The sequence below is a fragment of the Argopecten irradians genome, chromosome 14, assembly GCF_041381155.1.
Source record: "Argopecten irradians isolate NY chromosome 14, Ai_NY, whole genome shotgun sequence".
Lineage (NCBI taxonomy): Eukaryota > Metazoa > Mollusca > Bivalvia > Pectinida > Pectinidae > Argopecten > Argopecten irradians.
The window spans coordinates 20,231,000-20,303,088 of NC_091147.1; the positions used below are offsets into that span (position 1 = coordinate 20,231,000).

Here is a 72,089-nt window from a genome sequence, read left to right on the forward strand (position 1 = left end):
CCCATGTGGGGCAGTTGCCAGGTACTGACCGTTGGCCGGTGGTTTTTCTCCGGGTACTCCGGCTTTCCTCCACCAACAAACCTGGCACGTCCTTACATGACCCTGGCTGTTAATAGGACGTAAAAATAAACAAACCAAACCAAACCAAAAGCAATATACAAAACTAATTTTGAAAAAGAACAAATAAAAGAAAGTTATAATTTTTTTATAACTACCATAACTTACAGGGGAGGTGAAGATTACAATTCATCTTATTTTCTGAGTATGGTATAATTTTTTGTTTTTCAGTAGAACTGTAATGACTATTTTGACAATTTTTTCGAAACACATTTTCACAGGCATAGAATTCATGTTGATGTAGATATTATGATATTAAGTTAATACACTGGCTTGTTATTTCAGGATCCCACTAGCTCTCTGCTACAGTTGGCCGAATCCAGTGGTATGGCCCAGCGATTCCATGCCCTCTCCTTAGGTCAAGGTCAGGCTCCCATAGCAACAAGGATGATCAAGGAAGGAGTCCGTGAGGTAAAGCCACCAGATAGATTGAAGAGGTTATCTCAAAACTAAGCTGGATATTACTCCTTCAATTCTTGCTTTTCTTAACTCATATATAGACTGGTAAAAAAACAAGAATCATGATAGGAGATTTCTCTATTAAACTCTGAAGGTAAAATCTTCCCTTAGCACCTGTTGGAACATCCTGTGAACAATTAACAAATATAAAGCCCATATTGTTCAGTAATATGTATAAATCATGTACAATTTTCTGCTGACATTTTAATTTCATATTTATAAATATGTATCAGTTATTTTTGTTTCTTCCTTAAGTTCCTGTTATCTGTATCATCCATTTATAACCCTCATTTCATGTGCACAAAGTTCATATTGATTTGCAAGTGTCATGAACCACAATCAGCTTATTATTGTTTGATCAAAATTAATAATAAACCTAATTCTGTGGATTCCACCTTTGATTTCAGGGTAACTGGGTGTTCCTCGCCAACTGTCATTTGTCTCTGAGTTGGATGCCCCAGTTAGACAAGTTAGTGGAACAGCTCCAAATAGAACAGCCCCACCCCGAGTTCCGTCTCTGGCTGAGCAGTAGTCCCCACCCAGAGTTCCCGATCTCTATCCTACAGACTGGTATCAAGATGACGACAGAACCACCAAAGGTAGATAACTCCACCAAAAATTGTAATATTTGCATGACTTTTATATAAGAACGGGATATAATTTCATTTTAACTAATTTCGAAAGTAAATAGATATGGCTTCAAGAAATGTAAGCAATGTATATTGCTTCAGGAATCTTAGCCAATCTTCAAAAAGCAATCAAATGAATGTTATAAAAAGATCATAATATAATGTTATCCTTTCATCACCAGTGCCAAACGTAACATGATATGCATCGTTTTGTTTCTCAAATATTGTAGTTTTAGGAAATATTTTTAATTTAAAATAAAAACAATTAAAAAGATCATGGATAAACTGAATTATTTTGTTTCTAAAAATCTAAACATTTAGTAAAGAGTAGAATTCTCATTTTAATTCAAATTGATATTTGCAGGGTTTGAAGGCCAACATGAAACGTCTGTTAAATCTGGTGACAGAACAGCAATTTGCTCGTTGTACAAAACAAGACAAGTACAGGAAGCTACTGTTTGCCCTTTGTTACTTCCACTCAATACTCTTGGAGCGTAGGAAGTTCCTTATGCTTGGTTGGAACATTGCTTATGAATTCAACGATGCCGATTTTGAGGTTTGTATTCTTTGAATACTACTGTTTGTATTATTGTTAAAATTGTAATATTTCTGCTACCACTAGTTCAAGAGAACATCACTTTTAGCTAAATTGTTGAAGATTTTGAAGTGTAGCAGTTGCTATGATTTAGATTTTTGCCTTGTTAATATTTGTTGCATGAGAGCTACAGAAATATGTATGTATCCCAAAAAATAAACAGATTTCTCTAAAGTAAGCTCCGGAAAAACATCAACTGAACTGAAATTTACTGGCCTTTTTAAAGCTTCTATTGATAAAAACTAACAAAATTGTTTGGCTCTTAACAACAATAAACAATAAGAAATATTTTTACTCCCAGGTGTCTGAGAATCTCCTAAGCATCTACCTTGATGGCTACGACGATACACCTTGGGATGCTCTCAAATATCTCATTGCTAACATCAACTATGGAGGACACGTAACTGACGACTGTGATCGTCGTCTGCTCATGACTTATGTCAACGACTATTTCCACGATGGAGTCATCAATACACCATTCTACAAGTATGTAAACTTTTTCTTGTAATAATTGATCATTTTACAGGGTAAAGTATCATCTTTTGTGTGATATACATGTATGTACATGTGTTTAGAGAGAATCTGAAAAATATCCTTGGAACAGTGTTTTAGTGATGAATTCCATCTTGACCCAAATTTGTTAGTGGTCAAGGTGAAATGATCATGGTATGAATGTGTATGTAACCAACTACTGATTACTTCATTAACCAGTTAAGACATTTTCATTGATTAGATTCATTTATGAATGTTAATTTCATTCAGGATGTCCATATTGCCAACCTACTATGTGCCGAAGGACGGACCTCTGTCATCCTATAAGGAGTACGTAAGCATGCTGCCTAACGTCGACCACCCTGAAGCTTTTGGTCAGCATCCTAATGCAGACATCGCCTCTCAGATCACCGAGACTCGCCTTATGTTTGACACACTGCTATCCCTGCAGCCGACCATCAGTGCTGGAGGAGGAGAGAGCCGTGAGGATAAGGTCTGTGGTTTAATTGTGATGTATTTACTAAGTAAATGTTATTAACACAAGATATCTTTAATTAAATCACAATTATCTTAAATGATTAAAAAGATTTAATCAAATCAAAATTATCTTATAACTAAAAAAAAAGTCAGTTGATCTATTTTTCAATATAAAGATCTTTTATCTTGAACAACTTCATAATGAAATGAATATTTTAAGCGAATACATAGCATTACATGTATATTAACTCAATACTGTTGACTATCACTGTAAAATCAATGTTCAATCCTTTACTTCTATTGACAGGTACTGGATCTAGCAGCCAACATTTACAAGCAGATCCCAGAAAACATTGACTATGAGAACACTGCTAAGATCCTGTCGATCGACCCGTCGCCTCTCAATGTTGTACTGCTACAGGAGGTAGGTTACAGACCAGCAATAGCAAGTTCAGTATTAGTCATAGAACCAGAATATATCACTCAAATTCAATGATTTTTTTTTAAAATGAAAACTATTTGAGAAAACCATAATTGGAAAAGCAATAGTAAGAAGATTTTTTGATAGCCTTGGTCCCTTGTAATAATTCACTGTTATATGAAACAAAGATTGACTTTGCTCTTTACTTCATTTATACAGATACAGCGTTATAACATTCTGCTGAATGAGATCAGGTCGTCCTTGACTGACCTTGAGAGGGGTATCCAAGGTCTGGTTGTCATGACACTGGAGCTTGAGAACATCTTCACCTGTATCTTTGATGGTAGAGTGCCTCCTAGCTGGCTCAAGGTGAGAGATAATAGACAGTAGATATATCTGTAATCTCAGAATCGAATGGTAAAAGCACACATTAGACATTTGTTGGGACCCTTCCCCCAGCAGCCATCAATGGAACATTCCGGGTCACACACCTGACTTTCAATTTCTGAAAAGGGAGACAATTCATTTGTGTACAGTTTAGAATCATATTCTGGTGATAATTCTGTAAATCAAGGTCTATAGACAGTGATTTAATCATTCATACCTAAAAACAATGAATTTTTCTTATTTAAAGTCTGGAACAGTTCATATGAATTTTTAGTCATATATCATATAATATATTAATTTTTTTATATTTTCCTACTTGAACTACATTCTTAAATTTGGTTAACTGTCTTATTGACTATTTATACCCTTTCTGTCTTGAGTTCTAAATAAGTTGAGATGTATTTATTTGTTCTCTCCAGGCCTACTCCTCACTGAAGCCCCTGGCTGCCTGGACACGTGACTTGGTCCAGCGTGTTGACCAGTTCCAACATTGGGCTCTAACAGCCCATGCACCCACAATCTTCTGGATGTCTGCCTTTACCTTCCCGACTGGCTTCCTCACTGCTGTACTGCAGACCTCAGCTAGACAGAACAGTGTATGTACCTGTTTTATATCAGTTTTGTACTTACCAATATTTGTATTCTGCAGAATTACAAATTATAGTAATACATCAATGGTGGCAGCAGAGTTTACAGATAAAAAGAAATGTGAATTTTTACATCCAAAATAGTTTTCATGTAGGAAGCAGTTCTAGTGCTGAGAGTGTTATGACAGCATGAAAAATGATTAACCATAATGATTAAAATACCTTAGTTACAATACATTTTATGTTGATATCAAATAGTCAACAAGTTTTGTTCTTTTAACATAGCATTGGACATATAAATATTTTTGGTTGAAATAATATCCAGGTGGAATTTGAGAATACCACATAATTTTACTTAAACTTAATAATACTTCCAATAATTGGAAACATGATCTTACAAATTTTAATTGATATCCTTACAGGTATCCGTTGACACATTACAATGGGAGTTCAGTGTGTTGACAGTGGATGATTCCAACATCACAGGCCCTCCCAAGGTAAACCATTATTTTATTACATAATTAAAATATGAGGTCAAAGTTCATAATCTCGAAAGGTGAACAAGGATCTTGTTTTAATCGATAATCCAAATAGACCAATCAGCAAATGGTGAACTAAACTTTTATACTGAATCAGTAGTATTTTTCTTTAAATAAAATACATTTTTTTCCTGGGGTTTCCTAGTTGTCCATTTTAACAAAGCATATTTGATTTTTTTTTTTTAAATAAATTCAATCATTGCCTCCACGAGGTTCAAACTCGGGACCTCTGGCTCACTATTCTGACGCTAAACTGATCAAACTAAAGAGAAATTCTCTCAAGCTGAGAGATATATTGCGGCTAGTAATCACCATGGTTACATTGTCAATTTGTCACCTGCCATTTGTAAAATATTGTGATTATAAATTGTGACTTTTTCAATTATGTATGTTTTTGTTCCAGGACGGTGTCTACATTAAGGGCCTCTACCTCCAGGGTGCTGGCTGGGACAAGAAGAACACATGCCTAGTAGAGGCCAACCCCATGCAGCTCGTCTGTCCTATACCCTCTATACACTTCAAACCAGTAGAGAGCAAGAAAAAGGCGGCTAAGGGTAAATATACAGTTATTTTGGCTAAAAATTAACAGGTGTATTAATTTATCACAAAAAATAATATTGTTAATACATGCTGTAATTTAACACTTTACAAATATATCCAAGTTTACAGTAACTGAGAGAAATGTTATTGTAAAGGAAGCATTGATGGAACATTTTCTATTGCCTTTTGATAACCTCCTCTATATCAATATTTGACTCTGTAACAACTTTCATATTGCTTTGGCTGATCATAGTTAGAGACAATCTTTTAATGACTACTCTTTCTAAATTAAAATGCTATGATTTTATATTATTCTGAACATTTGATGAAGAATTTCCTATTTCTAACATATGATGGTATCATTTCAGGTCTATATTCCTGCCCATGTTACTACTATCCAAACCGTGTCGGAGTCACAGGACGTGCTTCCTACATCGTCTCAGTTGACCTCAAGACTGGAGAGAAGGCTGCTGACCACTGGATAAAGAGAGGAACTGCTCTACTGATGAGCTTGGACTATTAGATACTGACCACTGGTCAGTTCTGACCTGTGATAACAATCGTGATATGGACAAATTTCATTATGTTAACTTAAAAGTGCTGCTCATGAGTTATACACTGTACTTGCAAAAGTTGAAACTCAACTGTGTTGTTCAGATGTGTGTGTCCACATTTCTTTCTAGACTTTGATAAAATAAAAATCCTCTTCACATTTTGACGAGGATTATACACATATACTGTTCTGTACCAGAAGCAATAACTATGTGTACATCTTTATCTACACTCAGAGGGAACTCTGTGAATGTCATCAGTGTACAATTGAAGAAATAGACAATAAAACTGACTTTTAAAAAAGTATTATGATCCTGGATAGGATTGTGTGCCAAATGTCTAATACTTAGATCATAACTATCTACTTTGAAATCCGTATTTGTTATCATTTACATTCCAAACAAAATGTCTATATTTTTCATTTTACAGAGCAATTATTTATTATTTATTTATTGAAGTAATGTACAAGATTCCGTCCTCTTTTTAGTTATTATAAAATCAGCTGTATATCTTTTAATATTATAATAATCTTGGAAATGAAATTTCTGTGATATTAAGCTAAAATTTAAAAAAAAAAAAAAGAAAAAAAAAAAGTTCAGTTCATTACCTGGGTAGTATACATGAGAGAAACATTTTTATTTAGAACTTTAAATTATAATTTTTTTTGTTGATATGTTAATTTGAATTGAAAATAATTTCCTTAAGTTCCTTTTAAATCATGGAAAAAAACGCGAGTGCGAATATTTAAAAAAAAATGTTTGCAGAAATTTAAGATGTAATATTTTACTCCCCTCCATCAGAGTTACTCTCCTTTGTCCTTTTGCTCTACAACTTGTCAATATATTGCTGGAATAAATTTTAACCAGTAGCTATATGTGTGTATCTACATATACACCGTATTGTACTGTCATGAAGAACACGAGAAGAAATCAATACCCATTGTATATTACTGGAATTTCGATTTTCATTGTTTCTGTAACGAAAGAAAATATTGAATATTGCCCTTCGAAATTTCCATAACTCATCGAAATTCTTGTAACAAATATCAATGAAATATTAAAACTTGTCAGTTTTTGATTGAGAAGGACCAAATCATTTCCCATCATTAAAATTTCATCATAAATTATTTTATTTACACATCCTGTGATTCTGTACTGTGAATTTGCAGAAAGCAAGAATTATTTTATATCACTAATATTTTTCAATTGTGATTTATTTGTTGCTGAATTTGTTGGTTATTTTTTACAAATAAATTATTTATATAAAAAAATGTTTGACTTGAATCTTGATTTTCCTACTGGATCATTGAACCTGGGACATTCAAAGTTATCTGACATTGTCAAACGAATTTGTCATACACCATTGTGCCACAAGGACCTGATCACGTGGCCAATGAAGGTGTTTTATGTATAAAGTATTCCCTTTTGATTGTACTAATAATAGTTCATTGTTGCATTGTTTTTATCAGTCAAAATTGAAGTGAACAAAAACAAGTGTTGTTATGTAAAAGAACTTATCGTTACAGAATGTTTTTTGGGATCTGTTACATGGCGATATTTCTGGGTCACTTGCAAGTATAAACACACCACTGTATATATAAAATCTGTACCTGATTTGCTCCTGCTCAGTATAATGTGACCGTGTGGGGTGTGCTTTATGATGTTTGGCTTTAGCTAGCAAAGATTATCAAATAGGCAAGAGTTCCACAAAAACAAGGAGCCATAACACGGATATATACCACAGCTCCCCAAAATATAGACATTACATACTCAACACACTGTTCACAGGAGAGACTGTCCTTAAAATGCAGTGTGTGTGAAAATTTAACACTTGTTGGGGCCGCGGTGGCCGAGTGGTTAAGATGTCCCGACATATTACCACAAGCCCTCCACCTCTGGGATGCGGGTTCGAATCCCATGTGGGGCAGTTGCCAGGTACTGACCGCTGGCCGGTGGTTTTTCTCCGGGTACTCCGGCTTTCCTCCACCAACAAACCTGGTACGTCCTTACATGACCCTGGCTGTTAATAGGACGTAAAACTAAACAAACCAAACTGTGTGAAAAATTGAACCTGCCGCCCACATTGCGTGATGGTAAGAGGCGACTATTTAGGATATTATCTTCTCCAAAATGCCTGTATTCTTCCTAACGTCTCTATTGACACAACCTCACTTCTATCCTACTGATGAGCTTGGACTATTAGCTATTAGATACTGACCACTGGTCAGTTCTGACCTGTGATGACTTAAAAACAATCGTGATATGGACAAATTTCATTATGTTAACTTGAAAGTGCTGCTCGTGAATTTATACACTGTACTTGTAAAAGTTGAAACTCAACTGTGTTGTTCAGATGTGTGTGTCCACATTTCTTTCTAGACTTTGATAAAATAAAAAACCTCTTCACACTTTGACGAGGATTGTAGCAATTACTATGTGTGCATCTTAATCTACACTCAGAGGGAAATCTATGAATGTCATCATTGTACAATTGAAATAATAGACAACAAAACTGACTTTTAAAAAAGTATAATGATCCTGAATAGGATTGTGTGCCAAATGTCTAATACTTAGATCATAACTATCTACTTTGAAATCCGTATTTGTTACCATTTACATTCCAAAAAAAATGTCTATATTTTTCATTTTACAGAGCAAATATTTATTATTTATTTATTGAAGTAATGTACAAAATTCCGTCCTCTTTTTAGTTATTATAAAATCAGCTGTATATCTTTTAATATTATAATAATCTTGGAAATGAAATTTCTGTGATATTAAGCTAAAATAAAAAAAAAAAAAAGTTCATTACCTGGGTAGTATACATGAGAGAAACATTTTTATCTAGAACTTTAAATTATATTTTTTTAATTTGAAATGAAAAAAACAATTTCCTTAAGTTCCTTTAAAATCATGGAAAGAAAACACGAGTGTGAATATTTAGGAAAAAAAATGTTTGCAGAAAATTAAGATGTAATATTTTACTCCCCTCTATCAGAGTTACTCTCCTTTGTCCCTTTGCTCTACAACTTGTCAATATATTGCTGGAATAAATTTTAACCAGTAGCTATATGTGTGTATCTACATATATACTGTATTGTACTGTCACAAGAAGAAATCAATACCCATTGTATATTGCTGGAATTTCGATTTTCATTGTTTCTGTAACGAAAGAAAATATTGAATATTGCCCTTCGAAATTTCCATAACTCATCGAAATTATTGTAACAAATATCAATGAAATATTAAAACTTGTCAGTTTTTGATTGAGAAGGACCAAATCATTTCTCATCATTAAAATTTCATCATAAATTATTTTATTTACACATCCTGTGATTCTGTACTGTGAATTTGCAGAAAGCAAGAATTATTTTATATCACTAATATTTTTCAATTGTGATTTATTTGTTGCTGAATTTGTTGGTTATTTTTTACAAATAAATTATTTATATAAAAAAATGTTTGACTTGAATCTTGATTTTCCTACTGGATCATTGAACCTGGGACATTCAAAGTTATCTGACATTGTCAAACGAATTTGTCATACACCATTGTGCCACAAGGACCTGATCACGTGGCCAATGTCCCTTTTGATTGTACTAATATTAGTTCATTATTACATTGTTTTTATCAGTCAAAATTGAAGTGAACAAAAACAAGTGTTGTTATGTAAAAGAACTTATCGTTACAGAATGTTTTTTGGGATCTGTTACATGGCGATATTTCTGGGTCACTTGCAAGTATAAACACACCACTGTATATATAAAATCTGTACCTGATTTGCTCCTGCTCAGTATAATGTGACCGTGTGGGGTGTGCTTTATGATGTTTGGCTTTAGCTAGCAAAGATTATCAAATAGGCAAGAGTTCCACAAAAACAAGGAGCCATAACACGGATATATACCACAGCTCCCCAAAATATAGACATTTCATACTCAACACACTGTTCACAGGAGGGACTGTCCTTAAAATGCAGTGTGTGAAAATTGAACCTGCCGCCCACATTGCATGATGGTAAGAGGCGAAGATTTAGGATATTATCTGCTCTAAATGTCTGTATTCTTCCTAACATCTCCATTGACACCACCTCACTTTTATCCTCGCTCATGTTAGGAAGGATCTGGCATTTGTCCCTGATCGGGACACACCATAATCCAATAAAAGTTTCTGCTTAGTGGTCAATATCGAAAAGAGTGAGACGACTGGCTTTCCAGGTGTCAGTATAATGTGACCGAATTTGTAGGACGTGCTTCAGTTATGTAACAAAATAAAATAGGCAATGACACCACAAGAGCGTACTACGGTCTCCCCAAAAACACAAAGCAATTCACACATACACAATACGAATGTATTGTAGTCTTCTGAAACATCCACGCAATTCACACATACACAATACGAATGTATTGTAGTCTTCTGAAACATCCACGCAATTCATACATACACAACACAAACCTACTGCAGTCTTCCAATACACCCACTCAATTCACACATACACAGCACGAACGTACTGCAGTCTCCCAAAACATCCACGCACTCCACGCATTTACACACACAACACAAAACCGTACCGAAGTCTCACAAAACATCCACGCACTTCACACACAACTCAAACTTACTGCAGTCTCCCAAAACATCCATGTACTCCACACATGTACACACGCAACAAAACCGTACTGCAGTGTCCCAAAAACACCCGCGCACTTCACACATACACACACAACACAAACGTTCTGCAGTCTTCCAAAACATCCACACACTTCACACATGTACACACACACACAAATGTACTACAGTCTCCCAAAACACCCTAACACTTCACAAATAAATACAACACTAACATACTACAGTCTCCCAAAACACACACGCACTTCATAATACACAACACTAACATACTCCAGTCTCCCAAAATACCCACGCACTTCACAAAGACACACACAACAAACGTACTGCAGTCTCCCAAAACACCCAAGCACATCACACATAAGCACAGCACGAACGTACTGCATTCTCACAAAACATCCACGCACATCACACATAAGCACAACACAAACGTACTGCATTCTCACAAAACATCCACGCACATCACACATAAGCACAACACGAACGTACTGCATTCTCACAAAACATCCACGCACATCACACATAAACACAACACGAACGTACTGCATTCTCACAAAACATCCACGCACATCACACATAAACACAACACGAACGTACTTCAGTCTCCCAAAACACCCATGCACTTCATACATGTACACATACAACACAAACGTACTGCAGTCTCCCAAAACACCCACGCACTTCACAATATACAACACAAACTTACTTCAGTCTCCCATTACACCCACGCACTTCACACATGTACACGCACACCACGAACGTACTGCAGTCTCTCAAAACACCCACAACACATAATAGTAACGAAAGGCTGTCATTAAATGCCATTCACTTTTATTAGAACGATATCTACTAGTAATTAACTAACCAACCAAAACACTTACATACATTAAGGTTAATACCAACACAATACATATGTCATCCGAATTGATTGATTGTTACCTCTATTGTTTACAAGCATTGAGTAACAGTTCATTGCTTTTTGTAATATATTTCATTCTTCAGGCTTATTTTGTTTCCAAATTGAAATTAATTATTTAGGTTTTGCCGGAACTCATTGCTATTTGCAAATGACACGACGTATTTATTTTTCAAATTGCGGATGTAAGAGTTAGTCTGTACCTTTAATGTACAAAAATGTAGGTCATGCCAGAACGTAGTATCTAGTTAAATTCATACATACATAATAATGTACCGACATTATATGGAACAGAAATTCACACATACACAACATAAACGTACTGCAGTATAAAAAAACACCCATGCGCTTCACACACACACAACACGAACGTACTACAGTCTCTCAAAAACAACCACGCACTTCACACATATACACAATACGAACGTACTACAGTCTCTCAAAAACAACCACGCACTTCACACATATACACAACACGAACGTACTACAGTCTCCAAAAACACCCACGCACTTCACACATACACACAACACAAACGTACTACAGTCTCTCAAAAACAACCACACACTTCACACATATACACAATACGAACGTACTACAGTCTCTCAAAAACAACCACGCACTTCACACATATACACAACACGAACGTACTACAGTCTCCAAAAACAACCACGCACTTCACACATATACACAACACGAACGTACTACAGTCTCTCAAAAACAACCACGCACTTCACACATATACACAACACGAACGTACTACAGTCTCTCAAAAACAACCACGCACTTCACACATATACACAACACGAACGTACTACAGTCTCCAAAAACACCCAGGCACTTCACACATATACACAACACAAACGTACTACAGTCTCTCAAAAACAACCACGCACTTCACACATATACACAACACGAACGTACTACAGTCTCTCAAAAACAACCACGCACTTCACACATATACACAACACGAACGTACTACAGTCTCACAAAAACACTCACGCACTTCACACACTTCACCATACACACAACACAAACGTACTGCAGTCTCCCAAAAACACATAGCACTTCACACATACACAACACAAACGTACTGCAGTCTCCCAAAACATCCACGCAATTTACATACACACACAACACAAAAGTACTGCTTTATCCCAAAAACACATAGCGATTCACACATACACACAACACAAGCGTATTGCAGTACCCCGAAAACACATAGCAATTCACACATACACAACACAGACGTACTGCAGTCTTCCAAAACATTTGCAAATGACACGACGTATTTATTTTTCGAATCGCGGATATAAGAATGAGACTGTACCTTTAATGTGCAAAAATGTAGGTTAGACCCATATGGAAGATGAAATAGCTAATGAAACTACTAAAATTAATGGAAAGATGTAGTGAGAATACTCATAACAGACTTTATATGTTTACCAGTGCAGCTTAGATCATATAACTTCCTTATACTTCAGTTTTAATCTACACAAAAATCTACTGTACATTCGGTAATTTTCGCAGGGATATTTTTGTGGGACATTTTTAGACCACGAAAATTGCATGGCGAAAAAACGCAGAAATGAGTGAATCATATTTTAATTTGTGAAACCATTCTCATTGATTAAATTATTTCAAAATGTTTGACCCGCGAACATAACAAAGCCATTGACATGTTTTTGCTGTAAACCAACTATTTTTCGCGGCTACTAAATTTCGCGATTTTTATTTAAAAGTATAAAATCAAGTTCGCGAGGATTAATTTTCGCGGATTGAAAACCTGAATGATAATATCTTTATTCATTATCTAAGTAAATTAATTGATATTCACAGATTCAAATACTGAATTATAATATCTTTATTTATCATCAAACTAAATGAATTAATTTTTACAGATTCAAAAACTGAATTGAAATATCTACAATAGTATCAGGTAAATGATAATTCGCAAAAATAAATCGTACGCGAACGAAAGTTACTTTAAAGTATATGCGAAATTGACCTAGGGAGTGTCTTCAGGCTAGCAACCCTTATGCTACTTGAACATTCTATTTTCTTAAAATACTAAAAATAGTAATGCTTACCTGACATATGATTATTAATATTGATTTCAATTATGAATAACGGCAGTTGTGGCAATTTTCCCCTTTTCATTGACTTTGTATTAATGGATCAAAGTTTGTTCAAATTGTTTGCTCAATAATTTTACCAATAATAATCTATGGAGAAACACGTGTTCAGGGGCTCACGTGTGCTTAAGATATCAATTCTGACACATTTATTAGTCAATTTTAGATATATGTATATGTCTGTATAGCACAGATATGTCAACCTACCCCGATTCCTTGGTTGTATTTGTTCTAAGACAATAAACAAACCTAGCATAGCCTAATTGTATGTGTAAACATTGTATTCGTGTCGGCTGTCAAAAACTTAGCTGAGAAAGCCGATTTGCCTTTGATTATCACCTGTAGCCAGCCAGTTTGTATAAGTCCAGATGTTGAAATGGTCATTATCAAATAAACATGTGCAAGATCTTATTGATGGCTTGACTATTTTACAGGTAAGAAATTCTAGGTTATTGTGTTTATTTGTTTTAACCTATTTTTACTATTATGATTACTTATTAATTGCGTATCTTCAAATTGTTTATTGTTCAGTGATTTAATTAGGCCAAAAAACCTGTTTGTTTAGGATTAGGCCTACATTGGCCAAAAAAAATAGGGTCAGTCGGTCGGTCTGGGGGATTTCTGTTGTTTTTTTTAGCGTTTTTCACTCTATAAAGATCGTCGGTGTAACGTTGAAAATAGACCTCCGTTGAAAATTGACATTGGGTCATTTTTCAGCGTTAACTGACCCGGAATGCCGTTGAAAATGGAACATGCCGTTGAAAAATGACAGCTTCAAGGGTCAATTCTCAACGCCTGTGTTACCGATAACAATACAAATTTTGTATTGTTATCGGTAACACATACCTCAGTTACTGAGAATGCGGCACTTCAAAGTTTTTCTAAAGTAATCAATTCAGTTCATTTTATTCCGCGGACGTTCTACATACAATATATATCATAAAAATGGTGGAAAGTGAATCATACCATAGATTTTCAGACAAATGGCTCTTAACTTTTTAACTTTTCTATCCTTTTTTTTAGCAAAATGAATACATCTACCAATATTTTGCATTCTTTAACGTTGTTAACGCTTAAACTAATTATATTTGGTCTTCTGTAATAATACTAATTAATATACGTAAATCTACACAATATGGACATTGGAGTAGAAAAAGATATTCATCTTCAAGTTTACTTAAATCACAACATGTACACAATCTATTCTCTCGTGAAATATTTTGTTCTCTTCCATTTTCAATGTATAAATTGTGTGACGAAAATCCTATTTTTATCTTATATATTCAGTGTCAATAGGCTTTTAGATATAAAATTGTAAACAAAAATATCTAAATGTTTATATAGTTTACCTCGTGTTGTATTAGTCACAGTGTTAGTTACCTGGTGTCTCTATAAATCATTAATTCTATTCTCTATAATTTTATATGTATAACAGGCAGCATACCTTTCATTCCAGAGGTATGCTAATCCATTTTTTTAGTTTATTTGCAATGTTATCCACTCATCATTAGTTTCAATTATGTTATCTAAACATTATTTTATTATAATACAGTTAAAAGCATCTTTTAGGTTTATCCAATAATCCAAAATTCTTATTTGTCTGGTTGTTTAATAAATACAAAGGTAATCTACCTAATTCTATCAAAACAAAATCATTACATGTTGTTTTATTGACACCAAGTACATTTTTGCAAAAACAAATTAGAGTGCACCTTTTCTACATCAGGTGTACGATGTCCTCCAAATTTCGCTTGCATATCCCAATGTAAAATTAATATAGGTATAAAAACATGAATTTTCCATCTTGATTTGCAATATGAATTTTAAATAACATTCCAAAATAATTGATTTCGTCGACTACATCAATATTACCATTATGATATGTGCAGTGCTTATTTTTCCGCAGTCTACCCCCGTTTCTGAAAATCGTTATTTTTGATGATCGATATATAGAGTCAACTAACAATCCTTGTTATATATCTAACGTATTAATCATTTCTCGCAGAGACTGGGGCCACTCGGCAAGCAGAACTGTATCATCTGCATACATAATAAAAAAATAACCAAACAAATTTCTACTGATGGACAGCTCTCTAATATAAAACATATTTCACAATCATTGACATACATAAACTGTACAAAATCTGTGACAATATTTCGCATTGGAAATGACCTATCGTGTTTCTATAGTATTCAAAAACCCATTATATTTAATACAAGATTTCACATTTTGATTCAGTGATTGAATATTTCAGCAACATTTTTCCATCAATGCCATGACCTATCAATTAAGACCATTAGATATTTCAATTAGATTAAATTCTTTCTTATAATCTATATAATCTGGTTTTTATTTTTCAATATTGTGTTTATTAATGTTTGTAAAACGAAATTTGCGTCAATTGTGGAACATTCAGGTTTAAAGCAAAATTGAGCATATGTTACGCAGTATTACATAGAATGATCCCATTTCATCAACGTTTTATTGAGTATAGATGTGACCAATTTACCCATAACTATTTTAGTAATTAATGTGAACCCTCTGTAATTATTTGGGTTATGGATATCATCTTTTAAACCTTGCACTGGCTGTTAATAAGAGACGTAAAATTAAAATAAATCACATCAAACTAAGCAAGGCCTTGGTTCGACGACTCTCTGCACATTTCTGCACTTATTTGCTTCATAATATCGAGAAAGAAAAACAATGAAAATGTTCAAAAATGAATCTTGGCCTTTTAAAATTATGACATTGTTTTTTTAATAGTTGAATCGATAGATCGAGTCGAGTAGGGTGGGTCATTGAGAAAGTGTTTGTCGAGATCTAGTTTGTAGTGTTAGGCTATGTAATGATGAACGAGTTCTTATGGGTTCACTTTTCAACGGGTCGGTGTGAAAAATGCGCTTAAAGTTCACTTTTCAACGGCATTCGGGGTCATTTTTCAACGTTGAAAAATGACCCGAGATCAAAATTACGACTTTGTTAAAAAATTTCGTTGAAAAGTGGGAAAAAATCAGGGTTGGGGGTAAAAAATTAGGGTCGGTCGGGTAACCTTAAACAGACATATTCTTTTTTGTCCTTATTACTTTTGTACTTAAAAATAACACAATACGATTTATGATCAGGTATTATGATTGTACAATGTATTCCAAACTCGATGTGTAGTTTAAAAATACAATTAGTAAATAATTGCAATTGATGTTGGTTAATTTCATTGTCGGCTAAAGTATGGTAGAAATTTATCTTAAAATTAGCCATCATTAATAAGGTCCCGTGAAGCGGAGACCTCCATATTGTACTTAAACCTATTGAGTTACGTCCCTTTACAGTGCGCTGTGTAACGTTAATGTTACAGGTTAATTATAATGGTTTATCTTTGTAAACAGAATCATTTTAATTATAATGCTATTGATATATTTTGACTATTGAAGGAATAAATATTATTAGGATTTAAATAATAAATCATATTGAACAGACATGATGTATTTTGATACTTATAGTCGTGTACTATTTGCCTTTGATACTTGTTGTAATTATGGAATTATTTGATGTTGTAGTCATGGATTTGTTAGCTATAACTAAATTATTGTCTTTAGAATTAGCATATTTAGTCATAAATCTTTCTGTATTTTATTATAATTAAGAGCATCGGAGATGTTGTCATTATCGGAAGTGACGTCATTACCTTATATGTTCATTGCTGTTATTTTGATATATCATATTAAGAAATTATCTTGTTTTACTTTAATCTGTAGTTGGTCAATTTATCATATTACTTTTAATTAAGATTTTACTATTGATAATTTTCCCGTCGGCTCCTTTCACGCAAAGCGTATATAATCTACTCTACCATAAAATAATTATTTTCCCACATTTTATGAGTATTTCCCCAAAACAAAAGAATGGCTTATTCAATATTGTACTCAGTTCATTATTTAGAAATAACTTGTATTCGAACAACTACAATGTAAATTATGATTTGTTATTTCGATTGTATGTTTTGAATTATGAAACATTATGATCAAATAAACATCTGCATGATCTTATTGATGGATTGACTATTTTACAGAACCAACTACAGCTATACAGACCAACTACAGCTATACAGAACCAACTACAGCTATACAGAACCAACTACAGCTATACAGAACCAACTACAGCTATACAGACCAACTACAGCTATACAGACCAACTACAGCTATACAGAACCAACTACAGCTATACAGAACCAACTACAGCTATACAGAACCAACTACAGCTATACAGAACCAACTACAGCTATACAGAACCAACTACAGCTATACAGACCAATTACAGCTATACAGACCAACTACAGCTATACAGAACCAACTACAGCTATACAGAAACCAACTACAGCTATACAGAACCAACTACAGCTATACAGACCAACTACAGCTATACAGAACCAACTACAGCTATACAGAACCAACTACAGCTATACAGAACCAACTACAGCTATACAGAACCAACTACAGCTATACAGAACCAACTACAGCTATACAGAACCAACTACAGCTATACAGACCAACTACAGCTATACAGACCAACTACAGCTATACAGACCAACTACAGCTATACAGACCAACTACAGCTATACAGACCAACTACAGCTATACAGACCAACTACAGCTATACAGACCAACTACAGCTATACAGACCAACTACAGCTATACAGACCAACTACAGCTATACAGACCAACTACAGCTATACAGACCAACTACAGCTATACAGACCAACTACAGCTATACAGAACCAACTACAGCTATACAGACCAACTACAGCTATACAGACCAACTACAGCTATACAGAACCAACCAACCACAACTATACAGAACCAACTACAGCTATACAGAACCAACTACAGCTATACAGACCAACTACAGCTATACAGACCAACTACAGCTATACAGAACCAATTTACAGCTATACAGAACCAACTACAGCTATACAGAACCAACTACAGCTATACAGACCGACTACAGCTATACAGAACCAACTACAGCTATACAGACCGACTACAGCTATACAGAACCAACTACAGCTATACAGACCAACTACAGCTATACAGAACCAACTACAGCTATACAGACCAACTACAGCTATACAGAACCAACTACAGCTATACAGACCAACTACAGCTATACAGACCAACTACAGCTATACAGACCAACTACAGCTATACAGACCAACTACAGCTATACAGAACCAACTACAGCTATACAGACCAACTACAGCTATACAGAACCAACTACAGCTATACAGACCAACTACAGCTATACAGACCAACTACAGCTATACAGACCAACTACCAAACACAATAAAACAACAACCATAAAAAAACATCAAAATTATATCATTCATCGGTTATAAAATGTTTTCCAATGGTTTGAATATTTTTACATACGTGTTGACTAATGATTTTATTAGGAGAGAGCACCTCTTTTCACCTATAATTTGCCTAATATGACTGCATTTTTACTTGTTTATATGAACAACAAGGTATTAAATATGTTTTGACTTTTGTTTCAGAAGATTTATGTCCTGTTCCCCAGTATTGAGCACCGTAACTGTTTTGTAACCCACCCATCCACTTCTTTGACCTAGCACGGGGGTGAGGTAGTTGACATGAGTGCGACAATCAGGAGCCAACCGACATGCAATGAAAGGACCGCCGTGCTGATCACTGTATCCCCTGTACTAGATCTGTTTACACAAACTGGATGTTAACATTTCGTTAGAAATGCCTATTGTATCCTTGTAACCAATGTTTGTTTGTAACGTCTATATCAGTCCTCCTCGATATTTCTAAGAGTTACTATCACTCTCATTCTAACCACCTCTGGACGACCATAACAAAACTGAAGGCTTTTCAGGGGCAGAAAACCTCTGGACCAAACAACATGAATACAAAAGAATCCGTTTGAACATTACTGGGAACGATGCCAAACTGCAAAGTCACGCAATCAACCACGATAAACCATTATTCGATTTTTGTGTTGCACAGCATAGTCTCAATCCACATGTCTCATCCGTTATCGCACACAGAGCCTTCAGTTCAAATATGTCAGATTCAAGGGGTGGATATAACGACAGCGATAGTAACCCCTGGAATATAGACGCAGTGTCGTAATGTACTGATTACACAACTCCACAGAACATTGTTTACATTTAACATATTGTTACATATATAATACCAATTCTATCGTGACCTCGATGCACTTTACTAACTGGGGTAACAGGAATTCTAGCCGACAAATTAACAAAATATCGATAGACAAAACCGGCCATGCTGGGGTAACAAGACTCCTCTGTACCTAACACTACACCTTTTTTATATATTAGGTCCCATCCCCCCCCCCAAACAAAAAAAAAAAAACAAAAAAAGAAGGGTCTCTCCCCATTTTGACCCACTGATCCCAAATTAAATGTTAACCATAAGTTGGGATGTGATACCCCCCCCCCCCCCCCCCCCAATACAAATGAGGTATCAAAATGACCCAATGAAAACAAAAATAAGGACCAAATTATCCGAACCGCTAGTGGTTTTGAACCACTGAACCCTATTTTTATGACCACTGATCACAAATCAAAATGTTAACATTGCAATCAGTTGGATTAATGAACTTTCCGGTTATGACGTCATCACGATGGCCCGCCATCTCGAATTTCACTAAAAAGTGAAAAAAATAGTCATAACATTGACATTTTTCTCAACCGAAAGTAGACAAATAAAGTATTAAAACGACCAATAGGACAACAAATACATACCAGAATCAGATATTCATATAGTGATTTGTACGCAGGTTTACAAACATCACGTGTGCGCATACAGGGATGATTTTTATGTTTCCAAATCGCTGAGACTAACGTTTGTTGTGTCTTAGAAAAATAAACATTGGACTATGAATACCTACAAATTGAATTTAAAGTTGGCTGAATATCTTGTGGGACTTAAAAAATCCTAACATAATCCATTTTCATGATCGAAATTTTGTAGACTAGTAGCGTCTCAAAATGAATTATAACAGTTCAACGCCAACTCATAGGGTATCAAATTAAAACTAAGATAAAACCTGTGTTTCCATTAATACCATGATACTTTTCCAAATGTTTTGTTTCTTCAGAATGAGCATATTCTATTGTTTATTCCCTGTGAATAACGTAAGGGATATGTGAAACGGTTACTACAGTGTCATATATTTCTTTCACTAGTTCTTAATTATAATCATTATCATTATGCGTGCTTTCTCATCAGAGTGTCGTCTTCGATGTCGATGAGCTGATGTGATATTACATTACCGGTTTACCATCGTGGTTCTAACTTGTCAAACGTCTATGGCCAGTATTAACATCAGGAACATCAGGTTCAGGAATGTGGGAGCTCTTACTGTTTCCAACCTTGTGATTTACGTATCGTATATGTTTCAAACTTCCGGCGTAATGGAAAAGACGACGAATCTACATTCTGCGAAGTGTTTAAGTTGGTTCTCCCTTAATTCATATGATGCAACATTCCTCATTGTTGTGAACCCTCAGTGACCATAGATGGCACAGGTGAATTCTTTGAGGTCATAATCGAGGTCTGCAGTAAAGTTCCACTCTTTGGCAAGTCTTGAAAAGCACTGTAGAGAACTTTTTTTCTGGAGTGTCTTCAATGGTGTCTCCACGCATACACCAGCTGTGACAAAAACCATCACCTTCAAGGGAGTGGGAAAGTCAGACCAATGAAAAAAAATTTAACATTAATGACCCACATTAATAACGTCGAGGATATCACCTGTGCCATCTATGGCCGCACAAAGGTCCACCAGGTTGATGAATGATGCTTCATACGAATTATGGAGCTATGTGCTAAGGAGAACCAATTCAAACCATTTGCAGAATGTGGAATCTGGTTGTAATTTCGATTTTACCGGAGAAAGAGTCTGAAACAGCAATATACGATATGTTAGCATCTGAAGGAGATCCCACATCCCCTGAACCTGCTTGTTCCTGATTATGGCCATGGATGGACCATGGAAAGATGGACAGGATAGAAAACAGCGCTGGTAAACGGAATTGTGACACTCATATCCTACGATTTCTCTGACTGAGTATCGATCGCCCGTTGTCGGTATAATGTGACGGAGTGTTGGGTGTGTAATGCTTGAGTGGCATGCTTCAAGTGAGTATAAGCGTATATAATAGGGCAACAGATCCACTTTTACAATAAGGGACACCAACATGGAAAATACCGCAGTCATTTATCAAAACACACCTCGGCACAAAAATTAACGCAACAAATGAGGCCGATTCTTAGCACATACAACAAACAAACATACTATGAATCAGAACATGCATTGTACCAGTTAACAGGGACTTGCCGAGTCCATCTTCAGTTGATATAGATCAGTTAAGGACACAAAAGTGATAAATGGTTATCATTGTGAGACCAGGGAAAGAAAATATGTGACACTGGTAGTAACCATCACACATTATTCGATAATTGCAAAGCAATGGAAATAAAAACCGGAAAATGAAATTTTTTGGGAAATTTATGAAGTTAGGGAACTATTGGACTTTGTTCACAACTAGATAGTCAGGTCAAATATACAAACTCATTGTTTTTCTTCTTAAAATCTCGTTTAACTAGGCAATGTTCTATTTAAGTGTAAATCATAATAGATCAGGAAACTGTAGTATCCGCGGTTTGGAAAAAACATAACAATCATAAGCCTCAGGTAAACCGCACACTGTTCATGTTGTTTGCAAACCAAATGATGGTATAAAACATAACTTCTCCTTTGCATCTTTATATATATAAAATATAAAATAGTTTGGGCTGATTGGTAAGAGGTCAATAAACTGATTACGGAATAAATAGGTTGTTGACAGTGATCATTTTATGATTTGTCGAGCCAAATAAGACATATATGCTAAAAAAATTACAATTTCGAGGCTTAAAATCTTTTTTTTAATCATTTCCTGCGATCACTAATATAATTCACTATATGTATTGGCCAGAATTTGTCCTGAACTTTTTTTATTCATTTATTCGAGTGAAATTTTCATATATTTATTGGTCTTACTTGGTCCTGATATGTTTTTCAATGATAAGATTATTGGTCAATTTTTCGTTTCCTTCGATTTGTCGGGCCACTTCGGTTGACGTCATATGTCGAAAGTTCCTCCCGATTTTGCAATGTCAACAATTATGATTAGTAGGGGATCAGTGGGTCATAACGCGGTCATATTTGTTCGGAGGGTTGGATTAGGTGCATGTGGTCATCCCGAGCCTTAGCCAACATGGCCTAATATCGATCGAGAGTACCGACATACTGGGGTCAACATAGTTCCTCAGTACCCTAACACTACATTTAACACATATCGACTCTAGGTGAGTACGCTACCATACTGGGGTATCAAGTCTCCACTGTACTTACATGTGCACTGTAACACATATCGATAGAGGTGTACCGGACCTTACTGGACTTACAAGTCTACCTCTGTATCCTAACCACTACAATGACCACCTATCAGAGATAGAGTAGTAACCTACCATACATGGGGTAACAAGTCTCCCTCTGTACCTAACACTAACACTTAACACATATCGATAGAGAGTACCGACCATACTGGGGTAACAAGTCTCCTCTGTACCTAACACTACACTTAACACATATCGATAGAGAGTACGGGACCATTACTGGGGTAACGAAGTCTCCTCTGTACTACCTAACACTACTCTTAACACATATCGATAGAGAGGTACCGACCATACTGGACCTTAACAATGTCTCCTCTGTACCTAACACTACACTTAACACACAATCAGAGATAGAGAGTACCGACCTTTACTGGGGTAACAAGTCTCCTCTGTAACCTAACACTACACTTAACACATATCGATAGAGAGTACCGACCATACTGGGGTAACAAGTCCTCCTCTGTACCTAAACACTTACACTTAACACATATCGATAGAGAGTACGACCATTACTGTGGGTGACAAGTCTCCTACTGTAACCTAACACTACACTTAACACATTATCGTTAGGAGAGTACCGAACCATGCTGGGGTAACAAGTCTACCTAGTAACCTAACCCCACTATACTTAGACACATATCGATAGAGTAGTGCCCGGACCATATGGTGGTGGTAACAAGTGTCCTCGCTGTTCGTGTCTAACACTACACTTCAAGACACATGATCGATAGAGATGTACCGACCAATACTGGGGTAACTAGGTCTTCGTCTCGTGATAGGCCTAACACTACACTTAAACAACATATCGATAGAGAGTACCGACCATACTGGTGTAACAAGGTCTCGTCTCCCTCTGTACCGCAACACTTACACTTAAGCACATATCGATAGAGTGTACCGACCATACTGGGGTAAACAAGTCTCCTCTGTACCTAACACTAAACTTAACACATATCAGATAGAGTGAGTACCCGACCATACGACGTAACATACTCTGTACCCACACTTACATGAAACACAGATTCGATAGAGAGTCTGTACCTAACACTATCACTTATCACATATCGATAGAGAGTACCATCGACATATCCCACTGGGTGGTAACAAGTCGTCCTCTGTACAGCTGAACACTACACATTAACACATATTGACGGATAGTGAAGTACTTGACCTTACTAGACTAACATAACGTTCTCCTCTGTACTTACACTTACTACATTAACAGACATATCGATAGATGAGATATCCGTCGCATACATTGACTAAAAGAGTCTAATCTGTACCTGATCACTAACACATATAACCATATATCTATAGATGGTAACCGACTCATAATGGGTAAACAAGTGTTCTTCTGTAGCTGAACACCTAAATTTAACGACCAATATCGATAGAGAGCTTACCGACCATAAATGGGGTTACAACAAGTGCTACTACTGTTACTACTAAACACAGCTATCTTAACACTAAATCGATAGAGAGATACCGACGCATACTGGAGCTTCCAAAAGTCTCCGCTGTTACCTAACACTACACTTAAAACACATATCGATAGAGAGTACCGAACATACTGGGGTAACAGTCCGATAATGTCCGAGAGAACACTTATACTTTAACATATATCGATAGAGAAGTACCCGACCATGATGGGGCTAAGAAAGTCTCCTTCTGTAACTTAAGCCTACTACATCTTAACACATCATCGATAGGAGAGTACCGACCAATCATTGAATGGTAAGAAGTCTCCATCATTGTACCTAACACCTACAGCTATAACATATCAGATAGAGAGTACAGCCGACCACACTGGACTAACAATTCTCCTCGCTACATAACACATTCACTTCAAGCATCATTAACGATTATGAGCAGGTACGGCGAATATCACTGGGTAACAAGTCTACTGAGTAGTTGACAACTTTTGGGGGGTCTTTATCGGTGGGGTGTTGTAATCTAGGCCTACTCTGTGCCTAACACTAAGTCTTAACACATATTCGGTAGAGAGTAGCGCAGAACGCATAACTCGGGGTAACTAGCCTACAGCTGTGGCCTAACACTACTTAACACACATATCGATAGAGTGTACCGAATATTACTGGGGTAACTAGGCGCTACTCTGTACCTAACACTAACAACCGTTAACAGCATATCGATCAGAGAGTACTGGACGCATTTATGGTCTGGGACTATACAAGTTCTCGCATCTGTACGCATAAACTACTACACTATAACACCATAATCGATAGGAGAGTACCCCCAGACCATACTGGGGTAACCAGTGCTCCTACTAGTTCATAACACTAGCATTAACAGAATGATCGATATGAGAGTACCGACCATACTGGTTGCCCTTGACCCTATATTGGACATAACAGAAGTCTCCTCCTTGTACTGAGGCACTACACTAATAACAATATAGTCGATATATAGAGTTAGTGTATTACCGAACAGTACCGGATGATAAGGACGTCACCTCTGCACCGTAATCCACTCAACACTTAACACATATCCGATAGGGAGAGCTACTCAGGGGGAAGTCTTAGCCGACCATGACTCGGGAGTAGGCAGGAGAAGTTCTCCCATCTGTAGCACATAACACTACAAAAAAACCTTTTAACGTACATTATCAGATATGGAGAAGTACTGGACCGCTAATGGGCGGGTACACAAGCTCTCCTCCGTCTACCTACGACTCAACACTGAACACATATCGAGTAGAGAGTACCGAGCCATGACTTGGGGTAAGCTCAGTCTCACTCTGGTACCCTAACACGTACATTAACCACAATTTCGATAGAGAGTACCGACCATTAACTGGGATAACAATGTTCGCACTCTCGTAATAACACTACACTTAACACATTAAGTCTATCTGTGCCTTAACCACTAAACTCTACCACATATCGAGTAGAGAGTACCGTGGACCATCGTACTGGACCTAACAATGTCTCCTCTGTACCCTAGCACACTGACACTCTAACACATAGTCGATAGAGGAGTCCACGCTTTACCTGACCATACTCGGGTGAACAAGTCTAACTCTGTACCTAACACCTCCACACTATACAAACAATATCGATAGGAGTGTACCGACGACGTTATACTGGTGTACGTTACTAGCCTTGCGCCGTCTTGTACGCGTAACACTACAGGTTTATACCGACATATTCGATAGATCAGTTAGCCAGGACGGCTATACTTGGGTAAAAGAGTCTCCTCTGTAGCCTAACACAACAAGTAAACAAACATATCGGATAGAATGCTGAGTTATCCCGACACTATACTGGGGTTATAGGACACAGTCTCCTCTAAACTTGAACAAACTGATAGCACTTAACACATATCGGATAGAGTAGTACGTGACGAGGACAAAACTGGGGTTATACAAGTCTACTCCTCTTTTAGCCTAACACTACACTTAACACAATATCGATAGACGATGTGACACGACCATATACTGGGGTAACTAGCAATTCGACCTCTGTGACCTGAACCACTCCGACACTTAATCCACATATTCGATAGAGCGTAAACCGACGCACAAACAACGGGGAGCGTAACAAGTCTCCCTCTGTACCTGAGCACTCACACCTATACACATATCGATGACGAGAGTGACCGACCATCCACTGGGGTAACCAGTCTCCTTCTGTACCTAACACCGATTGGCACACTCTGTAAATAACACATATCGAATAGAGAGTACCGAGCCCGCCCCATTTGACTAACAAGTCTCCTCTGTACCGACACTAGCACTATAACAATCGATAGAGAGTACCGAACAGACCGTGTAACAAGTCTCCTCTTACCTAACACCTAAACACTAACACATATCGATAGAGAGTACCTGACCATCTAGAGGGTAATCAAAGACTCCTCTGTACCTTTTACCATAACCACTGACACTTTAACACATATCATATGAGAGTACCAGACCATACATCGGGGTAACTAGCAAGTCTCCTCTCGTACCTCAACACTACACTTAACACACATCCGATATAAAGAGAGTACCGACCATGTCACTGGGGTAACAAGTACTATCTCTGTACTCTGACACTAGCACACTTAACACATATCGATAGAGAGTACCGACCATACTGGGGTAACAAGTCTCCTCTGTACCTAACACTACACTTAACACATATCGATAGAGAGTACCGACCATACTGGGGTAACAAGTCTCCTCTGTACCTAACACTACACTTAACACATATCGATAGAGAGTACCGACCATACTGGGGTAACAAGTCTCCTCTGTACCTAACACTACACTTAACACATATCGATAGAGAGTACCGACCATACTGGGGTAACAAGTCTCCTCTGTACCTAACACTACACTTAACACATAACATATCGATAGAGAGTACCGACCATACTGGGGTAACAAGTCTACTCTGTACCTAACACTACACTTAACACATATCGATAGAGAGTACCGACCATACTGGGGTAACAAGTCTCCTCTGTACCTAACACTACACTTAACACATATCGATAGAGAGTACCGACCATACTGGGGTAACAAGTCTCCTCTGTACCTAACACTACACTTAACACATATCGATAGAGAGTACCGACCATACTGGGGTAACAAGTCTCCTCTGTACCTAACACTACACTTAACACATATCGATAGAGAGTACCGACCATACTGGGTACACACTACACGTCTCCTCTGTACCTAACACTACACTTAACACATATCGATAGAGAGTACCGACCATACTGGGTAACAAGTCTCCTCTGTACCTAACACTACACTTAACACATATCGATAGAGAGTACCGACCATACTGGGGTAACAAGTCTCCTCTGTACCTAACACTACACTTAACACATATCGATAGAGAGTACCGACCATACTGGGGTAACAAGTCTCCTCTGTACCTAACACTACACTTAACACATATCGATAGAGAGTACCGACCATACTGGGGTAACAAGTCTCCTCTGTACCTAACACTACACTTAACACATATCGATAGAGAGTACCGACCATACTGGGACTAACTGGGGTATATCGATAGAGAGTACCGACCTCCGGGGTAACTAAGTCTCCTCTGTACCTAACACTACACTTAACACATATCGATAGAGAGTACCGACCATACTGGGGTAACAAGTCTGTACCTAACTCTACACTTAACACCGATAGAGAGTACACCATATGGGTAACAAGCTCTTCCTCTGTACACTTAACACTACACATAACACATCGATAGAGAGTTTACCGACCATTACTGGGGTAACAAGTTCTCCTCTGTACCTAACACTACACTTAAACACATATCGATAGAGAGTACCGACCATACTGTGGTAACAAGTCTCCTCTGTACCTAACACTACACATAACACTCGATAGAGAGTACCGACCATACTGGTCCGGTGAACAAGGTCTACTCTGTACACTAACACTTGAACATCATATACGATAGAGAGTACCGACCATAGCTGTGTTGGAGGTTAAACTAGCCCTCAACTCTGTAGCACTTACACTAGCACTCTAACACATTTCAGAGTAGAGGACGAGTCAACCCGACCATACTGGGGTAACTAGCCTAGCCTAACACTACACTTTAAAACACATATCGATTAGTGAGATACCGAACACACATACTGGGGTAACTAGCCTACTCTGTACCCTAACACTAATCTTTAAAACATAATCAATAGAGTGTTTTTTTTTACGGTACCATACTGGAAGGTAGGGTGGGCGGTAAACAAGTCTCCTCTGTATATGACACGCACACTTAACACATTATCGATAGAGAGGTACCGACCATACTGGAGGGGGTAACAAGTCCTCTCCTCTGTAATCCTTAACCACAACATTTAAAAAATATCGAGTTAGAGTTGTAGCTCCGACCATACTGGAGGTTAACAACCTATCCTCGGTACTGAACACTATAACCACCGTCTAATAACACATAATGCGATCATTGAGTGGAGCCAGACCATGGCTGTGGTAGGCTAGGCACTACTCTGTACCTAACACTACATTCTCTTACAGCTAAGTATCGATAGTGATTACCAGACCATACACTGGGGTAAACAAAGTCCTCCCTGCCGTAGCCTATCACTATACCATAAAAACATAAGTCGATATACGAGATTACGACCATACAGGCGGGGTAACAAAGTTCTTCGGCTCTGTACGCTTAATCTCTACACTTAATGAGCATTATCGATAGAGTAGTACCTGACCAAGCTATGTGGGGTAAACAAGTATCTCTGCTACCTCCCTGTGACCCACCAACAACTTACAGCTACTTACCCATATCGATAGAGAGTTAACGACCAATACTGGGGTAACATGGTCTTCGCTCTGTAACTCAACACAACTCTTTACACATTTCAATAGAAGAGGTAGCGCGTCCATAGACTTGAGAATAGATCAAGTCTCCTCTGAACCTAACACTCACGTACACTTAACACATATTCGGATAGTGAGTAACTCGTCCAATTCTGGGGTAAGCAAGGTATCCTTCTGTACCGTAAGCACATAGCAGTTAAAATCATATCGATAGAGATGTACCCTCGACATACTGGCGGTAGACAATTCTACACTCTTGTACTCTGACACTTCACTTAACTAGCGATAACTAGTAGAGAGTGCCGAGCATAACTGACTAAGCAAGTCCTATCGCTGCTGTACCATGACAGCTCCAGGCACTTAACAAGACATATCTATAAGAGAGATATCTCAGACCGATAGAATGGGGTAACAAGTCTCCTCTGTACCTAACACTACACTTAACACATTATCGATAGAGAGTACCGACCATACTGGGGTAACAAGTCCTCCTCTGTGCCTAACACTACACTTAACACATATCGATAGAGAGTACCGACCATACTGTGGTAACAAGTCTCCTCTGTACCTGACACTACACTATCACATGTCGATAGAGAGTACCGACCATACTGGGGTAACAAGTCTACTCTGTACCTAACACTACACTTAACACATATCGATAGAGTGTACCGAATACTGGGGTAACTAGCCTACTCTGTACCTGACACTACACTTAACACATATCGATAGAGTGTACCGAATATACTGGGGTAACAAGTCTCCTCTGTACCTGACACATACACTTAAAACATATCGATAGAGTGTACCGAATATACTGGGGTAACGAGTCTACTCTGTACCTGACACTGTACTTAACACATATCGATAGAGTGTACCGAATATACTGGGGTTAACTAGCCTACTCTGTACCTAACACTACACTTAACACATATCGATAGAGTGTACCGACCATGCTGGAGTAACTAGCCTACTCTGTACCGAACACTACACTTAACACATATCGATAGAGAGTACCGACCATACTGGGGTAACAAGTCTACTCTGTACCTAACACTACACTTAACACATATCGATAGAGAGTACCGACCATACTGGGGTAACAAGTCTCCTCTGTACCTAACACTACACTTAACACATATCGATAGAGAGTACCGACCATACTGGGGTAACAAGTCTCCTCTGTACCTAACACTACACTTAACACATATCGATAGAGACTACTGACCATACTGGGGTAACAAGTCTCCTCTGTACCTAACACTACACTTAAAACATATCGATAGAGAGTACCGACCATACTGGGGTAACAAGTCTCCTCTGTACCTAACACTACACTTAACACATATCGATAGTAGAGTGTACCGAACCATACTGGGGTAACAAGTCTCTCTCTGTACCTAACACTACACTTAACACATATCGATAGAGAGTACCGAACATACTGGGGTAACTAGCCTACTCTGTACCTAACACTACACTTAACACATATCGATAGAGTGTACCGAATATACTGGGGTAACAAGTCTCCTCTGTACCTGACACTACACTTAAACACATATCGATAGAGTGTACCGAATATACTGGGGTAACGAGTCTACTCTGTACCTGACACTACACACTTAACACATATCGATAGAGTGTACCGAATATACTGGGGTAACTAGCCTACTCTGTACCTAACACTACACTTAACACATATCGATAGAGTGTACCGACCATGCTGGGTAACTAGCCTACTCTGTACCGAACACTACACTTAACACATATCGATAGAGAGTACCGACCATACTGGGGTAACAAGTCTCCTCTGTACCTGACACTACACTTAACACATATCGATAGAGAGTACCGACCATACTGGGGTAACAAGTCTCCTCTGTACCTAACACTACACTTAACACATATCGATAGAGAGTACCGACCATACTGGGGTAACAAGTCTCCTCTGTACCTAACACTACACTTAACACATATCGATAGAGAGTACTACGACCATACTGGGGTAACAAGTCTCCTCTGTACCTAACACTACACTTAACACATATCGATAGAGAGTACCGACCATACTGGGGTAACAAGTCTCCTCTGTACCTAACACTACACTTAACACATATCGATAGAGTGTACCGACCATACTGGGGTAACAAGTCTCCTCTGTACCTAACACTACACTTAACACATATCGATAGAGAGTACCGAACATACTGGGGTAACAAGTCTCCTCTGTACCTAACACTACACTTAACACATATCGATAGAGAGTACCGAACATACTGGGGTAACAAGTCTCCTCTGTACCTAACACTACACTTAACACATATGAGTACGACCACCTACTAAACTTAACACATATCGATAAAGAAGTCGAGCATACTGGGGAAACACTAATATCTCTGACCCAATAAGTTGGACAGAACCGGCCAAAGTTCAGTGAGTGTTCGATATCTAAATAAAACCCTGATTAGAGCCTGGCACACCGACTGGTTCGATATTCCTCATACACACCACTTTATCGCACTGACCACTATTTAATCTATCAATCAATGCTTTTACCGCATACATTTTCCATGTGATTAAGATCAAAGAAATGGGCAAAAGATATACAAGATGAAACAACATTAGGTTAGGTTTGGTTTGATTGTGTTTTATTTCCTATTAACAGCTCTGATGGAAGAAAGGTAGAAATTAGTGAACTCGAACTTGTTAACTAGAGATCGTTACTTCCGGGTTTGACAACAACTCTCACATTTTTGATGGAATGAATAGATTTTTTTCCGCAAGTTTTTTTTGAACACAAAATGGAACCAAATCATATAATCATAAAATTGAAAACAGAAATTCAAGACATATATTATTATAAGTCCTATAAGTAAACAGATATTATAAATGAAACCTTGAATATTATGGACATAAATTACATATATTACATGAATAACAGGTGAAGCACAATTTTAATCATCTGCAAGGTTTTCACAATGTGGCTTGACTCTAATTATGGTGAAAATGAATATATACCACTATATTTTTATCACGACAATCACACAGTGCATAATATTCTCTAGAGCATCGATCCCGGGAGGTAACAGGTTCTGTCCCCTGGCCGAGACACACCAAAGTCTATAAAAGTGGCAGTATCTGCTCCTTCTTAGCACAGGGAGTAGGACGACTGGTTTGCCCGTTGTCAGTATAATGTGACCGGGTGAGATGAGTTGCTTGGTGTTTCCGGCGGCATGCTTCAGTGATATAGCATTATCAAAAGGGCAACAACACTATACAAGAAGACACAACATGAATATACCGCAGTCTCCCACAACACGCACTTCGCACTTCATACACGCTATGCTCCACATTACATGGGAGGCCGTACTTACATGACCATAGCTGTTAATAGGACGCTAATTAATCAAACAAATCTTTGTTGGTACTGTAAAGTAGGGCTCTAAACATATAGCATATATGGCTCTTACAATAGGATTAAAGTTACAGTAATTTTTTGATGAAATAACCAAACCTGACAGTTTGTTGAAATTGAAATAAAATGTATTAAGAAACGTGTATAAAACAAGAACAAACAGAAAAGCTAGCTTTTTTAGAATGACAAACAGGCAGCTTTGGGGTACTAAGATGGATTGTATTTGCAAAATAAAAAATAACAACGATAAACATTAAAAGATTCAAATTATAGTAAGATTCTAGCATACACCATACAGCTTGTTAAGAATTATGTAGACGATCGACTGTAATCACGACCTTACTTATTTATTGATATAAATAATAAAAATAAATGGAAATAATAGGGACATTTTAACAAAGCCCAATGCACGTGCTGATGCACGTGTTAATTAGGCGCTATGTATTATCAGATTGTTTAGAAATCGATTCCTTGACATCGATTTGGCTTCTATTTCATGATTTCATCCTATGTATAATTTTGCTTTGTTGGTATAGCGGATACTGATTTCATTTCATATGATTTATTTGATGAAAGCTACAAATGCGGGACTTCAAACACCTCTAAAGCCTTCATAGTGTATGGATTGTCCCGTCCAATACCTTTGGTGACATACGTGTACTTATGTTGACGACACGGACGAGCAAAATGATCGAAATAAATGACACGAGTAGAACTGATGTAAAGTGTCCTATAGGGGGTTAGAAGTATGCTGCAGTGGGGTGGCACTATAATACTGATAGCAGTTCTATGACACCACAGCGGGATCAACACTCAGCCCTACAAAAAAACTATTTTACATAACTTCCTTCAGGGTGTGATCGTCATGACCTCATACCCTAAGCATTCAATAGGAGAATTTAGTAATATCCAACCATATTCTGACAAGTTGTACTTGCTCGTATGATGATCATACGTGTAAAGTGAATGTGGATGGATATAACACGTTTAGGATGGATAAAGTGTATTAGACATGCTCTTTGATTTCTGTACAATCTGTACAACTCATATTGATCTACAAAGTACACGAATAACCGTGACGTCGGTGCAAACAAACTAGCTCTTTGTCTCTTAGTCTTTTAAGGATAATGAAATTACAGAAGAAAGATGATATCTTACAATTATATCTTTTTAAATTCGTTCCCATCATGATTGTTTATTTCGTTTTAATTTCAATAGTGTTTGGTGTCATCATCTAGAGTCATTAAGAGCCGTATCTCTTTCCTGTTAACGAGATATCATCCTCGCATCCTCGATGCTCCAGGGGTTCCGATCAATTACGATCTCTATACCCATGACTATCACACACTTAAACTGAAGGCAGTTCAGAGGAAACAATCTGAACAAACTACAGGCCTGCAAAGATTTCCTTTGAAGGGTACAGATAAAGCGACGACCAACTTTAGAGCCACATAGTCAACCACAGTGTACCGTTATACAGCTCTTTGAGGAACATCAAAGGACTAAATGACCTGATCTGTTCTGTTACCTCCAGTTTTACTATGAAATAGTCCAGGGGTGTAGAGATCGTAGGTGATAGGAGCCCCTGGAATGTCGAGGATGTCATCCCCGATACTCAAGAGGTTACTATTACTGACGTTATATCCACCTCGCGGCAATCACGACACTTCCTTAGTCCTTATTCTGATTTATCGTAGTTACTCCCTTTGTTTTACTCCATTAGTACTGACGGACAAAAATGACGGAGCAAAACGAAGGATTCTGATACATGTAGATCAGAATGAAAGTCGTAACATACAATGGAAATAAGCCTAACAATGTACACTATCAATATTGTATAGGCTGGTATGTGCAGAAGTCAGCAGATAGCGCATACGAAATTACAATCTACAGTAACAGAACAAACTAACGTGAATTTGCTTTAGAAACAAAACATGTTTCTTCTCTAAGGAACAGTTGAGCAGGAACAATAAACAAAAACAAATCCCGTTTAAAGGGGAGTTCTCGTGTATGACAGACGCCTCTAGTTTCCTGTATACCACCGAAGGAAATTAAACTCGCTCTGGATGACATACACCCTATCAAATTAAAGTTCTTATTTCCTCTGGGAGTAATTTTTAGCGACACCTATTGAGAGAATAACTGGCGACGTCTTCTGTTTAAATGAAGCTGATGGGATATGAATTGTACACGTTTTGGCTATCAATAATGCATCAGGTGAGCGATTACCTGTGTGTGTCATGTGTTTTAGTCGATAAGGGAAGCACGCATCCAGCCACGTTTGCTTATCCCTATTGTTGGGCACAATAGCTAAATCTTTGCTTTGTTTAAACAGACAAAATGATCATGTTTCTACTGCTACAGATAACAGCTCAGATGCCTTTGTCTATTGCCATGCCTATCGATCAGAACCCTACAACCTAGTGGATCGCTTCAATCTCTTATCGATCTGATTCCAATCCTGAATTAACAAACAAATAATTCAAGGAAGATATGCAATCTGCAATATGTTTGTTATTAGATTCGCCTACCCACATGATTATTTGTGTTTGCAAATCCTTAGGGTCATTCGAGGACGGCTTTAAAGGATTTAGGAAACAATATACAAAACATAGCATACTTATATGTAAAAGACAAAATCACGTTTGTATTTTCTTACAAATTGATAAAAAAAAATTCTAAAAATAAGTTTGTTATTGTAACATAATCCGTAGATTTTGTTGATTGCAAATCACTCTTGTTTGAATTATGGACACTTTAAGACACATTAAACCAATATCCTGGATTTCCTGGCCAATTTTACCATTGTTTTCTCAAATAACCAACAACAATCTGTAGACAAAACACGTTTATCACAACAACCAACGAATATGACATTTATTTACATAAACAACAATGTTAAGAGTTTATATTCTACTAAATAAGACCAAAAACGGTTTTTTTTATAAAAGCTTAATTAGGATATGAATATTTATGAGGAACCAAGGGTAACTGAACTACTAAGTAAACAACACTGCCACCAGTGGGATATGCTGTACTGAAGATACGTACAAGTGCCAATGTATTTTAGCGTTTTCTTGGAATATATTTTTGTATATGTATTAGAATACTAGTATGCTTGTGCTAAATGAAAGTTCTGTATGTCATTGTATCATCGCTCATTTTTTTTATTGCGGCAAAATAAGTAGTAGTTTAAATGAATAATCATGACGTAATTCTCCACTGTGTAGATATGCTAATTACCGGCGTTAATAACCACCTCCCGATCTCATAGTAAATAAACTGAACTTCAGTAAAATTATTTTTGCGATATACGATTGTTCGCGTAATTTCGCGAGAAGGCTCAAACGCGAAAAGAACTATTTCGCGAGTAATGTAAATATACTTCATTCGCAACTCAGAGCTGATAATCAGTATATTTACATGATTCGCGAAACATTTCAAATATATGTATTACCTGTCTACGTTAGTTTCAAAATATTAGCAAATATCTTCATTCGAAATCAAGAGTTGATTATAAGACATTCGCGAATATCTTAATTCGCGCTCAAGAGCTGATGATAAGACATTCATTCGCAATCAAGAACTGATGACATTCACGTAAATGTTTACATGAACGAAAGCACGGAATATTTTAAACGCAAAATTGAAGCCGCTCACAGTAATAATGCCTTCTGTTGTTGATCTCAATCATACTCAGCATTGATTTTATACCTCGAAACTTTGTCTACCAGTGTTCTGTTGAGTCATTTCAGTCAAGAAAACAATAGCATTGGAAAAATATCCAACAGACTTGTCATCTGAAGTCAGATCATCGACGGATGGAAAAATATAAAAACTTACAACCAAACAAAACTTGGTGGATAAAGTCCGCCTACATTCTTTTCCCCGTTTTTTAATGAACATTAAAGTATTGACATACTTCTTGCTTATATTGAAAACAATATCTCGTATAACAGCCCGTATCTCTTTTTCCCTTGGTAATATTAAAATATTAGTAGATTAAAGTCCAATGCATTTTTTTAAATACCCTAATGACTCTCTGCGGCTGTATATATAAAAGAAAGATTTCTAGTTCATATGACAATGCTAGAACAATAGATTTGTAGGAGGTATATGGTGTAACATGATGTCACTATGATTTATAAATGTTTCAGTGAAATATAATGTGGACATTTGTTTTCCACCGAAATTTTTTTTCTAACCGATAATAATGGTATAGCTACCTGGTTAGGACAAGACAACCTAGGACAAGGTGATAATGTTATAAATAGATAGCTTTGTCGTTATAACAAGATAAGCTATGACGTCATAATGATATAGACAAAATGACACGCATAGGCTTCCCCGTAATACACAACTAAAGTTCCATATGATTATTATTATTATTATTATTATTTTTTTTGGGGGGGGGGGGGGGGGGGGGATTGGACACTTGCTAGCTACTGATCCTAGGTCCGTAGTTTTTCTCTGCGTACTTAAAAACTTTCTTCAACCTCCTTAACTCCTTAACTAAACCCTGCACATTTTTAAATGACCCTGACAAACTGAGAAATGGACTGGTCGTACTGTATTTGCTTTGTCCTAGTGTTGGTAACTAAAACTTGAAAACTCCGGTTGTCAATCTAAGAACCTTGAGAACAATACATCTTACACATGGAGACCTGATGTTTATAAATTGCAGATCACTTGGCGACAAAATCAATAAACAAACGCCTACTCTTTGAATAACGTCAACAGGTTAATTATCTCTCAAATAAAAAAAAATATTGTTGCACTTTATAAACCTTCCATTCTGGCGTTATATAGGTTAAACCTTCATGTGTATTTACCGCTGGGTCATGTAGTTACTGTATATTACATTATATGAATTATAAATGACTAAAGTTGATGAAAAAAGGCTCGTGATATTATCGCCCTTTCTAAACCAGATTAATAATTACAATGCAATTAAGGGTTCTGTAAACACTGAACAGACGGGATGACGCATGATGATAGCGATACACTAACAATAGCGATACACTGTCATAAGCTGACAAGTAAGGTTATTTATAATGATAGGTATTTGTTTAATGAAGTTATAATTAAAAGCTGTGAAGCCGATGTATTCATTTTTATCTTCATATAAGCCATACTTACTAGTATGACAGAAAATGCGACTATGGTATACTTTTAAAGTATCATTCCTTTCTAAGTTCATATTTCTTTTTTCCCTTATTTATTGACTTAATATTATTTAAAATTCAGAAATGTTCCTAATTGTTATCGCTCACACAAAACATTGATTATTTAAATGGCACACATTCAATATTCAGTTCAATTCTGTTCTTTTCTTGGAACCTTACGGGTCATCAGAAAAGATGCATGATTATATATAGTGCGAAGTGCAACCAAACTTAATTCGTGTATAGGGTGTTTCTTCTTTGTTGCAAAATGTATTTATTCTCTTTTCATGGCCATAGCTATAAATATTCCTGAATTAGATAATTTATTATTATTTCTTGTTTCCAGAGTTGAAAAATTTGGCCACACTAGGCTTATCGTGATTCTTCTTTTTGTTAAAAATTTGCTATCTGATTAATAATAACATTAAAAATTAAATATCATAATTATCACATCATATACATTTTCGATTTTGTCTTTCGATATTTCTACCAGTTTCTTAATTTAATTTATTAAACGATGGTTGAATTTTCAAACATGGTACGAATAGCTTTATGGCTCATTATTGACTTCGTCCCTCTTTGGTTTATTTCGCAAACACTACAAGATAATTATGTTGTAATTACAATAAAACTATATCGTAATAACGAGATAATTCTGCTGTACTTCTCTCTTTGTTACGGTGTAACTCGGTATCAAGAGATTGTTTTATGGTTATTTCGACACAATCATCTCCCTTTTGGGATAATTATAGTTTTCTCGTAATAATAATAAAAAATATTCAGTTTTTGTTATCTATGATGTGATACTATTCGGCTTTTGTAGACAATAGGACTATGAACAGTGCATTTGAATTGTCATATTGACCGAGATGTTAATATCAGTACACATGCATTCTTAATTATATAATTGGGAATATATGACTCTTTCATATGTACATATGTAGGATAGAACATTCCATAGAGGGTACAGAAAAATAAATCAAAGAACCGAGGCTTGCCGAGGTTTCTGACCCAAAATTCTGTACCCGAGGGTGGAATAGTTCTATCCTACATAATTTACATATGAAAGAGTTATTTTCTCACAATGCTTGTCGAGTTACTTGCACGAAAGGTGAGGCAGCCATTTTGTTACAAAATCTTAACTTCTTAAATAATTGATCGATTTTAAAAATAAGAACGCCATTCGAAAGAGCTCATCAAAGTTTGGTTTATATTAATATATATATAAACAAGAAATCTTAGGTAAAACGGTTTGAAATGCAAATTAAACAAATGAAATGGTAAATAAATCCGGCAAATCAATCAAAATAGAAGAAAAATGACGTCAACTTTGGCTGATATGACGTTATCTGATTGTTCGGCAATTGTGACGTCACAGCTATGTAAGATAGATTTATGTTACATAGCTGTCATTCATGGGACAACTCTATCTTACATGGCTAGCTATGTGAGAAGTGTGTATCCTATGCATTGTCATATGAATTCATTAATATCCGTACATGTTACGTTTTTGAATAACAAGCTTTTAAATAACAGCATGGATACTTAGGAATTAATGACTTCAAATTTTATTTCCCCATGAATCCACGAACACACAATATGGATTTCGATCGTGATGTAGTAATTGTTTTCCTTTTTAATGAAAGTTTCAGTGTGTAATAAATTAAACCATTGTTAGAGTTACACCGAAATACCTATTATGTACTGTTGAAACGAATTTATGATATACTAGTATTAAAATGAATTTCAGGTTGATGTCTTCCCGTCTTGGTATTAGACCTTGTCTGAGACAGCGGTGGCCGAATGTCCCGACATCTTGCCGAATAAAATTATTTTTGGAAAAAATATGTCCCGGCATATTACCACAACTCCTAGGGGCCACGATGGCCGAGTGGTTAAGGTGTGACGATATATTACTACTTCGCCTCTAGGTTGCGAGTTCGAATCCCATGTGGGGCAGTTGCCAGATACTGACCGCTGGTCGATTGGTTTCAGGGTACTCCCACTTTCCTCCAACAATAAACCTGGCACTTAAATGAGGCTGGCTGTTAATAGGAACGATAAAGACAAAACCACAACCCCGTCCATCCCTGGGTCGCGAGTTCGAATCCGATACGGAGCAATTGCCTGTTACTTATCTAGGGTGGAGGGGGTAGTGGTTTTAGTTTAAAGTCCAATTAAACGTTGATGTCAGTGGCTAGTGTTTTTCTTTGTGTATTCCGGCTTTCCTCCATTTTCAAAACTTTTCATGTTCTTAAACAAACATCTGTTAATAGGACATTAAACCAATGAAATCAAACCAAATAGACATTGTACACTCCTGTTTATAGATACAACCACTGCTGGCCACCTTAATTCCATCACTTAGGAGCGAAACAGAACAAAAAAAACCATGATAATGCAATTTAATTCTTTATCTTTTCTACTATTCAATCAATGCTGTCATTTATACAAACCTAGCAACACCTGGGATCAAACGATATTAATACATGAAAATTATTAAATATAACATAACTGAACATATGCTTAAGGACATTGGACAATACCATCGAGATGTAAAACTACACTCAGGTAGCTATATATATAGGTCAATAGCAGGTAGGTAATGAGTAAATTTAAACAACGCCGTATTTACACAGCCATGTGATCGAAATAAATTCCATATGTAACAAAACCGATCATATACAGGTAAGTGGATGCTATTGTACTGCTATGCGGGTTGGCTGTGGAAGTGGTTCCAATGGCTCATATATATATATACACTAGTTACCGCTCACTGCTTCAGCAGCTGAGTTAGACAGCCGTAGGCGGAAACACTATGCACTCACATAGGCACTATACGGAGATATCGGATGGATTGTCACCAAGCCGGCCGGTACGTTTAAACATGTGGTTATTATGATTTTTTGCTAAAATTATTTTATACTTATTCTATGCAGTATGCATATGAACATATGCAATGTATGAATGTTAAATGAAGCGATTTGATTTTTTTTGGCAATTTACTTATTATGTATTGTTTTATAAAAATTACTTTTGCTAAAAATGCAAATACTAAGCTGAAATCTTAATATTTTACTTGAAGCATATGAAAACAATGTTTGGTTTGTTTTAACTTATTGTTTTATAAAATCATTGAGAATGAGAATATGCTATTTCACAAAGTGGTATTTAATAAAGTAATGGATAGATAACGATTCTACAGAAGAAGAAGGATTTAAAGAATCTTTTCGTTCAGTTGGCAGTACACGAAAAACGAAAAAAAAAAAGAAAAAACTTAAATCCTTTATTTATATTTCGCGAAAGCAAATCGCTGCAAAGTCTCTGCTTATTGAAGCAGTTCTCGTATTTTTTAATATTCCCTATAACAATGTTAGTTTATTGTTCTGATATAATTGAATACAGTAATCGTAGAAATAGAAGTCGATGTATTGTAGTCATACTTTGGTAGATAGGCATTTCAGTTAGATACTGTCCTAATTTTGTTTTCATGCCCTGACTTCTCACTTTACCTTGTAAGATTCACCTTTAACAAAGAGTCAGAGCACGAATATACCGCAGTCTCCCAAAACACGCAAGTCGTTCATGCAGGCAACACACTGTACACATGACAGGTCGTCGCTAAATTACCATGGCCGTTGATAGGACGTAAATAGAGCAAACCAACTACCCATCCATCCTCAAACCACTCCCCTTTCGTTGCCTTTAATAATACTTCCGCTACCATTTATTCAGCTGGGTTCTTTCATTATTCTGCCACGTTTAACCTTTATATAATATGAATTTCTTTGCTTTCTACCACAGATAATGACCTGATTCACACGTGAGTGGATATGACCTCGATCACCATGACGATACGCGAGAGGAAACATAGAGCAAAGAAGTGAAGAGTAATTTTGGTGAAAGGTGTATCACGAAAGACGTTAGGTGAAACGTTATAATATATAACTAACGGGGAAAACCCAGAACACGGAATTTCACGAAAGTTCAGAAACATGGAACCTCGTAGACAGGTATATGAAAGATCCGCGGAAAATACCAAAGAATATTTGAATGACGATGAAGGATGATATATGATGAGTATCAATAAGGCAATGTATTATTGAACAGACAAAGTTTTCAGACAAACGTTGAGACAAAGTCAACCAATGCTGATATCAAGAAATGGATATATAAATGAGCGATGCAAAGTGTATCAAACGTGTATCAAACGAGCAAAGACGTGTTTCATTGTTACAGAGAACACATCGTTGATGTTGAACTTCCGTCGGGAGACTTCAGTTTATTGATAAGAATGTTGCATTTGATGTGATCCTTTGTTCTGTCGGCATTGTTGGAAGATTATGGAGATGGTTATAAGGGAATTTCTTCTGATAACGTACCTCCAAATTTCTATTGGTAAGTATGACTATTGAATGTCAAGCACCATACCTCCATATTTCTATTGGTAAGTATGACTATTGAATTTCAGACATCATACCTCCATATTTCTATTGGTAAGTATGACTATTGAATGTAAAACATCACACCTCCATATTTCTATTGGTAAGTATAATAAAGATGATCATTGAAACCCAAATAATACACCCGTTGCTTTTCAAATAAACTGTAATAACCTCTATTTGTCCGAACTACTCTGCCTTTCTCTCGTGTTTTATATACAAGTAGTACTTCTCAGAATCTGGATAAAAAGACAATTAAACGACAAGACAATTAGGATCATAACAGCTGCCATAAAATCAAAGTGAATGGCGAATTTTCCTCCTGAACGACATAATTGTTCTGTGAATGACATAATTATTCTGTTGCACTTAAAACCGTCTTACATTTGACCATGAGTTGAGCGACTAATCATGTGAGAAAGGTGATTGGTTCTGTCCATAGATTGACTTAGCATTGTTCTAGAATGGTTACGTCAGGTATTAGCATATTATGACCGAATAGTGACATCTGGTGTACTCCTCGTTGCTTTTGCACTAGGTTGATAGGTTAGACCAAAGATCTCGACACGACGGACATATATTATGTATTATTACAGCACCTCCTATAAACAAAGCCCGCATTTGACATACAATTGTACGTGACTATCCGTCCTCAGTGATATAAGCTGTTAATGGAGCATAAAGCAATTAGAACAAAGTTTCAAAAACTAGGTTAAATAACTACACAATAGATAAAACAAACGTAATTTTCGCCTTGAGTATTTTCCTCTAAATTATCTTAGGTTTTATAGCAGTTTCAATGTGCCCTTTTTAACGTAATTATTTTCCGTGCGTAATTACGCACTTTATAGACATAGCTGTTCGAGTAAGCTGTAATTGCCGATCTACTTGAAATGAAAGTTGTTGTTTTTCAGTCTTCTACCATTCATTCAATAATTCGGTAATAGTTGTAATTATGGCAGACGAATCATATATTAGCCCAAATATCAGGTCTGGTTTTAATTACTAGGAATCAACCTTTATTGCGTGCGGTTATGTTTTACCTGTTTTCGCTGGCAATATGAAAACGCGAAAATATCGCCGCGATATTGTTTTAAATACATATAAAATAGCATCATAGGAGTGTAGGTCGCGAAATGAAATTGTCGTGAATAAGTTGTTGGGAAGAAAGGTGCAGAATAAAGTCACTTTTGAAATAAGCTGATTTGCAGTAGATTTTTACTTGTATGTAACTATTGTCGGGGTTCAACTATTTACAGAATTTAAAAAAAGACAATATCTTAAAACTTTTTCAAGGTAATAAACAGAGAATGGGTCAAGATATACAATAACTTTGGATAAAACGAAATCACAATTATGGATTAGTTGTATTGGTTCACTTAATAAAATCGCGTCAATTATCGATTAAAGAAAAAATAAAACCAAGCAAAAAATGAAAATATATTTTTTAAATTAAAAAAAAAAGAAATTTCGAAATGTACAGAAATTATTTTGATTACAAACTTTATTATCAATTAATTGAAATTGATTTTTACTTTAACGTTTTTGCTATACCGGAGACTCCAGCTTTCCTCCGACATCTAAACCTGGCATGTCCTTAAATTATCATGATTGTCATTAGGGCGTTAAATTAAAACCAAATCTAATTAGTACTCTAGACCTGCTTTATATTAGTGTTTTTTGTTTTGTTTTCCTAATACATACTGTGAAAAAAATCTATATAGGATGGCTTAGCAGAATAGTTTCTAACTACAGTGTACATTGTTATGAATATTTACAACACTCGTATTGTAATGTTTTGCTATCACTAAAGTACACACTAGAAACTATTTTATTTGATAATGGTCTCTTTATGCAAATACTCAAAATTTCAATATTTTTAGGAAAATCAAAGAAAACAATAGTTATTGAACAAAATGTGTAAAAAAAACAACCCGACCCAAACAATGTGGTACCGGAACGATATAACAATAAAACAAACTGAATCAAATGTGTGATCAAAATCTCTACAATAGTATGACGTCACACTTATTTTTCCTTTCATCACTGATTCTGCCCTGATTGTCGTCATCCAGTTGTGTGATTATGTTTGTAAACCTTCTTAGCCTTTATTTCAATATCTTTCAAACGCTTAAAGCGGTATACATTGTAGCACTAAACAAACATCCGGCTGACACTGACTGACGTTATCAGGCACAGGTTAGTATAATAAAAGTTTACTTCAAACAAACAAGAGTTCCTAAAGACATGTTTCATTTATTGTCAGGGGCACAAAAAAGGCGCTGGTCTATTGCTCACCTTGAGACTTTTTGAAAAGGGTATTGACAAAATTGTTTTATTATAGATTCTGGGGTTAACATATTTTAAAAGTTTCTTAGAAATTCTAGTCACAATTAGTAATGTATTAACTTGTTGAATTGAAATAACGTGCTAGTGGTTTATTACTAGTAGTGTATTGTCAGACAAAGTTTAGAATTTGTATGTAACACAAATAAAATCCAAACATTGAAACTATAACACATTTATGTAACATAAATGACAGGACATGTCAAACATAGAAACTGTATATATTTGTTTATAACATCAATGACAGAAAATGTCAAACATTAAAATTCTAGACACTTTTATGTAAAACATCAATGACAAAAAAAGAGCAAACATAAAAACTGTATATATTTGTATGTAACATCAATGACAGGAAATATCAAACATTGAAGCTTTAGATACTTGTATGTAACATCAATGACTAAAAAGCCAAACTTTGAAACTATAGATATTTGTTTATAACATCAATGGCAAGAAAGGCCAAACATTGGAATAAACGCATTTAGGTTTTAATTTATTTAAACGATATTGTTACACAAACATTTTTTATGGTGAGGTTTTACACCACCGCCATGTTTATCTGACGTATAAGTACACACAGGTGAAAAAAATTACGAGCTATTAAGTTTTACGTCTTATTAACAGTTAAGTCATTAAGGGAACAACAGGTTTGAGGACCTAGAGAAAAACATGTGTACCCGAGGGAAAACCTGCGTTCAGTATCTATTACGCGTAGGCGCAACCCAGATATTGCGGGTCAGAAACAATATGTTGAAAAGCCTTAATCACTTTTAACCGCTTAGAACACCAACTGAATGATGTAATAGTTTCATGTTTATTATGTGATTGTTTGTGGCTACCAATAATTAACATCAGGATTTCCACCTCTGTGATTAACTGTTACCTAACTGCCACGCTTCATTTAAATCGATTAGTAACGTGACGAACCACTTCATGCTCTTTTGAAATACAAATTGATTTTTTTTCAAATTAAAAATTAAAAAAAAATCTATGCGAGTAGCGAAACACACAATCAGAAATTTATTTAGTGTCTGTCTTGTTATAGATATACCAGAGGAATCCTTCCGCAAAAATTGTTATCATATAACAATATAACAGCTGATGATAACAATGTAATTGTATCACAAAGCTTTGTAACATTGTGTTTCTAGAAGTTATCGTATAACACAGCATATCGTATTATATCAAATTGTGTCATAAAGGATATGATGTATTTAAAATATAGAGTAAATTGATCTTGATCGGTTTTCAAAGTGCAATTCATATCCTTCAATATCGATACATTCATGACATGATCGCATGCATAATTAATTGGACGCTATAATGTAAAAATACAGTTTCTGGAGCGTAATGATATAGGCAGGTCAATCAATAACTTAGGGTATTGTTGATGCAGTGGATGGAGATTTTATATAAAATGTTTTGTTAATAGGCGTTATAAGAATGCAGAATGAATTGTGAAGCAATGATCACGGAGTAAAATTGTGGTCTATATCACACTGTTATTATTGTGATATGTAGACTATATTGTTTCCCTGGTGATATGTAGATTATAGTGGTATTATGGTGATATGTAGATCAAATTTTTGTTATGGTGATATGGAGATAAAACTTTTAGTATGGTGATATGTAGATCAAATTTTTGTTATGGTGATATTTAGATCAAAGTGTTGTTATGGTGATATATAGATAAAAGTGTTACAATGGTGATATGTAGATCAAAGTGCTGTTATGGTGATATGTAGATCATTGTGTTACTATGGTGAAATGTAAATCAAAAAGTTGCTATGGTGATATTTCGATCATATTTTTTCCCTGGTGATATATAAATCATAGTGTTGCTATGGTGATATGTAGATCATTGTGTTACTATGGTGATATGTAGATCATTGTGTTACTATGGTGATATGTAGATCATTGTGTTACTATGGTGATATGTAGATCATTGTGTTACTATGGTGATATATAGATCATAGTGTTGCTATGGTGTTATGTAGATCATTGTGTTACTATGGTGATATGTAGATCATAGCGTTGCTATGGTGATATGCAGATTATTGTGCTATAGTGATATGTAGATCATTGTGTTACTATGGTGATATATACGTCATAGTGTTGCTATGGTGATATGTAGATCATTGTGTTACTATGGTGATATATAGATCATAGTGTTGCTATGGTGATATGTAGATCATTGTGTAACTATGGTGTGTTACTATGGTGATATATAGATCATAGTGTTGCTATGGTGATATATAAATCAAAGCGTTACTATGATGATATGTAGATCATTGTGTTACTATGGTGATGATATAGATCAAAGTGTTAATATCGTGATTACAAGTTTATAACGAACAGGGAACTTTATCGTAATAAAATTTATTGATTGTTGAATTATTGGTAACTCAATTGACACATATGATATTGGCAATAATAATATATAATTGCGGAATGAATTAATAATATGCGAATACATTTGAATAATTGTATTATAGTATCAGACCCTAATCGTCAGTCGTATGATAAAAGTCATTCAGGTATGGATGTTACACATGATATATTAAGAATCGAGTTACTCTCTGTAAAGCATGTATATTTTCAAACTGTAATGCCAAATGACGATTGGTGTGATTTTACTTCACTTTGCTTAATAAGTATGTAGCATGTTTTAATTGTACATAGTAATACGGCCGCCTTCGAGCTTCACACTAGGGGGTTCCCTTAGCTCATTCGGTAAAGCGGCGGAGCCGTTAGTAAGGATTTGAGTCCGGCTGGCGGCACATTGCTCTCGTCATGTTACATGTGTGATCTAAGCTAAGAGATTGCCAAAACACAATGCTGAATATAATTGTGACAGCTAAACTTACATGTATAGTGTTATCTTACTGAAACATACTGTCAAAGACTCCGAGCAACACGCACAGACCGTTCACGATATACTGTCACGGGCGAAAGTGTTTCATTTCAAACTGTTTTATTGTCTGAAGTTATGGGTGAAAGTGTTTCACTTCAAACTGTTTTATTGTCTGATGTTATGGGGTGAAAGTGTTGTTTGACCTGAACCATAATTGCTTAAAATGCGTTTTAGACAAAATGTACCATTTTGCAAACTATTTAGTATTTTTGGTTAGAGGATATAACTTAGAACCTTCCCAAATGCGGTGCACGCTCAGCTCAAGGTCAAAATTATGGTGGTATTAAAGAAAGTGGAATCATTAGGAAAATATTTGATAATGTCCTCAAAAGTAATTATTTCAGTTAATCAGTGGGGATTAGAAATAATTGATAATTGTGCTATCATATTGCACTTCATTTACATTCGTGATCAATACCAGATTCTATAATGAAGATAATCAATATTTTGATGATTTCGTCATAGAGAGATTTCTAGCTTATAGTGAATGTAAAAACAAAGATATACTAAATCCGTTCCTTGACACACATTATATATTTTTCAACGTTGTAGTCATTTTTTTACACTATTTCATGTTGTTAAATGATAACCAATTTTAATTAATAATTAATTTTCTAAGAAAGTAAAACCAATATTTAAATATAAGTGAAAGTACAGTATTTATCATGACTATCATTCTTTCGATAGATTAGCACAGAACACAGAAGTTGAATTAAATGAGAAAAATATCAAGCTTTAACGTTTTTGTTAACAGACAGAAATATGTTTTTCCCTTTCTCTTATTTTAATTGTTTGGAATATGTTTTTTACACTTGGTCTACAACTGTTGTTGTGCTATACATTTTTGTATGGAAATCTATACATTATATTGGTAATTTTTTGTTTATCACTACGGTTCCTTTTTACCCGGAAAGGTTAGTGGCCTACATAAACAATAGATACCGGAGACAATTAGGTAGTGTCAACTGAAACAATACACAGACCATTAACTCCAAAGGTAAGCCATAATGAATAGACGTGATAAAACATCTCATAATATTTGCATGAACTTTATAATACACTAAAAGCCTGTATTGTCATTTTACAGGGAAGTATACGTGTACCTAGAGTATATATAATTTAAACATGACGTTTCGGTGACTACAACTTTATTACAGTAATAAGTACACACTAGACAACGGCTTGGTTTAAGCATGATGGAATTTGAACAGAAATGTCACATTATTAAACAATATTAATGACAACAAATTGTGAAGTAGTAAACATAATGGCTATTAGCACGAAAAGATACCAGAATTACGATAAAACGTTGAATAATGCACAGAAAGTTATATCGTTGACCAGTTATATATAAATCAATAGCTGTAAACCGACTAACAATAGCACAACCAAACACAGTTGTTTAAGCAGAGGCAACAAAATGCACCCAAAGGATCATATTAGAATTAAAGAACAGTAGCTTAAACTATTTAAAGGTTAATGTATTGATAAAATTAATCAAATTAACTTGACCTACTTCAACATTACGAGTGGTTTGTCCAACTAAAGTCATCCTTGATGCTCTAGGTGTTTCGATCACTTACAATCTCTACACCCCTGGACTATCTCATAGTAAAACTGGAGGTAACAGAACAGATAAGGTAATTTAGTCCTTTGATGTACGTCAAAAGAGCCGTATAACGGTACACTGTGGCTGACTGTGGCTTTGAATTTGGGCGTCGCTCTCTCTGTAGTCTTTAAAAGAAATCTGAACAGCCCGGTGATTGGTTCAGCGTTTTTCCTCTGAGGTGCCTTTAGTTTTACTATTAGATAGTCAAGGGTGTAGATATCGTAAGTGATCAGAACCCCTGGAATATCGAGGATAACTAGAGAAGGCCAAAATTCAACATTAGCACAGCTTGACGTACGTGTCCATACCGTTCATCGTTGTACTTTCCATTTCTAATATAAAACGCAATGTTGCAAAGTGATGATGTTTAATTAGTTAGATAATTTCCACTCTGTAAAACTTACTGTAGTGTATCCGAACTCGTAATGGTATAGGCAAGTTCTGTATGTGTATGACATAGTTAACAAAATTAATAATTTGCGAACAATTTATTTCGCTGAGAAATAGACGTCGCGAAAAACCAATTGCCATGAAAATGTTTCAAACACAGGTGCTAGGACCATATATATTTGATGGTGTTCTAAGTTATATTGAGAGAGGACCATTAACCAAAATAATTGGATTGGGTTTTTTTTGGGGGGGAAGCCTAGTTACAATGATTTTCTACATGGGGTCGAATGTGTATTAGTATGCGAAGGTGTAATTTAGTATGCGAGGCATATATGAATTCGAAAGCTCCGCTTCGAGTATCAACCGTGATTAATAAATCACTTGTGTCTCTTCTTTGCTTCATGCAACATTCTTATAGATATTGCGTTTCGGTGACAAAACATGCAGTATCTAAAAACGCAATATAGATGATTACTATCCTCATTTAGTTATAAAAAGGTATTGAAGAAAAAACAGGCGATTTTCAAACACAAAACAGCATATGGACACGGTACGGGACATTGAATATGAAATTACAGTTTGTTGGAACAGCCGTATGATAGACAGAATCTAGGGATCAACGAAATCACTTCGTTATAAACAAAGTTCGTTATATACAAAATACAAACATCTTATAGGAACCTTGACAGGGAAAACAAAATACTTTGTTATAATAATTAATTCGTTATAATCATTAATACGTTATAATAATTAATTCGTTATAATCATTAATACGTTATAATAATTAATTCGTTATAATCATGAAACCGTTATAATCATGAAATCGTTATAAATATGAATTCGTTATAATTATGATTTCGTTATAATCATCAATTAGTTATAGTGATGAATTCGTTATAATTATGTTTTCTGTACACCGATGAGAAGCACATATTGATAATGTATGTGCGTTTCGTCATAGAAATGAAATAAATAACATGAAAATTCATAATTCATGCATGTCTTTAGTAGATTCTAATTGTTAATATTTTCAAGAGCTGCAATGAATATTTAAAGAAAAAAATATGTTTATTGATCATCCTTTTCCTTTCAAATCCCCGTTTTATCCTCTCCTCATTCTCACCGTCAATATCATTCAAAAAAACTATTCATCCTCATCAATCATAATATGTAAAAAAAGGAAAAAAAGAAAACGCGTATTTGCGTAATCCTTCATATATCATGTAACAATCTGACGAAATGGTGAGTATTATTCCAATAAAAGTCTACAATTTTGATTCAAACGTCAAATGAAAAACAATCACATTATTTAATATTCTAGTATTAATCATGTTCAGTATTCTGATCTCATTGTATAGTTTACGTATGCATATTTATTAGTTATTTCAACTACCACTTATTTTTTAGTATTACCTTTAATTGTTTTGCAACAAACCTGCGATTGGAAAATTTTTACAATGTTGATAAAACACAATTAACTACACAATTAATCAATAAGCTTATTAACAATACACGGTAACAGGATGACAAAAGACATTTGATTGACAATGTAATCTAAATGACGAGGAAGTGTCCACACACATGTTGTCAATCTTTATGTTCATAAATAACCCACGTCATTTGTGTGGGATGCGGAAATCAATACAACAGATATATTTCTGCTTGGTTAATGCATGTTTGAAATAATATCCATGGCTTTGAAACAATCAAGAATAACTTTGTATATATTATACATCGAAATATATTGGTATTTAGTCCATAAACATGATGAAAGTCTTCATTCTTTAGTACTGTATAACTATCAACCCACACTTAATGTACCATAAGTTTATTACTAATAACACAAGGAACGCTGAATCACGCGTATCGCTGATTTTTTGCAATTTTATTACTATCGACATACGTTGAGATGAATTTTCCGCAACTTTATCACTATTAACATACGTAACGATTAATATTCCACAATTTTATCACTATAAACATACGTAACGATTAATATTCCACAATTATATCACTATCAACAAACGTAACGATTAATATTCCGCAATTTTATCACTATTAACATACGTAACGATTAATATTCCACAATTTTATCACTATTAACATACGTAACGATTAATATTCCGCAATTTTATCACTATAAACATACGTAACGATGAATATTCCACAATTTTATCACTATTAACATACGTAACGATTAATATTCCGCAATTTTATCACTATTAACATACGTAACGATTAATATTCCACAATTTTATCACTATTAACATACGTAACGATTAATATTCCGCAATTTTATCACTATTAACATACGTAACGATTAATATTCCACAATTTTATCACTATTAACATACGTAACGATTAATATTCCACAATTTTATCACTATTAACATACGTAACGATTAATATTCCACAATTTTATCACTATTAACATACGTAACGATTAATATTCCGCAATTTTATTCACTATTAACATACGTAACGATTAATATTCCGCAATTTTATCATATTAACATACTAACGATAATATTCCCAATTTTATCACTATTAACATACGTAACGATTAATATTCCCAATTTTATCACTATAACATACGTAACGATTAATATTCCGCAATTTTATCACTATTAACATACGTAACGATTAATATTCCACAATTTTATCACTATAACATACGTAACGATTAATATTCCACAATTTTATCACTATAACATACGTAACGATTAATATTCCACAATTTATCACTATAACATACGTAACGATTAATATTCCCAATATAACATAATTCCATTTTATCACGTAACATACGTAACGATTAATATTCCACAATTTTATCACTATAACATACGTAACGATTAATATTCCACAATTTTATCACTATTAACATACGTAACGATTAATATTCCACAATATTATTATCACTCACATAACATACGTAACGATTAATATTCCACAATTTTATCACGATTATTAATTCACTATACGTAACGATTAATATTCCACAATTTATCACTATTAACATACGTAACGATTAATATTCCACAATTTTATCACTATTAACATACGTAACGATAATATTCCCAATTTTATCACTATTAACATACGTAACGATAATATTCCCAATTTCACTATAAACGATTAATATTCCCAATTTTATCACTATTAACATACGTAACAATTAATATTCCGCAATTTTATCACTATGAACATACGTAACGATTAATATTCCACAATTTTATCACTATTAACATACGACAAAGTCTGTTTCAGTGAGATAGGACTATAACTGTGGCGACATTTCCACAATAACAGAGAGACATAATACGAACATACCACATTCTCACACAGTACACATGCAATGATTACAAGAAATGTATTCCATGCACGGGAAGCCGTCAGTGCTGAACAGGGAACGTTTTCAACATACCAACTCAGATATCATTTGATGTTTAGTTAGATTCGACTTCGATGATTAGTATCATTTGGGTGTCGTTCATGAAGAAAAGGACGGTTACTCTTCCGGAATACTTCATGTTCTCTTTCTATATTATTTTTCACAAATCTTCCTCCATTGAAGTGTAAGAGCTCTAAAGATAGAGTGCAATTGACACAATACAAATCATGTATATATAAACATATACTAGTATTTCAATTACAAAAAGTCTGAGAACAAAACAAAACAAAATAATAGAAGCATAAATAAGCGTAACCCCAACACTTTAAAATAAAAATAAAAAATTAATGCTGACACTGCATTTAATCGATATATAAATATTAAAGTGAATTTATTTCGTTACATCGAGAAAAATAATTTTTGGATTTAAAATACAAATAATATCAACTGATTAGTAAATAGTTGCGTTAAATAAAATATATTTTCCATTTAGAATGGTCTATCCAGGCTTATTTATTTAGAGTGCTTAAACATTTAACAATTTTATTGGATATGTTCTATACATTAGGTAATCAACGGCATAAACATTACCATTTCTGAATATTAAGTGTTGTAGAACGTTTACACAACTGTTCAAACATGTAATACTAAAGTTTTTGACAAATGTTAATATGTAGATATTGTTATAGAGAACAATACATTGATGTTAAAGCTTTACAACAATAGAATATGACAGTTGTAATACGCATCACTTTGTTAAACAAATCTGAGTACTAAATTGTGCCTATTGTCTTTCGGTATATTTAATATGTATATTTTTCATTGTAGGGTTCTCGGTAGGTAATACAAAACTTTTGTTTCCACCATCGATCGGGAGTGACAGCAGCCAAATGACGTCAAAGACAAACTTGGTTAATGCCGAAACAAACATTCCAATATCGAATCTGAATAATTTGATAGCAGTAACAAAGTCTACATCTCGAGTACATAAACAGAGGTTAATGATACCAACAGTTGTCAAAATATCAAATAACGAGAGGCTGCTAAACTGGATTTCCGCCCGGACACGAGCGCCATCTACCGGAAAACTCAGAATCAATGACGGCCAGATCAGCCACAGTAAAGGTATCACTGGTTCAGTATTACGTTTACAAAACGGTGGCGCGATTTCTAGCGATGATGCTGGAACCAATGTGTTCATATCAAATGAAAAAAAGGATTGGGATTCAGTTATTGTAGAAGACAACTCTGACAATTTAAATGCAAAAAGTGGAAGGTTTGACGATTTAGACATTACATACCAAAACAATCACAATTCCGAAGTTACAGATAAGAATGTTGATGATTTAGAAAATTTAAATCAAGAAAAGACAATGCTTCTTTCTGAACACATAAGGATCAAACGCGCGACAAATGGCACCGCCGCGGAATCAACTGCCTTTATGGACGATCCTAACAAGGTCGCTATGTTTATCGTTCTACCGCTGATAATATTTGTGTACGGCGGTTGCATATGCATTTACTGTGTTCATAAATGCCAGGATTATGTGGAAAGAGTGGAACCTCTTAAGACCATCAAGCATAAAGTGTTTGGAGTTCCTCCTGAACCACCAGAACCTCATAGCAGGCAATGGATGCAACGAGTTATGAGGCGACCGCGCCCGACAAGTTCGCGGAGTTTACCGGATCCAGCAAGAACTGAACCGAAGGAATTTGACAGGCGGTCAGTTCTCTCAGATGCTGGGATATGCTACTTTAGAGATACTACCAAAGATAGTGCATTTTCTGACATGGATATAGATTCTGGAGTTCATTCCGAGGGGAGTCGTGCAAATGAAAAAGTGATTTATCTGAACGCCGAGTCTCCAGATGTTCATAATATAAATGATTATACAGTGGAATTAAAACATGTTGAGACGACAGAGATAGCGGTTCAGACAGACGACATACAAATCGTGACCATTTCTAGCTCCGACATGGGGGTTAGAACGTGTGAAGCCGGGACTTCAATGTACGAAAAGCCACCACCGAGAAAAACAAAGAAGAAAAATAGTGATGTAGGCTCGCGATATCTCAGTTGGCTGAAGTCAGCTCGTGAATTGCGTGAAGTGCTAAACAAGAACACGGAACCGCGAACTCTACATCAAATGCTTCAAATAGCAACGGAAGAGCAAAAGCGGGAAGAGGCAACTGCGTTTGATTCCGAGGTTCAAAATATCAAGAAAGCAGAAACAAAGAAAGCGCCACCGAAACGACAGACTGGTTCTCCCATTATTTCCGTAGAACCATATCAAAATGATTCCTCGTATACTTCTATTCACAAGAAAAGGGCAAACTTACTTAAGCATCACGGAAGCTTAAGAGGGACTTCCAATGCCGTTACGCCCGTTGAAACGCGGTACACAAGTGCATCAACCTCTTCATCACATGGTACAGACTCGCCGACAGGGGAAGCCCCGCCTCCTTATTATAGACTAGGCGATACTTACATGTCTAAGTATAAAAAGAAATCGAAGGCGGCCAAGGAACCCGAAAAGTCAGGCGAGGCGTCCAAATACGTTGGAATTAACAATAGTGATACCGACTCACTGATGTGACAGAACATGGAATTTGTTTGAATTGTTAAGGGGTCAAGACAATCTACAATTAACAGGGGAAAGAACACAATGCTTTTCCAGCTTTTTCATTCATTGATTTCATTAATTCAAGAACATTTTACATTTACTGGTTCTGTGAATCATTTTGCATATGTGTATTTTATAAGTAAGTGTGCGATTATTTTTACGGCATTAATTAACGACTGGCAATGTTGTGAAATTATATATATAAGCCGCGACAATTTGTACTTATGAAGTATTCAGACGAGCCACTTATAATTATGTAATAGGCAGTGATGAAGATGTAGTATTGATACAGCCTGTGATAGATTAAGTGATACGTTTCCAAGTTTTTTCCATTCAATTCACAATGGGCCCATCATTCTGATGTATCTCGGTCGACTCCGTCAGTACTGGCAAAGCAAAGTGAAATGAAGTATCAAAATGTGTGTCCATGCAAACATATTATTGTGATATATTGAATTTGTAGCGATAAAATTTCATTTAAATTATTGACTTATTTGTCCCATGTAAGGGACGACACCTTTGTTTACTACTAAAGAACAAGTATGTTTATGTACTTTTATTTACTTCCCCTTGGGGCAGTTATTATTTGTTATTTTATTTGTTATCGTGAGGAATCTCATTTTATTTAGTAAAAAATAAACGAGAGTATGTTCTCAGAATATCAGGAAATGCAAGAGCAAATTAACTCTTATAAATTAAACAATGGATTTATTAAACAGACTTTTCTCTTTAAAAACACATTTTAAATGAGGTTTCGTTTTTTCGGTTTGTCCTATTTTTTAAATGATAACGAGTAGAATTTTATTATTGTCAAATAAATTGGTTATATCTATATTGGTGTTTGCTTTCCGTTTTCAAATCTGTAAATATTTTGCTTGTAACGAGCATTTTTCAACAGCTTAAAATTGACTTAATAAAGCCTTAAATGCAAAGATAGTGTTTGTAACGTCGCTTCTGGTTGGGTGATATGACGGCGTAGTAAAAAAAAAAAAAAAAAAAAAAAAAAGTAGTCCCTCATTATTGTGGCTGTTTCAAAGTATAGTTTTGCGATTGACTATTCAACACATAATTAACGGCATGTAAGATGTTTTCTGTGGATATAAAATTGACGTTGTTCATAAATGTATGCCATACTATAGTATTCAGGATATAGGATTCAGGATCCCCTGTAGCCGACAAACACCATATTAGGCCATGGGCTAGGAGGGTCCCACATGCACCCCCCCCCCAAACCTTCGAACTAATATTTTTCTGAACCCTTTTGACCCATTGATCACAAATCCAAATGTTAACATTGCATAAGTTGGGATTAACTTCCGGTTATGACGTCATCAAGATGGCCGCCATCTCGAATTTCACTAAAAATTGAAAAATAGTCATAACATTAACATTTTTTAACCGAAGTAGACAAATGAGGTATCAAAATGACCACAATAGAACAGCAAATACATATCAGGACAAAAAAAATCCAATATATGTAGTGATTTCTACGCAGGAAATGAAAAAATCGGATTTAAAGCTCAAAAATGGTGATTTTTCAGCAAATTTTTCATATTTTGTTTGACGCAGCAAAAATGTTTCCCAACAACAATCTATTATTTCTATTAAGTTTTTTGACCACTTATCAATCAGTGTAAACAACAACAACAAGAAAAACCAATGTTAACATCGTATAAATTCCGGTTATGACATCATCAAGATGGCCACCATCTCAAATTTCACTGAAAAAATGAAAAATAGTCATATCATTGACATTTTTCAAATGAAGAAGACAAATGGGGTATCAAAATGACCACAATAGAACAACAAATACATGTCAGGACCAAATAATTCAATATATGTAGTGATTTGAACGCAGGAAATGAAAAAAAAATTAAGCTCAAAAATGGTAATTTTTCAGCATTTTTTCATATTTGGCTTGACGCAGCAAAATTGTTTCCCAACAACAAATTATTATTCACAATCAGTTATTTGACCTCTTATCAATCTGTTAAAACAACAACAACAACAAAAATATATAGAAATGCAAAAGAGAATTGTTATATCATCATTTGGTTTACAAAACATCACCGGATGCGGCATATGATTGTTATTTTTTCCAAACCGCTAACACTTCAGTTTCCTGGTGTCTTGGAATTTCCTGAATATAACATTGGCTATTGACGATTTATATCTTAACAAATTTGAATTTAAAGTTGGCTGAATATCTAAGTGGGACTTAAAATAATCCATTTTCATGTTCGAAATTTTGTAGACTAGTAGCCTTTCAAACTGAATTATTACAGCAAAACGCTAACAAATAGCTATAGGGTATCAAATTAAAGTTCCGTAAATACCATGACACTTTTCGAAACATATTGTGTCTTTTAGAATGAGCACATCCATTGTTTATTTCCTGTGTATAACGCAAGGAAATATAAGATGGTTACTACAGTGACACATATTTCTTTCACTAGTTCTTAATGCTAATCATTTTCGTTGTGCGTGCTTTCTCGCCAGAGTGTCGTCTTCGACCTCGGTGACCTGATGTGACATTACATTACCGGGTTACCATCGTGGTTCTAACTTGTCAACTGTCCATGGTCAGAGTTAAGATCAGAAACATCGGCTTCAGGGATGTGGGAGCTCTTCCTGTTTCCAACCTAGTTTCACCTAGATTCACATATCGTATATGATGTTCCAGACTTCTCCGGCATGATGGAAAAGACACCAGATCAACATTCTGCGGAGGGTTGAGTTGGTTCTCCTTAATTCGTATGAAGCACAATTCCTCATTCTTGTGAACCTCAGTGACCATAGGTGGCACAGGTGGATTCTTTGAGGTCATAAATGAGGTCTGCAGTGAAGTTTCACTCTTTGCCAAGTCTGGAAAGCACTTTAGAGAACTTTTTACTGGAGAGTCTTCAATGGTCTCTTTGCGCATACACCAGATGTGACACAACCAGCACATTCAAGGGAGTGGGGAAAGTCAGACCAATGAAAAACATTTAACATTTATGCCCTCATTAATGACCTCGATGATATCACCTGTGCCATTTATGGTTGCACGAGGGTCCACAAGATTGATGAATAGTACTTCATACGAATTATGGAGTTATGTGCTAAGGAGAACCAATTCCACCATTGGAAGAATGTGCATCTGGTGTAATTTCCATTATGCCGGAGAAGTCTGAAACAGCATATACGTACGATATGTTAGAATCTGAAAGAGATCCCACATCCCTGAACCTGTTTTTCTAATATGAGCTCTGGTCATGGATGGGTCATAAAAGGCTAGAACAACACTGCACTGGTAATGCAGTGTCACATGGGCTCATCGACATCGAAGACGTCGATCTGGCTTTCGACGAATTGGATACTGATATCTCGAGTACTCTGATTCGGACTGCATGTACCAGCTACTAGATATGCCGAGTCTCTTCAGTGGATAGGTCAGTGAGGCGAGAAAGCACGCACAATGATAATGGTTATCATTGAGAACCAGTGAAAGACATATTAGTGACATTGTAGTAACTATCTGACATTTTGCTAATGCTATGCATAGGAAATAAACAATGAATGTGCTCATTTTCAAAGACACAAACGCTTTGGGAACTGTTAATGATATTAACGGAAACACAGGCTTAGCTTAGGTTACATTTGTTACGCTATCAGTAGGTGTTGTGTTATTTTTGAGACGCTGCTAATCTACAAAATTGAGGGTATAACAATAATTCTTTTTTTGCATTTCTACATGTTTTTGTTGTTGTTTTTGTTTTTACTGATTGATAGGAGTTTAAATAACTGATTACGAGTAATAATTTGTTGTTGGGAAACATTTCTGCTGCGTCAAGCCAAGTATGAAAAATTTGCTGAAAAATCACCATTTTTGAGCTTAAAAGCTTATTTTTTTTATTTTTTCCGTACAAATCACTACACATATTGGATTATTTGGTCCTGATATGTATTTGTCGTTCTATTGTGGTCATTTTGATACCACATTTGTCTACTTTAGTTGAAAAATATCAGTGTTATGACTATTCTTCATTTTTTAGTGAAATTCGAGATGGTGGCCATCTTGATGACGTCATAACCGGAACCTATACAAATGTTAACATTGGTTTTTGTTGTTGTTGTTGTTTAAACTGATTGATAAGTGGTCAAAAACTTATTAGAAATAATAGATTGTTGTTGGGAAACATTTTTGCTGCGTCAAACAAAATATGAAAAAGTTGCTGAAAAATGAAAAATCACAATTTTTGAGCTTTAAATCCTATTTTTTCATTTCCTGCGTAGAAATCACTACATATATTGGATTTTTTGGTCCTGATATGTATTTGTTGTTCTATTGTGGTAATTTTTGATACCTCATTTGTCTACTTCGGTTGAAAAATGTTAATGTTATGACTATTTTTCATTTTTTCAGTGAAATTCGAGATGGTGGCCATCTTGATGATGTCATAACCGGAATTTATACGATGTTAACATTGGTTTTTGTTGTTGTTGTTGTTTAAACTGATTGATAAGTGGTCAAAAAACTTAATAGAAATAATAGATTGTTGTTGGGAAACATTTTTGCTGCGTCAAACAAAATATGAAAAATTTGCTGAAAAATCACCATTTTTGAGCTTTAAATCCGATTTTTTCATTTCCTGCGTAGAAATCACTACATATATTGGATTTTTTGTCCTGATATGTATTTGCTGTTCTATTGTGGTCATTTTGATACCTCATTTGTCTACTTCGGTTAAAAAATGTTAATGTTATGACTATTTTTCAATTTTTAGTGAAATTCGAGATGGCGGCCATCTTGATGACGTCATAACCGGAAGTTCATCCCAACTTATGCAATGTTAACATTTGGATTTGTGATCAGTGGGTCATAAGGGTTCAGAAAAATATTGGTTCGGAGGTTTGGGGGGGGGGGGGGTTTGCATGTGGGACCCTCCTAGCCCATGGCCTATATAAATGTAGGTTACATCCGTGTAAAACGAAAAACGGATTATCGGTAACGGAACCAAGTGAGTTTAGGTTAAAGCTGTCACATAGACTAGGTATATTAAGTCATTTAATGTTTAATATGATTACAGCTGTTAGTTACATAAATTAAAATTCATGTTATGTATCGGTATGCCAGGAATATTTCTTCAATGTCGAATTTAATTTTGGCCACAGTATTCTCTTTGTGGTTGAGAATATTTGCACAACATTTTCAAGAATATGCAACTATAGATGTAATCAATATATTATTTTTTCTTTTGTGAAGCAATTGATAAAAATATATGTGGACTAGAGGACACGCCTTTCTACTAATCAATGTTATTGAGGGAAAACATAAGAGGAACACGCCATAAAAAAGCTGGGATATATGTTCGTGTTCGATTACAGTTAAGATTTATAGATTTACTATGTTTTCGCTATTTTTCGTTACTTCACTTTTTCAGAATCGTTAAGTGTTCATTAATTGTACATTTATATTCCTCTCTTCGTGCTATATTGTTTGATCTTTTAAAAAATCATGAAACGTACATCATCGACTGAAAAAAAATCTTCAGAAAAACGATGGATCCTCACTTTGAAGTTGTTATTAGTTACACGTTACGCCGGCTGTTTAACCGTAACTATGGAGTCGCGTGCTGATTGCGTAGATACATAAAGACCCGACAGAGGGCGCTGTGATATGAAAGCTAAACAAATTACTTGGGTGAGGGGCTGATATATCTGGCGAGGTTATTGCAGTCGATATTCAAAGTTAAATCAATCTCCCATTTACATCTCCGGAATCTATAAAGCGTTGGGTTTGGTCAATAATTTACCTGAATGAACAATAACGGGTTGTTTGTTACCATAATTAAATATGCAGCCTGATCCCTTGGCTTTAGACTTCAAATAAATAACACATGTCACCTAGGCTAGCGGAGTGCGTGACATGGGGCTGACGAACGACGTGCAAAGGACAATAGTTCAACCACTACTTTAACAATATAACATTCTAAACAAAAGATTTCTCCGTTCTCGTAATTGTCATTTAGTTGAAATAACTAATAATCGAAACGAAATACATGGGCCTATTTTGATGTTTTACTATTGAAACTGTACATCAGATCTGAAACATTGACATATGCCTGCTTTTATGTTTTGAAGCAGCACATGAGATCTGGGACATTTACGCGTCATATAGATATAGGTTTGATTAAGCGTTGTTGTTCTTTCCTTCTAAATAACGCATTCTCACATGCAAAAGTTTGCAAACAAGATTATTTTCATCACTTGATGAAATTTAATACAATACGTTCCAATATACGATCTCAATGTTGTTCCAACGGATTATTTTTCCAAATCATTACGCAACGTCTATGTCGATAGAGTTTTGTGTCAAAATTTACAAATGCAAAGAAAAAAAATCTGATGTGAAACTGGGAAAAAAAGTATTAGCTATCAGCGATAATGAGTATCAATGAGAAAAATAAATATTAAGCGATGCTATAAACGTACTTATTTTAGTTTTAGTTCAGCGCTTTCGCACTGCCTTTAAAGCGGTAGTATAGACAGTGTTAAATTTGTAAAAGGATATTTCCGTATTTCCGTTATTGAGGCATCGAATCGCGCTAATTCTGTGTTGGCCCTAAATGACCTTAGCTGCCGATGGGATGTAAAACAACGAATAATATATGCGCTACAGGGTTTTTCGCAATTGCGCTAAAATTTGACAGTGCTTAATTAAGTGCGTTTATATCAAATAAATGCCTACGGTTTTTTAGGGAATTAATTGATAAACACCCCTTTTCAATGTGACGTGTCAGTATCGTACTGAAATGCTCAGAATTATTTTCAACTATAGTGTGGGTCGATTATAATGTCTAAAATCACACTGTATATGGAAACAACCAAACACGTCTCCTGTCCTTTAGGATTGTTTGAAACCATACGACTACATAGCATTTTCCGTCACGACATCAAACGATTGTCAGGAAATCAACATCAGATACCATTCAGAATATGAAAATGATGGGAAAACTGCATTTCGGATTTTTATTTAATTTCAATTACGAGGGCGTGTGAATAACTAGTTGTTCATACGGAACCTATTCGATAGACTGACACAGTACGATTCTCCTGCCTTGTTTTATACCTAGCTATAAAATTGAACGGAATTCAATTCATTATTTTATTGGATGTGGAGTATGACTAGTGATACAAAGGCATGATTCTCATCTAAAGTTGAATCCCGTGCTATAATTTGGTACTTCCATTCAAAAGGTAAAACAGACAAAGAAACACACAGCGAGTTTGCCAATGTCTATGGGCCATCATCATCTTTATTATGTTTGTGAAAGGGTTGCGTTTAGGGAAATTCAAACGCGGTAGAGATGTCACCGACGAAAAAGCGTAAGACAGTGCAGGATCTGATTTACTCTGTTAGGCGAAATAAAGTTTTAAAAAAATGAGCAAGCATTAAACATCTCACATAATAAGCTTCCAACAAGCATGATCATTTAGAATTACACATGCAAATACATAACAGCCCGTATGGTCCCCTTAGTGATGGCAACCAGAGCATCAATATGTAGCGCATTGTTGAACCGTTTTAGGTCAAAAGATGGTTTTATATTGGTAACTGTAAATGAGACTTTGGTTCATTATTATTAGCAAGAGAATAAAGTTCACAAAGAGTCGTCAGTGTGTAGAGACTGAGCCCTCGAGGCCAAAGAAGTTCAAGACACAACCATCTGCTGGCAAAGTGATGGCCACAGTATTTTGGGAGCATAAGGCTAAAGGGACCGCAGAATCAAACCAAAAATAGATTCCTGGAAATCCCCTTTTTGGAACAAGATTTCATTGAGAGGTGAATGTTTCGGAGCCTGCTGATTGGGTATTCAGGGCGCATCAGTTTCAAATGTTTAATGTGTGGGTTGGGCAATACATGTAGATGTTAAATATGTAAAGAAATTTTAAAATTCTGTCAAGTGTTTGTCTGACAGGGGGAGCTAATCAATATTGGAATTTAATGAATATTTTGGTCAATTTTTGGTACGGAATTCAACATAAGATGGCACCACCCACATAAAAGTTTAGCAAGATGGTAGATCTTAATTTCTTTTTATTCACAGGTATGCGAGATGCCATTCTTCAAAATTAGTGACAGGTGACCAGACTTGAAAACTCTATTTAACCTGGACAGTGGCAAACGTTAATATATCGTATATAGCGAAATCATTTGGTTCTGCGGTCTCTTTATTATGTTGAACTTTGTATGGAAAGGTACAATAACTGTAGTGCTCTATGCAAACTTGATAGACAAGCTAATATACACAAGCAATCTATCTAAAATAATAATTATAATTCAAAATAATAATTATAATTCAAAATAATAATTACAATCCAAAATAATAATTATAATTCAAAATAGTAATTTTAATTCAATCTAGATAATCAATTCAACCTTTATTGGGCGACTCTTTTTCTGTTAAAGCATCAAACCATTATATCTGCCAATCCGAAGCGACACTATGAACGGTCTTTTTTTTCTTTATGTGCTGATAAAGTAAAGTTTTAATCCAATGGAAATGCTCCTTACAAGAAATGGATACTCATTAAAATTTATATATATATAACATACAAATCAATGGTAGCAGTTTGATTTGAACTATTCGGATAATGTATGTCATAGCATATGTACCAAACTGACACCTTTCATACTATGTGGAGAATCATATGACGGACACCAAATGCATCCGAAACAACACACATTAGTGTCACTGCGTGCTGACATTGTACTTTTCGATATCGTGACGGGGCAATTAACTTCCAATTGGTAGATACATTTCTGAGGCAAACAATAAAATGACTCGTCGATCACTATTTCGATATGTGGTCGTTAAAACTAAACGAAAACAACGGGATTGTTTCACAGTTACAACTAAGGTACATGATTGTTGTACGATCTGCAGCGGGTCACAGCTTTTCCGGTTTGGCCATCCTCGATACTCCAGTGGTTACTATCACTGTCGTTATATCTATCCCTGGGGGATATTTCATAGCATAATTGAAGCTAGTTCTGGCAAAAAAACAACTGTATCGACAATGGTTTTAGTCAAGTCCCTCTGATGCAAATTAATTAACATTTCGTATGCATCATAGTGAATATAGCATAGATATTGTATGTTACAGAGTCAATGATTAATTCATAATAGATGCAAATTCCCTTGGTATGTCAACATAAAATTTTAACAAAATGTAAATATAAGCATTGAACGTCTTTCAGTTGGCATTTATAGCCAAAATAAATGCCAACTGGACAGAGGCAAATGAAACGCTAGTGCACTTCATGGAATTTGCCTCCGTTCAGTTGACATTTATATTGGCTATGAATGTCAACTGAAAGACGTTCAATGCTTAAATGGTTGTAAACATATGGCGCCACAGTCATTACTTATCTTCACGGGTTGATAATTTTTTAATATTAAAAGGTGAAATATCTTGATCTACCATATTATATTTAAACCATATTAAGATGTTCTGAGAATTACAACATAAAATTTAATAAAATGTATCAACCTTATCGGCATGTATCACAAAAATACCTGATATACAAAAGTTTATTTGTATCCATCATGTCTAAAATGTTGAAAAAAATGTTCATCGTAACTAATCCGCATGCACCTGTAAGGTAGATTTATATACATGCATTGTATATTTACATTTAACGCACTGTCAGAAAAGCACAAAAGCTGATAATGTCCGCTTATAATTGATTATCAGGCTACCAACATGAACAACCTGTTAGGGACCGCCACATGAAACAGGATATGAGGGCAGACATTATCATATTGGAAATCGGTCTTTACTTATAACTGACTTTTTGAAATGTAATTTGAAAAAGTAAATATTTGGTATGGATTTCATTTGGTCTAATTTGGGACATAATTAGTTATTTGAACTTATCTCGGTGTATTTTAGTCCGAATTTTTCTATCGTTCTATAGGTTTTTCTTATATAGGTCATGACCCGATGAACGATTATTCTGCCGTTTTATCGAATTACTATATAGGCCATAATCCGATGAATGACAGAATCATTCGGCCTAAGAGTATAACGTTAGAAGAGGTTATGTGGGTCTGGATGCAAAGACAGTAAACAAAGCATACCTCTTCATTTTTAATACACGTCATAAAAATGATAGAAGCTGTGGACATGGACAGTCCACCCTTGAGAAAGATAGTGGCTGTACGAGACTTCCCGACAGATCCATGTTTATTATGATTTATTAAATCATGATTATTTCTATTTTATATTATTCAAGAAAATGATGACACAGTTGTTGTGTAGAAGCATTATCATCAGTCATTACCTCATGAACATCAACATTATGTCTATAATGACGACGTCGTTAGCAATAATCAACACATGTATTGATGACGTGTCTAGCATTTGTGAGCTATCTTTTTCCTACCCGTTAACTCTTTTGAGGGCCTACAGTATGCACCATGATAATCAGGTAGATGAGTGATTTGGGTACTGGGCCCTGGTGACTTTAAAGTTAGTATGACTAATAACATTTAAGTGTCAGTTGGACAGGTATATCTCAACCAGAGTGTAGGATTTTAAACTCGTGTTGACCCACCTTTTCTTACTGTTAACTGGTTTCGTTTCTTATGTATTAACATTGGTATGCACATGGAAATGAATAAAAAAAAATGGTTCGCTATTAAAAATGTACAAAGCATTAAGTTTGTCCATAAAATGCACAAAAACATTAGTTTGCACATAAAATGAAGCAGAGCAATTGGTTTGGACAAAAATGTGCATTGTAAAACATTAATACTAGTAGTAATGACAACCACAGACTACAGTTGATAAAATATTAAGACGCAGCGCTCTCCTAAATCCAGGGGGAAAATCACATCTTCTCATTTTATTTTGGAGATTATTAACAACCGGGCTGCCTCAAAGAACGATTTCTGTCCATGTCTTGTGGATTCACCTTTGGAATACTGGCTGGGAAGTCTCTCCAGAAATCATAAATCATTAGCAGTCCTAATTTGAACAATGTTATGATGTGATATCTTATATAAAGTGAAGGCTTCACGACTATTTTCTTCACCTGTAAAAGATTATACCTTAAAAATAAGCCACTTTTATTTTAGTTGAAGATGAAACAACTAAACCTCCGAACACATGTTTCTGTGTATCTTCTATGTCATTTCACATAATATACAAGTGAAATGCCATACCAATTGACACAATTGAAAGCTAGATATAACCAAACGAATATATATAATTATAAATGATCACTTAACATTAGTTTGTGATACTTCAATTATTTTAGTTTGTTTTAGAAAATATTATTGTTATTAAATTTAGAACTAATATTTCTGTTATATGAGAATCGAAAATTTAAAGTCACAATCAATACCAAGCAGTTGTACATTTTTCTAGTTGATGGCAATAATTTTATTTTTAAAAAAATTAAAAGCCTGGGAAGCATTTTTTATCTAAACATACAGCTTGAAACATATCAGGATTTGTCCTGTTTTTATTAATTTTATTAAACCAAATTTTTACATCTTGGTCTGTTTTAAAGAATCAGGTTTTTTGACAGATAATCCCATAGTATAGATATATCTACGTAATGATAACTTGCTTGAAGGACTTCTGAAAACAATGTGGCTGTGAAATCCCTAAAATCAATTTGCACTCAATTGTTTTCTGTTGCTGGTGTAGCTGGATACCAGGCCCTATACAAATAATATTTGCATCCAGTTTTCAGAGCAATAGACTATGAGGAAACGATGACAGTCAAAAGCTTTGAGAGATCCATGAAAATTGTAGTCATAGTCCAATCCAGAGACCTTCGCCAATTTTCAATACAGACTCTGCATCAGACGGTATCAATTCCTATAAAACCCAAGCTTTATATAGCAATTCAGAATGTTGATGTTAATGCGAAAGAAAACACAGGCCAAGAACGATTTATATAGGTAGTTTATGGATTGATCCTTTTCTATGAAAATTGTTGTTTTTATTGTTCTTTGTTATCGAAGCGTCTAATTCTTTTGAGTCATATCAATTCACTATGTATCCACTTCATGGACAAACGAAACTCGAGCGGTCTTCTAGAAATATGTGTGTGTCAAAGCTGCTTAGTCTAAGGTCAAGGTTACGGGCAATTGATACCATATCTCCTAATGTGTAATTAATGTGACTAAACAAAGGGAAAACATATACAAACATGGACGAACAATGGCTACTCAATGGCGGATTGTCGTATCGAATACCTCTATTTCCATCATTACAGATGAACGACCTAGTCACAATAGAAACCAAGGGGACGTCCAAACAGACAATGGAAAACATTGACTGTCATGTGTAATAAACTGTCACAATATACACAATTGAGAAAGAATAGACCAAACAACATTCTCGGATGTAGATGATAGTCGTACTGACATAGAGAGAACAGATAGATACACCGACTTGATTGACAGATACATTAAAGTTTTTCGATTTGCCAATCGATACCTGCCCGACCTTGTATTCGGTCGTATCGAAATGTTTGCCAGTTGGCGCTTTGATGCGGTTTAAAACCAGGACAGGTTAGACAGATTTCGCATTGTCGCAGTTAACGTGCTAAAGTGTCAATACTTCAAAGGCGTGAGAACTTTAATAAAGGATAATCATAATCAGTCCTCAAAGACACGTAAGAGTTATTGATTTAATAGATAGGTGAGTCGGTAGGATATGTCCAATGGTGAGATACAAACGTTAATTACCCATTGACAAACGCTTGCTTCGGAATGCTGTGCATATTCCGTCTTTGTAGATTACAGAGATCACTCCCTTACGAGTAGGTATCGATTGTTACGTCATTTTTTTGTGTTGCTTTTTGCTTTGTTTGAAAAGTATGACGTTACATATGATGATATTTTGTGAGCGAAATACATGTCGATTTCCCTGAAAACTATGACGTTATACTCGCAAACACATGACGTCACAACACCTTCCTACCCGCAATGTCAGATAACAACGTAATAAGCAAATACAGAATACATTTTCTGTTTTTGCATATTCCAGAGTTATATGTTTGCAAGCATAACGTCATAGTTTTCAGAGAAAATGACGTGAACCTCGCTCACAAAATAATGACGTCACACTGGATACCAATCCGCAAGGAGGTAACTATTTAGGACGGAATAGCTTCCTTTGGAAATACACATCATATTGGCACTTTTGGTTGTATTGAATATAAAATTAACATTATGTAGTTATAAAGACACAAAGATGTTCGTTTGCACACGTAATATGTAAACTTGAATCAAGCAATAACGAATAAACAAAGCATCCATATATTTAAACGTATAATCTAATCAATGCCAATAACGAATAAACAAAGCATCCATATATTTAAACGTATAATCTAATCAATGCCATAAGATTTTTTAAACAAAAAGGGAGAATAACATTTCGCATTTATTTTGAAGGTTTTGCCAAGCAAATGATAAAAAAAACTGGTGTTAGCGGTGTATTGCTCGAGGTTATAATTTTATACAGAATCATATCTCACATGGGATCTATTATACATTATCCATAATAACAGGATAGACCTTCGCTAGACAAAATATGAGAAAGTTTTCACTTTGCTAAGGGGAAACAAATGGAAAAGAAAGGTCCCGCAATTAAAGCCGAAGTCCTACTTTCCTTTTCGAAACGTTACCATTAGACCACAGGGAAAGTCTTTTAGACCAAAGGAAAAGTGTTTTAGGCCAGAGAGAGAGTGTTTTAGGCCAGAGGGAAAGTGTTTTAGGCCAGAGGGAGAGTGTTTTAGGCGAGAGGGAGAGTGTTTTAGGCCAGAGGGAGAGGGAAAGTGTTTTAGGCCAGAGGGAAAGTGTTTAGGCCAGAGGGAAAGTGTTTTAGGCCAGAGGGAGAGTTTTTAGGCCAGAGGGAGAGTGTCTTAGGCCAGAGTGAAAATGTTTTATGCCGGAGGGAAAGTGTTTTCTAGATTAAAAGGAAGTTTTACAAGACCAGAAGGACAGTTCCTCTAGATTAAATCAAGTATAGTAATCTAATAGAGCAATTAAGAGAAAACTCGCAGAATTTGACTTCGCAAACAATTCTAAAGACTAAAGGAAATTTCCAAAAAAAACATCCTTTCATTAAATTTTTAACTTAAATATTTCAATTGATTTACTTTGCTAATGCTCGCCATTACCACACTGCCTGTGCACACTCTAGATCTCAACCGTTGCCATAATGGAAAAAGGGAAGCAACTCCGATAGTGGAGGATCAACAGTAAGGAAATGGAAGAGAGTACTCTTTACATCTCACCAGTTCTCTGTTTTTGTTGTTAACTGCTGTTTTATAGGAGCCCAGAAGATATTGACTTAGGGATTTCAGGAAATATCTCACTCACAACATCTTGTAGATTCCGTTTTAACGATATCTATGGAAATCTATACATCTATACCGGTATTTCGTATAGCGATGTCTGCTAATGGTTTTAAGGAAATCGTCTCATTATCAGCAAATATGTATGTCTGCCGGGGGTGCAGACTGCACTATTGTTTCTTTATGCTATGATGAATGTTTACGGCCATAAGCTCTTTGCTATGAATTGGATTTTATAATTATATCCACGAAGTTCTAGAAAATATTGGTTTAGAAGTTCCAGAATATATCTCTTCACAGCATCATCATTTATATTTTGTTACGTTCCACAAAATTCAAAAAAAGTTCAACGAAATCATGTTATTTTCAGTATCTCTGGCAATGCGGACTTCATGATGTTTAGAAAAATATCGGCTTATGGGGTTTCAAGAAATGTCTCACTCTCAGCAGCCAATTATGTTTCGCTAAAAAAATGAAAAATAGTCATAACATTGACATTTTCCAACTGAAGTAGACAAATGGGGTATCAAAATGGTCATTATAGAACAACAAATATATATCAGCAACAAATAATCCAATAATAATGTGATTTTTTTTAACGCAGGAAATGAAAAAATCGGATTTTAACTGTTAGGCTCAAAAATGGTGATTTTTCAGCAATTTTTTTTATATTTGGCTTCACGCAGTAAAAATATTTCCCAACAGCAAACTATTATTTCTAATGGTTTTTTGACCACTTATCAATCAGTTGAAACAACAATAAAAAATCAATCTTAACATTGAATAAATTCTGGTTATGACGTCATTAAGATGGCCGACATCTCGAATTTTACTGAAAAAAAAATGAAAAATGGTTATAACACTAACATCTTTCAACTGAAGTAGACAAATGAGGTATCAAAATGACCACAATAGAACAAAAGAAAACATATCAGGACCAAATAATCCAATATATGTAGTGAATGGATATGAAAAAAATAAGATTTTAATGGTTATTTTTTTAGCAAATTTTTCGTGTTTGGCTTGACGCAGCAAAAATGTTTTCCAACAAAAAATCATTATTCGTAATCAGTGATTTGATCTCTTATCAATCAGTAAAAACAACAACAAAACCAAAAACACATTAAAATGCAAAAGTGAATTATTGTTATACCCTCACTAGGTTTACAAAACTTTACCGGGTGAGTATAATGGGCATATGCTATTTTTCGAACTTCAAACCGCTGACACTACAGTTTCCTGGTGTATTATAATTTCCTTAGTTAGAACATTGACTATTGACGATTCATAAGTAGAAAAAAATGTAAAGTTGACAAGATATCTAGGTGGGACGAGTCAGAGTTTCACATAATCCATTTTCATGTTTGAAATTTTGAGAGATTAGCAGCGTCTCAAAAATAATCATTACAGCACAACACCCTCTGATAGCAAATGTAACCTAAGCTAAGCCTGTGTTTCCTTTAATATCATTAACAGTTTTCAAAACGTTTGTGTCTTTGAAAATGAGCACATTCATTGTTTATTTCCTATGGATAGCATTAGCAAAATGTCAGATGGTTACTACAATCTCACATATTTCTCTACTGGTTCTTAATGATTCGCCTCGCTGCTCTACCCACTGAAGAGAGTTTGCATGTCTGGTAGATGGTAGTCAAAATCAAAGTAATCGAGATATCAGTATCAAATTCGTCGAAAGCCAGAGCGTCGTCAATGTCGATGAGCTGATGTGACACTACATTACCAGTGTTGTTCTAGCCTGTCATCTTTTATGACCCATCCATGGCCAGAGTTCATATCAGGAACAACAGGTTCAGAGATGTTGTATCCCCCTCAGATTCTGACATAGGTATATATATGCTGTTTCAGACTTCTACTGCATAATGGAAATAACACCAGATCCACATTCTTCGAACGCTGGAATAGGTTCTCCTTAGTACATAGCTCCATAATTCGTATGAAGTACCATTCATCAATCTTGTGGACCCTCGTGCGATTGTAAATGACACAGGTGATATCATCGAGGTCATTAATGAGGCCACAAAGTTCTCTACAATGCTTTCCAGACTTGGCAAACCCCAACTTATGCAATGTTAACATTTTGATTTGTGATCAGTGGTCATAACGGTTAAACAAAATATTGGTTCGGAGGTTTGG

General features: G+C 35.4%; 2 protein-coding genes across 2 annotated transcripts in view; both read left to right on the forward strand.

Moving 5' to 3' along the window:
• LOC138306934 (dynein axonemal heavy chain 2-like) overlaps positions 1 to 7,617 on the forward strand; it is a 59,275-nt gene extending 51,658 nt beyond the window's left edge. The window contains 11 exon segments of the mRNA XM_069247514.1: positions 403 to 528; positions 984 to 1,175; positions 1,570 to 1,761; positions 2,102 to 2,286; positions 2,563 to 2,785; positions 3,077 to 3,193; positions 3,410 to 3,559; positions 3,997 to 4,173; positions 4,587 to 4,661; positions 5,107 to 5,257; positions 5,612 to 7,617. Of these exon segments, the coding sequence (XP_069103615.1) occupies positions 403 to 528; positions 984 to 1,175; positions 1,570 to 1,761; positions 2,102 to 2,286; positions 2,563 to 2,785; positions 3,077 to 3,193; positions 3,410 to 3,559; positions 3,997 to 4,173; positions 4,587 to 4,661; positions 5,107 to 5,257; positions 5,612 to 5,766 (1,743 nt within the window). The 3' untranslated portion in view covers positions 5,767 to 7,617.
• Positions 7,618 to 40,503: 32,886 nt separating this feature from the next.
• LOC138307862 (uncharacterized) lies at positions 40,504 to 56,576 on the forward strand. The gene is made up of 3 exons (XM_069248779.1): positions 40,504 to 40,726; positions 41,656 to 42,249; positions 53,775 to 56,576. The coding sequence occupies exons 2-3, from the start codon at positions 42,195 to 42,197 to the stop codon at positions 55,541 to 55,543; spliced, it is 1,824 nt and encodes a 607-aa protein (XP_069104880.1). The 5' UTR covers positions 40,504 to 40,726; positions 41,656 to 42,194; the 3' UTR covers positions 55,544 to 56,576.
• Positions 56,577 to 72,089: the final 15,513 nt, after the last annotated feature.

What these genes read in the sequence shown, in the direction of transcription:
- LOC138307862 (XM_069248779.1), top strand. Translation starts at nt 42,195, where the DNA reads ATGGAGATGGTTATAAGGGAATTTCTTCTGATAACGTACCTCCAAATT. An exon ending in GTACCTCCAAATTTCTATTG is followed by an intron (nt 42,250 to 53,774) that starts GTAAGTATGACT and finishes TTTTCATTGTAG; the next exon opens with GGTTCTCGGTAGGTAATACA.